Here is a 72,089-nt window from a genome sequence, read left to right on the forward strand (position 1 = left end):
ATTTGTGACTCAACACACGTGAGCCCAGGGATTTGAGTTGTGAGCTTCCTCGAGACGTGAACATGAGCTTGGAGCCATGGGTTATGAGCCTGGATACATGAGCTGAAAAGCCACGTGAGCTTGGAGACATGAGTTTAGAGACATGCATTGTAAGCCATGAGTCTATAGACATGAGCTTGGAGATGTGAGTCTAGAGGTAGGTATATCTAATATTTTACGAGTCAATTGAAAATGCCTTAAAGACTTTTAAGGATATATGTACTCATGTCCTTTAAAGATTTTCCTATCATACAATATAAGTTCCAAGGAAAAAAAATTCTTTACACCAACCTTGTCATATGGCTATTTTATAATTATTGCTCACCAACCGTCATCATAGGCCTATTTCATAATAAAAATCATGCCTGGGTAGGCCTATTTCATAAAAATAAAGGGGGGACACTACCAATGTCAACTTAGAGACTTATACACATCAACCCACCTTGCTTCCATAACCAAAAAGTAAGAACTTTAGATTGTCAACCCTCTCCCCCACCTTCACTTTCCAAGTAGTTATACCCATGCCACTATTATGGCTAACACCACATGGCAACACAAAAACACATTGTGACACCTCACATACTAGTCTAGATCCATACTACACATGTAATCTAATCACTTATAGAGGCCATAGCCTATAGCTTATTGAAAACCTTATTTTTATTAAATTTTTAACTAACTCTCTCAGTAGCCAATTGATAAACCTTGTCATACCTCCTTATCACATGTAGTGTGGGTGTAATACGATTCCCATCAAGCCATAGTGTCAAATCTAATAGATTTATCCCTCTAGATTATCATGACTTATTTAGCCCTTTGAGTTATTGTATTTGTGATACTAATATGGAGACAACTATAAACCTCTAGATTATCGTGACTTATCTAGCGCTTTGAATTATTGTAATACTAATATGGAGACAATTATAAACCTTACCTAAGAAATTATTATCATATGGTAGAGTTGTGTTAAAATGATAAATCTCAACCAAAACCACATAATTTAAAAATATCCTACCTTTGCATTGATTAGTATAACCAATCCACACAAAATTTTACCCATCTCAAACAAGTCTAGCGAGTGTTGGCATCACTTATGCCCATTGGTGATAATGTGGTAGTTATCCCACATGCATAGGAAGAATAGTGGATTGTACCCTAAATAAGTGGGGATGCACAGTCTATTTTTCACTCCCATATGCGCCCAACACAGTAACACAGATGGGTGATCAGGGTAAATACACCCCACTTTGAGGCCATCTCTTCCTCTAGTCAATGTGGACCTCTTTGTGGTTCTAAAGGGCTCATCTAAGGTTCTCCAACTTAATCAGCATCCATACTACTCGTGTCACAAATCCCTAATTTCTCGAGCTTAAGATTAAACCTTGTGCATGTCCATGCCATGGATAGGTCACCATTTGACATGTGTGTGTGCATGATAAGTGTTTTGTTCCCATGTACTATGGATGGATCCTACCCACTCACATCGCACTTATGCAAAGCGTATTTCCAAGTGTCATCAGTAGATGGGGCTTCTTTCCTTAAATTGAAAGCATAAGTGCTTTTTTGAAGTTGATTTCAATTTATATGTTTGGTTTTGAATGCTTGATTCAAAAGCATGTGATATCCAAACGATGGGGACACCCTAATGGACAAGTGTGTTACATCACTTGTTTAATTAACGGGACATATGATGGATTTTGCAGGTGGTAAGTATTAGTTTAAAACCTTAATTCCTAGGCAGATAAAACTCGAAAGCCCCAAAATTTGGGCTTTGGGCGTAGGAAACCACCTTATGACTCAAGGGACCAACTTAGGAGATACATGGCACTGCTTCCCACACTAGATCATCCCATGTTTCCACCACTTCATATTATCTCTCCTCTCTCCAGAAAAAGAAAAAGAAAATCTTTTTCTTGCCTCCTAAGAAAACTAATTTTTGAGAGTTTTGGCTCATATATGATGAAGGAAAAACCTGTTTGAAGTGCTAAAAAACCCTAAAGCTATAACTTGCTCTCCTCTACAGGCTACTTCAATCAATTATCTTCATCCTACTCTTAATGGGGAGAAATTTTTATATCTCCATAGTTGTTGGAAAACTATTTAATAGCCCATTACTGGATATTTAATGCTGTTGTTCGACATCTTTTTGGCTATGTGCGTTGCCTACATAGAGAGAAACACTATCTGTGCTGTTGTCAAAGAATTAGGGTCTACAAACCCTAATTTTAGACCTACAAATTCTGCCATAGCTCTTAAATCTTGAGTATGCATCACTACTGACATATTGGTAAGAATCAAAACTTTTACCTTACCATTCAATTTCATGTGTTTCAGCTACACGATGAAGGCAAAACATGATTCTACTCTCAGCTATGAGAGTTCTTTGGGCAAATGAAATGTATGTTGATATGCCTAAGTGCAAGAGACCATTGACAAGATTGTTCACGTGTGAAGCTTCACTTGAGCCTTTTTGTAGGACAAGGTGGTGAATGAATTTAAAATTGGTTGAGCGTCTCAGTTTCATGGATTCACACGTAATCACATGGGGATGGGATCCCATGGTGCTCTCACGGTGATGAAGGGCTAAGGGGTGCGAGTCATTTGGAAGATATTGTTTATTATTGTCTTCACTTGCATTGTGGAAAAAAGTGGTAGTTTGACAAGGTTGGTGTGGGCCTTGGCTGCCCACTAATGATGCTTGATATATTTCACTTCTTAATGGTAATGAAAATGCCAGTTTAAGGGGAGGGATCAGCCCATCTTCTGGTCCCTAATGTAGTCTTTTAGACAAAACAGGTGAAACAATACGTTCTTTAGCAGGAGATCTCTCTTTTCTTTTCTGCATGCCGAGAATGGTTCTCTGTATGTGAGCCTCGATCCTTGTGCATATGTATAGTAACCTATTGAGATTACCCATGATGGCTCATGCATCACACTCTTGCCCTTATCATGCCGAGTTTGGATGGCTCACACATCACACTCTTGCCCTTATCATGCCGAGTTTGGATGGCTCACACATCACACTCTTGCCCTTATCATGATTTTTAACACCTTGCATATGTAAATACGTGCGTACAAGCACCTTGGGATTCGCATGTGCCATCTACATAGCGATAAACTCAAAATTCTTTTTATCTTGCAAACTCTTCTGTTGAGCCTCTAAGGCATGTTGAACCATAGGTAGGTTCAAAATAGCCTTAAACTGATCAAACTCTTGACAAAGCTTCTCAATCTCTTTATCACTTCCAGGCAGAGGCATGAACATCGCATGTGCCTTTTCCATGAACAGAAGCATGTGAATGTTTGCTAATCCTTTGTCATGCTAACCAACAAATACAATGCAAGCTTCTTAGTGTTTAGGAGTCGCCCTTCTCTTTGGAAGAGTAAGGAAACACGGCCTTGATACCACTATAGCGAATTGGAAGTATAAACCAAGAGTTTTTACACTTAAACATTGTAATTAACCATTGAATTCAGCATAAGCATCGAAACATCATTTCACAAATATACATTAGAAGATTTACTTCTCTCCATCATGAAACATTTGCTTCATACTTTCAAGGTAGGTGTTTCAAGGTAGGTGATAAGGATGTGAAATTTGAATTTGACACCTACAATGGCAAGAGAGACATTAGTAAGACATTTGCATTTCTCCAACACTTTGAGGTTACTTTTATTGATGCTGACTTTGCAGAGAAGGCTATGCTTTGCCATGTGGGTATGCATCTCAAAGAGACTGCATGTGATTGGTGGATGGCTAAATTTATGGATGGCACTACTGCCAAATCATGGACTGATTTCAAAACTCAGTTTTATGAGCAATTTTTTCCTCGTAACTTTGAGAAGGAAGTTCGTAAAGAATGGGACTTGCTTATCCACTTGGAACATGGAACTGTTAATGCATATGTGGACAAGTTTACTCAAGTAATGCTTATAACATTACTCCCTTCTTGAAGATTACAGAAGAGGAGAAGATGCAGAAGTTTGAGTCTTTGGTTTGCATCTTGTCATTCAAAAGAGCTTACTCTCTATCCAAACAGTACTCTTAGGCACATGATATTCTCAACCATCATTGCCGAGGAGTTACATGAGAAAGGGAACCCTCATAAACAAGAATTCATCCAATACAGGACAAAACAAAGAGCCAATCAAGACATGTCCAAGGGTGGATAGCAAGAACAATAGACAAAGGATAAAGATAGAAAGAATTTTCAATCCAAATATGGCTTAAAAAAGAAGCGAGAGGGTAAGAACAATGTCCCACAACTATCCAAACAGCAAGTAAAAGAGTACAAAGAGCAAGGCAAATGTTTCCAATGTGGGCAAAAGGACACATGAAGAAGGATTGCCAACGGTTGCAAAAAGAGGGTGCCCTTGAAGCACCAAAGGCAGCTGCAAATGCTATTCCCAATGTGCATGGAAACACAATGGAAGATCCTAAGAGTAGAGAGTTGCTCAAAACATGGGGAAAGGTTAGTAATCATGATGCACTATTCCTTTTTGTTAATGCATCTACTACAGACAATTTCATATCCGTTGATATGTTGGATGCATTGGAAATAGAGTATGACTCTATTGGTAAAAGCATGCACACTGAAGTTGCTTTTTGAGGGACTTAAAGCACATGTTATGTGTCTCCCATCATTGGAAAGCTTCGCATTCACATTGGGGATTATGTTGATCATGAGGATTTCTTAGTGGACACGATCTCCCATGCCGATGTGATTCTTCGCATGCCCTAGAGATATTGCAATAACCCTTAGCTTGACTATGTAAAAAAGAAACTCGGCTTTGTATATAAGGATTGAGATATATGTATACATGTAGGCACACATGGTGCTACTATACTCCTTGTAAATCATATTGTTATTCGTCGCAAAGAAATAAGAGATCCATTGCTTGTTACTTGCTTTTTGTTAGAAATCGTAAAGGAAAATGTATCCATACTAGATAATGATAGAATTGGTTTCCTTAGCAAGTATCAAGATTGTTTTACAAACACACTACCAGGTCACTTACCTCCCTTAAGACCTGAAGATAATCATATAGATCTTATACATGGCGGTTCACCTCCTAACAGGCCCACCATATAGAGTAAGTGCAGCTTAGAGATCATGACATAAGTAAATGATCAGCCTAGTTCTTTGCCATAATGTTCTCATGTCTTAGTTGTTCAAAAAAAGGATTGTACTTGGAGAATGTGTGTTGACTACTACTACAGAGCATTAAACAAGGTAGCCACCAAGAATCGGTTTTCGAGGATTGATGATATCTAGAATTGACCTCAAAGAGTGGTTATCATCAAATCCAGATGCTACCTGAGGATGTGCAAAAAATTGCTTTCAAGACCACTTTTGGATTGTATGAGTTTCTTGTCATGCCATTTGGTCTCACAAATGCACCTGTCACATTTAATAGGATGATGGATTGTATATTCAAACCTCACCGAAAGTTCAGTGGTGTGTTCTTTGATGACAATCCCTGTCACATTTAATAGGATGATGGATTGTATATTCAAACCTCACCGAAAGTTCAGTGGTGTGTTCTCTGATGACAATCCAGTATTTTCAAAGACTGAGGAAGAACATAGGGAACATCTAGCCATTGTCTTTGAGGAGCTTCGTAGACAACAGCTATTCATTAATGTGAAAAAGAGCAAGTTTTTCCTTGCTAAAATTCAATATTTGGGACACATTGTGTCAAAAGATGGCGTGCGAATGGATCTTGCAAAGATCCAAGCCATTTTAGACTAGCCAAATTTGACTTTTGTGCATGAAGTCATGAGTTTTCTTAAGTTTTGCTCTTATTACAGGAGTTTATCAGACACTTTTCCTTGTTGATAGCACCTTTGCATGATCTTGTAAAGAAGAGTAAAATTTACATGGGTTGAACCTCAGTTGAAAAATGCAATCAGCCAAGCGCGTGTGCTTATTGTGCCTGATCTCTCCAAACCTTTTATAGCAGAATGTGATGCATGTGGAGACTGCATTAGAGCAGTCTTGAATAAAGAGGGTCATGCCGTTGCTTTTGAGAGTAGAAGGTTGCAAATGCCGAACTCACATATGTTGTTTATGAGAAAGAGATGCAGTGATCCATGCCCTTAAAATTTGGAAGCACTACTTATTAGGTGCCGATTTTATTGTTAAAACACATCATCATAGTCTCAAGCATTTCCTCTCACAACCAAAAAGCATATGAGATGGGCAAATTTTCTTTCCAAATTATGCAACACCTGGAAAGAAGTATGCAGCCAGTTGATGCTTTCTCTAGAAGGCCACAAATTAATACTATTACTATTGTTCATCATCATGACTTATCTGCTATGCCTCAAATGTACAAAAATGATGATGATTTTAAAAGTATATGGACTGATTTAAATGTTGGTCATACAATCCCATCATACTCTTTGAAAGATGGTTATGTGTATATGCAAAACTGCATTTGCGTCATTAAAAATTTAAGGCAAAAGGTCATTGAAGAGTCCCATGCTCCTTCCTATGTAAGACATAGAGGGATTCTCCCTACTACACAGGCATTGGAGAGATGTTTCTTTTGGCCTACTTTGCAAAAGGACATAGATCAATATGTACGTGAATGAATAGTATGTAAAAAGTTAAACATATGTATTGGCTGTCACTTCAAATCTTCCCATAGATTGTACGGCTAGTGTTCTGCTTCTGTGAGCCTTCTTGGGACTATTGTTGATAGATTTAGCAAACAAGCTCACTTTATAAGTGTGAGAAAGAATATCAAGCTAGATCACATGGCGAGATTATTTCTTTCCCAGATTTTCAAACACCATGGAATGCCTAAATCAATTGTTGGGCACAGAGATCCCAAGACTACAAGCTTATTTTCCCGATTAATAACATGGACACCAAGCTGGATTTTTCATCTGCATACCACCCACAGACTGATGGTGGACAAAGTGAAATTGTAAATTCATATGTGCTTGATCTTTTAAAATGCTATGTGGCTAGACAAAAACCAGCCTAGGAAAAGTACTTGTCATTAGTTAAGTTTGCCTACAATAACACACTGCATTCATTCACTGAAAAGGCACCTTTTGAGATCATCTATGGCAAGGTAGTGCTACCACCCATCCTACATACGAAGAATGAGATTTTTGTTGTTGATGAATATGTAAGAGATCTGGAAACTACCTTTTCGCAAGTCCAAACTGCTATGTGGAGGCCTCAAGAAAAGCAAAAAAAAAGGCCACAGATAAACATAGAAGACATGTAGATAAAAGAACGTGATTGGGTATTATTGAAATTTAAAAAAGCACGCCTTAGAAAGAGACCTAGACAATAAGGGAGGTACCCTAAGTTGTCAAACAAGTACTATGGTCCTTTCCTGGCGACAAAACAGAATGATGTTGCATTTACACTTACTCTACCTGATCATTGGAAGAGATACATAATGATTTCTATATAAGCTTGTTGAAGCCATATATTAAAGACCACCTCCAACAGAGCTCGTCTTGGAAGATCCACCAGAAGAGATCATCTATGGCAAGGTAGTGCTACCACCCATCCTACATACGAAGGATGAGATTTTTGTTGTTGATGAATATGTGAGAGATCTGAAAACTGCCTTTTCGCAAGTCCAAACAGCTATGCAAAGGCCTCAAGAAAAGCAAAAAAAAAAAGGCTACAGATAAACATAGAAGACATGTATAGATAAAAGAACGTGATTGGGTATTGTTGAAATTTGAAAAAGCACGCCTTAGAAAGAGACCTAGACAATAGGGAGGTACCCTAAGTTGTCAAACAAGTACTATGGTCCTTTCCTGGCGACAAAATAGAATGATGTTGCATTTACACTTACTCTACCTGATCATTGGAAGAGATACATAATGATTTCTATATAAGCTTGTTGAAGCCATATATTAAAGAGACCACCTCCAACAGAGCCCATCTTGGAAGATCCACCAGAAGTGGATGAGCATGAGGAGGTGTTGCAGCCTGAATAGATAGTACTTCACAAAAGGAACGAAAAGGCCGTGAGGTAAGATCACTCACAAATACCTTGTTAAGTTCAAGAATTATTCCCCTTTGGATTCAAAATGGATAACCGACGAATACTTCATGGAATATCCCAATCTTTTGAAGCATTGCCTCCAAGCTTTTTAATCACGGATAATTGAATGAAGCCGAGGGACATGTCACATGCCTAATTTTCGAGCTTAAGATAAAACTCTGTGCATGTACATGGCCATGACCATGGATGGATCCGCGAGCCCATTAACATGGCAAGATGTATTTCCAAGCATCATTAGTATAAGGGGCTTCTTTCCTTGATGAGCTCAAATTGAAAGCATACGTTCTTGTGAATTTAATTTTGATTTGTATGTCTGGTTTTGAATGCTTGGATCAAAAGCATGTGATGTCTAGACAATGTGGGGACACCTTGAGGGACAAGTGTGTTGCACCACTTGTTTGACTATTAGTACATTTGATGGATCCTGCAAGCCTTAGTATGTAAGTTTTCCTTTTGTGTTCTCGACACACTATACGTGAGTAGGTAAGTATTTAGTTTAAAACCGTAATTCATATTGAATGGTTTCCAATTTGTACAACACCAAATTTTTGGACGAACAAAGTTTTCTCCAGACGAACAACAAATGTCCACTCTCCCAAGCAAACAAAACTCGAAAGCCCCAAAATTTAGGACTTTGGGCGTAAAAAACCACCTTATGACTCAGGGAGCCAACTCAAGGGACACGTGGCATTGATTCCCACACCAACGGCACCACTTCATATACTTCTCTTTTTCTTGGCTAAGAAAACTAATTTTAAGATGAAATGAAAACATGTTTGAAGTGCTGAAAAACCCTAGAGCTATAGCTTACTCTCCTCTACATGATACTACAATCAATTATCTTCATTCTACTCTTAATGGGGAGTAATTTTTTTATTTCTATAGTTGTTCGAAAACTATTTTATGACCCATTATTGTTATTCGGCATCTTTTGACTATGTGCCTTGCCGACATAGAGAGAAACACTATCATGTGCTGTTGTTCAAGAATTAGCCTCTACAAAGCCTCATCTCAGACCTGCAAATTCTGCAACAGCTCTTAAATCTTGAGAATTCACTGCTGAAATATTGGTATACCTTGCCACTCAATTTCATGCGTTTCAAATACACGATGAAGACAAAACAATGATTCTACTCTCAGTTGTTTTTTGTGAGAGTTCTTTGGGCAAATGAAAGGCTGAGGGGTGCCAGTCATTTGGAAGATATTGTTTGCTATTGTATTCACGGAAAGAAGTGATAGATGATGTTTGATGTGTTTCACTCCTTATTGGTAATGAAAACCGTGGTAATGAAAACCGGGGGACTAGGACCTTTGACACATTTGTTGATACCATCAATGCATATTAAAACATTTAAACATGGCCACAGCCTTAACACATAATCCATCATCACTTTGCATAAAACATAAAAGCTGAACAAAACATCTACGAATGCTGAAAATGGAGCTTGCACATGTGACACCACATAGAGGCCGGATTCCCGCCCCCCGTGGGAGTATTTTATTACCCAAGGAGAATAATATCATGCACAAGCTTTGAGGGCCATACTCTTCCCACGGGAGATGCCGGGTTATCCATATACAACCATCGTTGGACCAAACACACGGACTATCATCAAAAGAAGCCCTCAAGTCCCCAAATACCATGAATGTGTGTAAACCACCTGTTCCCGTGAGGGTGCTGATCTCCCCCATCACCACGGGTCTTCAAGATGCCATAAGTGAAAAACTCAGCTGAAGCAAATAATATACCATAAACATCACCATGAACAAGTCCGGCACCACCATGGGCAACCAAAACCAGTTTAGGGGGGGGGACCAACCCATCTTCTGGTCGCTAATGTTGTGCAAATGTTTCATGATGGAAAGAAGTAAATCTTCTGATGTATATTTGTAAAATGATGTTTCAATGCTTATGCTGAATTCAATGGTTAATTACAGAGTGTAAGTGCAATTACACTTCCGGTTTGCTACAGCTCAATACCAGAGTATCAGAACATCCCAAAACATTGGTGCATGAAGCAGGTACCATAAGATGGGGTTACACAGTCACTCCCTTGGGTGCGCAATTTTGATGGGGCTGTGGCTAGGGTGTCAATGGTCATGGGGGTGAGGAACCCACACTTGCAAGGCCAACCCTGCCTCTAATCTGTGTAAATCCATACACAGCTGTTTACCGATTGACTTACGCCCCAACATTAGCATACAATTCACAAACAGCCGTTCTATACAAGGTTTCCTTGCTTAGCAATTCCGTAGTTCAGCAGTAATTAGAAAATGTCATGTACATGGACGTGATCCCAAATCTGGGAAGGGATTCTACCATTAACTACCATACACCTTTCTACAACTCAAAAAGTTACAGCTGCATGTGGACCTGTTACCTTCACATCCTAAAACTACAACTTGGCTTTAGGTTTCCATGGACAGCCGCCTTCAAAAGCTTCATGCAAAACGTCCTCCATCCTTTTTGCCAACAAAATCTGCAAAACACCCGTGTCTCAGTATCAGTCACAGTAATCGAGGTAAATGTCATCAAGGCGAACACAATGACATCTCTAGTGAAGCTTAGGATCTTTACAGAGATCAATGGGACGTCCACCCCCCCCTCCCCCACCTTTTTCCCTCCCACGCACACACGAGGGACGGCGGGATCGGACAACATCTCCCCTTTTTGCAGGCGGGAGTTATGTCTGTAATGGCCCTTGATCATGAGAATAGCTATAAATACTCCTTTAAGGATTGGAATATACCCAACCTTGCAAATTGAGAAAACAAATGCACTTATTTAACAACAAACACAAACAAGGAAACACTGTAAATGAATACAGGCACATAAAGAAAAAATACTGACTTCTGAAAAAGTGAAGTTCAACTGACAGAGTAACTACTAAAACAGAAACTTAGCAACTTGGTCAAGAAAACTAGTCTACAAAAATGAGAGAGAGAGAGAGAGAGAGAGAGAGAGAGAGAGAGGATCTCTTAGTAAGCCGAGCAATACTTATGTTCTCATCAGCACCTAAGCATAATTTGCTCACTGGGTTTCAAAAGGGAGTACCTCCATATTTGCAAGGATTGCTGCAGGAACTTCCATCAAATCTTTCACGTTTTTTTCTGGCAAAATCACCCTTTTGATGCCACATCGATGAGCTGCTAATATCTGTAAGTAAAGCCATTAAGAATGGGATCAGTAACCTCAATTCTGCTGCAAACACAGTAACAAAAAGTTAAGTGGTCAGGTTACCTTGTCTTTCACGCCTCCTACAGGTAAAACCAGCCCACGAAGGGTCATTTCACCTGTCATTGCTGTGTCAGCACGTACACACTGTTGCAAAAACAGGGATACAAGCGCAGTGACAAGAGTCACTCCTGCTGAGGGCCCATCCTTGGGCACAGCTCCGGCGGGAAAATGGATGTGAATGTCTCGATTCTCCATAAGATTTCCTTCTTCCTTGACAGCTAGTTTTAGCTCTGCCGCCCTTGCCCGGACCTGTTTCAACAGCTTCACATAAGCAAGTAAAAGAGAGCAAACAGTTCGAAAAGGATGGAAGAGGGGGGGAGTACCCAAGTAAGGGCAATCTGGGCTGATTCCTTAATAACATCGCCTAGCTGCCCTGTTAAATGCAAATCACCCTTGCCAACCATTGCAGTGGCCTCTACGAACTGGACTTCACCACCAAACACAGTCCAAACCAAGCCCACAGCCACACCAGGTGTGGCCACCCTTTCTGACGCCTCTTTTCCATCAAACTTAGGAGGCTATACCAAAAACAAGCAAATCTTTCATCAGTCCCTACATTAAAATTGTAGTTATTTCTAACAAACAGTCATGTCTGTGTTGACACATGCACCCACACCCCCCCCCCTCCCCAAAAAAAAACACACACACCTGCACACATGCACATGTGCGCGCGCACACATGAATGCATGCATTCTCCAACCACCATAAAGAAATGAACAGCTTGATCAGCCCAATACAAACATTACCCCAAGCACCATCTCCAGTGTAGATTCGTCTATTAGCAAAGGGCTTGCAGTTTCAACAGCAGCAGTCATTTCACGAGTCGGCACACCTATGGTCTCGACCTCCATCACAATCTCCCCATCTGCTAAGCCCCCTCCAAGCACTGTAGATTCTGGGTGTAAGTCTCTGGAAATACGAAGTGCATGCTCTCTCTCAGCAACCTTAACAGCTGCTGCTCGTGCAAGCGCTGCCAAATGGCGTTCGAGATTGCGCACGCCTGCCTCTCGTGTGTATCTTTGGATCATCAGCTCCACGATAGGCTAAGGTATACAACAGCAATTGATTTGTGAGTGCAGAGCTCCAATCTAAGATCTAGGTAAAAGGTTGCATGACCTCAAGAAGGAGCATGAAAACAGTTACCTCAGGGACCTGTAGATGATGTGAAGTGATACCATGCTGATCAAGAACTCGAGGAATAAGGTGGCACAATGCAATCTTGAGCTTTTCCTCCAGTGTATAGCCAGGTAACTCAATCACCTCCATTCGATCCAGTAAAGGGGGGGGGATTGGTTGAACTCTATTAGCAGTGGCCACAAAGACTACCTTGGATAGATCAAACGGTACATTCAGATAGCTTTTAGACAGGTAAGTCAAGGAACCAAAAGCTTAACATGCTAACATTAATAGCTTTCGGTTGTGTTAATGGCTCCAAGTAGGCCCCAACAGAATCTCTAAAGTTTGACTTTTACTGTTACGTCCCCAAAAGACAACAAGTTTGACTTCAATGATGAGGCTAGGCTAATGCTAATCAGTGGCACTAATAATGGGTTTATAACACTAACTGAGAATTAGCAGATTAGAAGGTAATGACCTTGTGTAAAGTGACTTGAAATTAAGAACACAAGCTACATAGTGAGAAGAAGGCTCAGAGAAGCTTATTTGCATTGTTTCAAAAGTAGTAAATCCCTGCTTTCAAATCCTACTCATCGATCTTTGGTGAATTTTGCCTTCTTTGTAGCTTGAGAGGTTCAGGAGATTTAAAATCAACTAATGACTCTTGCTTGTTTACACTATCATCCTTCTGGCTTCTGTGTGTCATTGTCTTGCTAAAGTCCTTGTAGAGCTTGAAAAATTGAATAAGATTTGATTTAGGTGGTATGGGATTCCACGATTAGGGTGTGGCACAATGTTGGCCTTAAAGGATCTCCCAGACGAGTGGATGAGCTAGCCAGTTCCCTCCATGAGTGGTCTGGGAATGATCTATTTGTGTATAAGTGTTTCTACAGCCTAAAGCTGGTCACAGAGATCCTCTAATTATTGATCAGGTATTTCCACCATTCTAAACTTGGAAGGATACTGATCATTGAATGTCTTGTTCTGCTCCGGATCCAGAACTTCTAGAAGTGCAGATGCTGGATCGCCACGGACATCGGTCCCTGTTTTGTCTATCTCATCCAATAGCATTACTGGATTGTTGACTCCAACTCTCTACATCCAATGACAAGCGCTATGTTCAAAACCAGAGCTAAAGCCAACCATGCAGACTAAAAAGCTGCATATGCAAAAACTGATGAGGCAGCCTTGCAGATTGTATAACGTTTTAAGTGAAGCGGCTCAAAACCTTGATGCCTTCAATCAGCCTTCCTGGCATACTACCGATGTAGGTTCGGCGGTGACCTCGTATATCAGCTTCATCCTTCACGCCTCCAAGGGATATACGGATGAAACGCCTGCCCAATGCTCCAGCAATAGACGATGCCAGGGATGTTTTGCCAACACCAGGAGGACCAACGAAGCACAACACAGGACCTCTTGCATCAGGTTTAAGCTGCATTCATAACATGCAAATGTATCACCACAAAGAGCACTAACACAGTGCAACGCTCCATATAAACAAAGGTGGTTGAAACGCAGACCTTCCGGACAGCCAGGTACTCAATGATGCGCTTCTTCACCTTTCCAAGCCCATAATGCTCACTATCAAGCCGCTCCTTTGCAGCAGCAAGATCAAGCTCACGTTCTTCACTGCTGATCTGCCACGGTAGATCAGCAAGCAGTTCTAGATAGGCGCGGGAGCTACTGTAGCCAGGCTGTTGAGGCTGCATCTTCCTTAACCGCCTACAGACAGACAAGGTCCCAAGGGATTGAAATCATGCACCATCACAGACAAGGTCCCAAGGGATTGAAATCGTGCACCATCACAAAAAGAAATTTATTCAGGAGTTTAAAGTGTGCATACAGTAGGGGGCATGAAATTATACCGCAGCTCCCTTTGTGCGTGTTTCCAGACATTCCCAGGCATGCCGGCGCTCTGCATCTTCCTCTCCAAAGCAACGACATCATCGTCATCCTCATCTGTATCACCAAGCTCCTCTTTTATGGCCCTCATCTGCCAAAAAAAATCCCACTTATATTTCAGAAAAAACCAAGCACAAAGACTTCTATTTGCAGTAACTATATATCCTGAACATCTCATTGTTCCTTGCTCTGAAAGCCATTAATTAAACAAATGCTACTGAAGAGACCTAGTGCACATCCAGAGTCCTTGCCCGCTCAGTTTCTACATAGGTCAAAGCTACTCACATCGACTAAAAAACTGCAGCACATGAGAAAACTCTCTTTATGTATGACTTTTTCTCTCACTACACAGCCACCCATATGCTGCTTCATTGCACCCCACTGCCCCCTTTTTCCCCTTTTGTGGGTTCTCCACATACCCAGCCACCCCTTCTCACGCGGCACAGTTACCATGTTTCCTTCCACCACCATACCTTGACATTTCTAAAGTGTTTTTTTTGGCTCCTTTTTGCCTCTCTATTCTCTTCTTTTCATTTCATCCCCCTCCCTGTCCACTGATTGTCTTCTAGGTATTGCAGCAGGCTGCTCATACTGGTCATTTAGGCTTTCCCTAATATTTCCTCCAGGACGACTACCATGGCAGCCACTCTGTCTACCCTGATCAACATCACTCAAATGTAACATTTGGCAAGGAATTTCCAGCTCTTATAACACATCTCCACCCTCAAAGCAGGCATCTTGTAGAAAGGACCTAAAAGAACAGACTAGCACGTGGGAACATTCCAGACAGCCTGTAAACTACTTTGTTAGGCAAGTGGGTGTGCATCAACATCCAAACATGGCTTTCACACTGTCATAGACATACTTCTAAGAGAAACACACTATCAGCAGTTCTTTTTTCTGAGCTCACAAAGAAATACCATGATCTACTCCCAGTCGTTGGCAGACACCTAAGGAAAGTGGTAGAATCTAGCATAACCACTAGCTGGCCAATTGTGCGAATGACTTCTCACCACATAACCAAACATGCTGCCCCACTTTGCGACACACCTCACTACAGGCTGCCCAGGACAGCCATGTGTGAAGCAGACGGGCCCACACAACCGAGGGCAGACAGTTGAGCACTGGAACGCTAGGACATTGAACATTAGAATTCATCAACAAGTTGGGCAGCCCACTCAGAAAGGTGCTAGAAACGTGCCTTCACCCTCGTACAAGGTTGGGCCAAGATATGTAACCCTAGAAACGAGCCCAAGGTCCCAAAAAAGGGCACAAATAAGCTGGTCCTCTGGAAAGCCTCTCATTGCTGAGTTTTTGCTCTTTCCTGCATTTCCAGGTTGCTCCAAATGTGGAAGGGCTTGAAAGGGGTGGACTGTGGCACAATGCAAAAGCATGAGGAGAAGAGGGGGCAAGGGAAGGCTCTTAAAGGACCACACTTGCAGGTTGACTTCTTAGAAGCTGGTCAGGCTGCTCAAGGCATGCTTTTACTCATATAAGTTAATGAATTTATAAGTACTAAGGTTGAGCATCCCCATGCTGCCCAGCCTACCTGCTCCTAGGCCCCCTTGCTGGGCCACTGCCCCACGTGTCCAAACTGCCCACCCACCTGCTCATGTACTGAGCAGCCAGTCCCTGAGGAAGGCTCCATACAGAGCTTGATCTTGATTGGAGAGAAGTGTGCCATAAAAATGCAACCCTTGAAAGAAATGCTTCTCTTCAACACATTTCACAGGATGTCCTAGGATATTTGACTGAGAGATCTTGTTTAAGGGAGAGCCCAACAGATCAGGATCTTCTGCATGAGGGTGAGGTCTGTGTGCACATTCTCAAAATCTAAGGCCCCAAGAACTAACAAAGCTTCCCTTTTGATCCAGATTTAGTGGATCACGGTGATAATTTTAGCATGCTTGAGCATAGAGGAGGAGTAGTTTCTTTCACCCCACAAATTGTTTGCCATATCATCAATCACACACTCCCCAAAAGTGTGCCACATCATCACCTACTCCACCCACTTTTGGTGTCACATCTTCACACATCACCACCCACCTTGTGTGCAACGTCACCTCACGTACCACCACTCACATCACACATTTGCCATCATCGAGCTCGTGTGCGACATCATCACACCAGTCATGAGTGACCTTTGTGTGCACATCACCTCACACCCATGTGTGCTACACATCACTAGATTTAGTGGATCACGGTGATAATTTTAGCATGCTTGAGCATAGAGGAGGAGGAGTTTCTTTCACCCCACACATTGTTTGCCATATCATCACTCACACACTCCACAAAAGTGTGTGCCACATCATCACCTACTCCACCCACTTTTGGTGTCACATCTTCACCTACTCCACCCAATTTTGGTGTCACATCATCACCCACCTTGTGTGCAACATCACCTCACGAAACACCACTCACATCACACATTCGCCATCATTGAGCTTGTGTGCGACATCATCACCCCCGTCATGAGTGACCTTTGTGTGCACATCACCTCACACCCATGTGTGCTACACATCACTTGAACACTTGAACATTATTCACGCACCACTTTCACACATTTCACTTTGCATCTCCATGCATGCACAACACACACACACGTGCATATATACGCACACACACACAGTAGGATGCCACCTCTGAAGGAAGTTACTGCTTCATTCTCCTCCATTTAGCTGTAGCACAACATTTGGCATTTCTAACCTCGTCTACAAGTCTCAAATCCATCTCGAATCACCAAGGCCCCAGTCCCCAACCTCTATACTGCTGATATCCCACCATTTCTCTTGAACCAATCAGTGCTTCTTGCTTTAACTAACACCTCACTGCTTCGTCCTCCATAACACCCTGGCCTCATACATTTACCTCAGTCTCTGCTGTCATTTGCCATTTTCTACTAGGCGCATGGTGCATAAGTCGAGTCTTACTCTGACCTTGTGTTGTTGCCATGCCTTCATTAACTGGCCCTTGTTTGAATTCCTTAGGGGCAGAATCTACATTAAACTCTTTGGCCTGATCTCTCCAGGTTATGGATTTGCTTGGTTAAACATGCTTATTAATGACTGTTTTGCATTAAAAGCCATGGTGTTTAAGGGATGGATGCTCTTTCTTAATTGCTTATTTAAGATGTCTTTGATGAAATATCACATCGTGCTACACTAACATTAGTGCAAAGCTGAGTCTGCTCTTCTAAATCGTAAAAACTTACAGCACAAAGATCACCATTATTTGAAAACACAATTTACCTGCTGACGAAGAAGAAATTCCTTTTGTGACTTCGATAATTGCCCTTCAACTTTCTGTGATATTTTCTCGGCCACCCGTATCGTCTGTATTTTTTTTTCAAGAAAGCATCAAATCCTTCTCCTTGGCAGGCGCATTGACCCAAGTATATGAAACAACAGAAAATTAGCACACAAAAAGTAATGACTACTAAAGGAGGAAAGCATAAATAACCTGTAGATGACGAGTTACAAGCTCGATCGCTTTCGAAAGGCGCTGCTTGAGATCTACCGCATCTAGCATAGCCAAGCGTTCATCAAAACTTCCTTCAAAACTGGCCACAAATATATCTGCCAGCCTATGTGCAGGGGCTGTCTCCAATAACACCTTGGTTCGTCCGACTTTTCGCTGCTTCTGAAAGACCAACACCGATGGTGGTACACATTCACAACCTATGTAAATGGTTGAGAAAGAAAGAAAGAAAGAAACAAAGTTATATTTACATCTTACAAAAGGCCCGATGGGTCTATGAGACAAAAGATGATTACAAGTATCCATGGAATATCATCGTCATGGAAAACTGAAACAAAACTGAAACTGAAACTGGAGAAATGCGAAAAGCCGCCCCCCCCCCCCCCCTCTCCCAGGAACCTAACCCTAATCATGCAGCATGTACACTAACTCTAATCTCCTACAGCCATAACTCCAACCCTAATTCTGCATCATGTAGCCTTAACCCAAATCGCTTGCAGCCCATAACCCAAATTCTAATTTTTAGCAGCCAATTTTTCTAGCAGTATCACATGTGACTGTTGTACATGTGTAAATGCACATATGGTCGCACCAAGGGCTCAAACCCTACTGAATACCTAGCTCAAAAACCATCATGAATACAAGAAAGAACAAAGGAAAATGGAAGAAATGCATGCATACCTGCTCAAGAACAGAAATCATCTCTCCAGCAATTACTTTGAATTGGCGTGCAATTGCTTGCACCTCAGCATCCCGTTCAGCCTGATCCATCTCTACAGGTACACACACATACATAAGATAAGGAGCATACAGACTACGTTAATGCACATCTTACTTATAATAACACCAGTCTAACTCCTTGCTTGTTGCTTCTATTGAGGAAGAGAACAACTCGCAGAGATTATAGAGAGGACTTTCTTCCTCAATTGACCTCAGAGCCTTGATTTTCTCTCTTGCACAATAGAACTATAGTATTAACGGAAGAGATTGTAGGGTTACCTTTTACTTTTGTCACGTGAGCTACCTTGGGCACTTTCTTCGCTTGAAGACAATTTGCTCTCATATAGCCACAAATGAAACACCCACCATCTCGGAAAGTTCGTAGACCTTGGTGGATTTTCTTCTCTTTCTTTGGATTGGAATCACCCAAAGCCTAGGTTTGATTTTTGTTCTATGAAGCCTTCAACTTACGTTTATGTTGTGAACTCTATTCAGAACTCCCTGGAGTGAGATTTCAGAGAGACACGTTTCTTATTCTGGCTAGCCATGGTCTCCTCATAAATCTTGGCATACTTGATGGCATCCTCAAGTATCTTGCTATGATTATTTCTCACTTGGAGTTTGTGATCTTGGGCAAGTCCGCGTGTAACTTGGTTGAACACAATGCTAATCAATACACTTAAATACACTAAGATTTGATGGACACATGCTCAATACAAGAAGTAATTTGCTGAATTGACAAGAGACACACAATGAGTCGGAACGGCCGACCCCTCCCTCAAATAAAGTATATTGATCTTGGGAGAATCAAGTACATAGTGTCATGGGCATTTCTAACCAGATTTCCATACCAATGCATATGAATATAGTATTACAAACAAGTGGTTGTCGATGTAGACTTGCACCATGTTCCCTACCATCTGCTCTCTATTGTTCCACCAACACATGGTAGCAACAATCTGCAAGAGAGCATGTAGGACAAGAGAACACTACACAGGGTATGTGATCTTGTAATCCGGTTCCTCCCTCCTGCTACTTGCTTCCATATTTAAGCATAAAAGCTTAGCAATTGCAAGTAGAGTCGATGACAGCATAAGTCTTCGCAATGGAAGTCCTTGGAGTGATGAGATCTTCGATTTGTCGCATTTCTCACGACAAAAGTCTTCAAGAGGATGAAGGGAACCCTGGGAAAGCTTCCCCTATGGTTCAACTTGAGAAAGGAGGACTGAAATTAGGGTTTTCAGCAAAAGATCAAAAATTACAGTAATAAAGAGAGCTGTTGTGCTGAATTTCAGTCATTGGGAGTGTGTAGAAGAGTGATTAGCACACAGAAACACTCTCGGATATGGAGTTGTGAAGGAGAAAGTGCAAAAAATACAACCCAAATGCCCTCATGAAGGAGGCGCCAATCTCTAGAGAGAGGAGTGAGGTGGTGAGTTGTCCAATGTAGGTGGCAAGCAGGTTCTTTGTGGAGCAAGCTAGAGTGGACACATGGCTGGTTACTCCCTTTGTACAAAGGGGATAAGGTCTAGGCGGTGGAAATTGGGTTTTGTCCACCTCAGGACATCAATGTGTGTGAACACCGGGCTGGTCATAATTTATAAGTGAGTTTTGGTCGCCCAAAACTTAATGAAGTGTGTACACACTCACTTATAAATTAGTGCTAACTCCTAAGGCTAGGTTTACGACCAATACTTACCACCTGTCACATGCCACATAACTATGTCAGCAGACAGTTTCACACGCACGGTTCATGGGCGGATGTCCCAGTCAAGCAAGCAAGAAAACATCATGCAATTTCAATTGCAAGCAAGCACATAAAGATGCTTTGCAATGCAGCATTGGCATGGACAATCCCCGTTCATAAAACTATACCAAAATAGACGTGCTCCAGGCAAGTATACGAAGTACCAAACCCAAAACCACCGCCTCAGAGTGGAGACAGGTAGAGCTGAGCGTATCTTCAGAGCCAGGAAGCTCATACGGACACCCAGAGAGGAGAGGATCTGTCGACTATGCCACACAGAGGTTGAGACGGAGGAGCATTACATATGCCACTGCCCAGTATACTATGAGATCCGCGGGAGGTTTCACTGTCTATTTCGTGAGGGATTTGGTCCACTCTCCAAGATCATTGACTTCGAGGACCAGCGTTGCCTGGGCCTCTTCCTGCTTGAGCTCCGCAGACACAGGGACACCTTCTTGAGACACAGGCCCCAGCCACCCCGCCCCCTCCCTCGGCAGCCAACCATCACCAGTTTCTTCCGGACCCAGGAGGTGGAGGACACCGACATAGTGGATCTTGTGGACCCTCCATGAGCTGCTCTGGGCCTACCTCGCCCGAGAGGAGTTACCTTGGACCGAGCCTCTGCACTCCAACGTGCCCGACGCCCTCAACCCCCCCGTCGGCCACGATCACCTCATCAGCTCCAGATCCAGGACATGCTCCACAGCCATCGAGCTACCTTTCCACGTGATATAGCCGAGGGAGACCTCTTGGCCATACTCGTCAACCCCATGCTTGACATTTTGGAGAGTGGTATACCATCTACTCGGAGCTGATGTTGCTCCCATGTTTTTATGTTCTTAGTATTCCATGATGAGTTTCCATGGACAGTTTTGTATCACCCCAGTGAGATAGCTATATTTATGTTTTCTTTCTGTTTTATTTTCCATTCCTTGACACCCCCCCCCCCCCCCCCCCCCCCCCACGATCACCTCATCAGCTCCAAATCCAAGACATGCTCCACCGCCATCATGCTACCTTTCCACATGATATAGCTGAGGGAGACCTGTGAGGATTACTGTTATTACTTAGTATTTCATCCACTATCTGTGTATTTAAGACTGAAACTGAAAGTAAACTTGAGAGACTTGAACACAGATGTTTGATTGATTGATTGAAACTGTGATACAACACGCTCCTTATATAGGAGTCCAAGAGACACGAATGAAAAGACACATCCCATGACCAATAGTCATGACTCTAGGCGAAGAGACACATCCTTTGGACGAATAGCTGCAACCATTGGGTGAAGAGTTGCAACCTTAGAGCGAAGGGGTGTGACTAGTCGTCGAAGGAGTGTGGCTCTTGATGAAGAGGCATGTCTCTAGAGCGAATAGTCGTGACCATCCGAGTGTAGGGGTCCTCTGTAATCATGTCACTTCAGTATCTATAACCATGAGGAGACTGTGTATAATGAACTAAGTCACAATCGTGACAAGACCTCTCGGCCAATACTCGTCAACCCCATGCTTAACATTTTGGAGAGTGGTATACCATCTACTCGGAGCTGATGTTGCTCCCATGTTTTTATGTTCTTAGTATTCCATGATGAGTTTCCATGGACAGTTTTGTATCACCCCAATGAGATAGCTATATTTATGTTTTCTTTCTGTTTTATTTTCCATTCCAGATGAGATATGCCATGGACATTATTGTATCACTTTGGTCTCATAGGCCCATTGGGTCTTTAGTAGACTCTCTCTCTCTCTCTCTCTCTCTCTCTCTCTCTCTCTCTCTCTCTCTCTCTCTCTCGGTTCTCAATATATGGGCTCCACATGGACTACCTACCCCCCCCCCCCTTCAGTACAGTTTGGACTCCCCTTTTCTCTGGCCGCCTCACGAGGATACCAACCGGGCTATACGGTTAGATCTTCTCAGCCTCTACACCCATTGCACATGGATCACACCTCCGGAGCTCCCCATGAAGATGCACTTCTACAGAGATCACTTCCTCACACTCACTGAGGATGGATTCATCCAGCAGCCGGGCTACTTGAGTGTTCACACATTCCATGCCATGCGGATTGCGATTGGGTAGATACGGGTTTCATCCCACCGCCTCAGAGTGGAGACAGGTAGAGCTAAGTGCATCTTTAGAGCCGGGAAGCTCATACGAAGACCCAGAGAGGAGAGGATCTGCCGATTATGCCACACAAAGGTTGAGACGGAGGAGCATTACATATGCCGCTGCCCAGTATACTATGAGATCCGCCGAAGGTTTCACTGTCTATTTCATGAGGGATTTGGTCCACTCTCCAAGATCATTGACTTCTAGGACCAGCGTTGCCTAGGCCTCTTTCTGCTTGAGCTCCACAAGACACAGGAACACCTTCTTGAGAGAGCTTCGGCCCCAGCCACCCTGTCCCCTCCCTCGCCAGCCAACCATCACTGATTTCTTCCAGACCCAGGAGGTGGAGGACACCGACATAGTGGATCTTGTGGACCCTCCATGAGCTGCTCTGGACCTCCCTCGCCCGAGAGGAGTCACCTCGAGCCGAGCCTCTGCACTCCAGCATGCCCGACCCCCTCGGCCCCCCACGATCACCTCATCAGCTCCAAATCCAAGACATGCTCCACCGCCATCGAGCTACCTTTCCACGTGACATAGCTGAGGGAGACCTCTCGGCCATACTCATTAGCCCCATGCTTGATATTTGGAGAGTGGTATACCATCTACTCAGAGCTGATGTTGCTCTCATGTTTCTATGTTCTTAGTATTCCATGATGAGTTTCCATGGACAGTTTTGTATCACCCCAGTGACATATCTATGTTTATGTTTTCTTTATGTTTTATTTTCCATTCCATGATGAGATATGCCATGGACATTATTGTATCACTTTGGTCTCATAGGCCCATTGGGTCTTTAGTAGACGCTCTCTCTCTCTCTCTCTCTCTCTCTCTCTCTCTCTCTCTCTCTCTCTCATGGAGATATGCCATGGACAGTTTTGTATCACCCCAATGAGATAGCTATGTTTATGTTTTCTTTCTGTTTTATTTTCCATTCCATGATGAGATATGCCATGGACATTATTGTATCACTTTGGTCTCACATGCCCATTGGGTCTTTAGTAGACGCTCTCTCTCTCTCTCTCTCTCTCTCTCTCTCTCTCTCATCACACCCCCTAGAGATTGAGGCTGGACGAGCAGCCCGCATCCCACGGGAGGAGAGATTATACAGATTATGCAGAGAGGATGTGGAGAGCGAGTCACACTTTGTATGCGGATGTCCATATTATGATGGGATCAGAGCCACCTACCCTACTCTCTTCAGAGGAGCAAACACATCTTTTAAATCCATCCTGCAGATATCAGACCAACGAGTACTTGGGCGCTTCTTACTAGAGATATACAGACACAGAGAGCAGTTACTCCAGTCACGAGAGAGGAGAGCCCAGATCCCGACAGACTCAGATGACCGATTTCTTCCAGAGGACAGCCATGCCAAATCCCACAGTGATGGGCCGAGGAGTCACTTTGAGGAGAGCAGAGGAGATTTGAGCATTGCGGCGTCCACGAGCGCCCAAATACCGACCTTCCCACAGACATCGACATACGAACAGGGACATTCGGGCATGACACCAGAGGCGACTACAGGAGCGAGGACAGCCGGGACCCATTGATCTGGCAGCCATCTTGCATATCATTACAACTGGCACTGACATGTATGACATATTACACCCCCCCCCCCCCTCACCATAGGATGGAGCTGACTAGGAGCATGCCTGCATTGAGCATCGTTGTATCACCCTCGCATATAGTTGTGCATTTACCCCAGTAGTGCTCCATCCTTATATATCTACATACATCCCGACCTCACAGTGGCAGTTTTCTTTCAATTTTCTTCCAGTTGTTGTATTGTGCACTGAGCACCATCTGATACTCAGAGATACCACATACATTGTACATGGTTTTGTCCCATAGGCCAGTTCTCTTTGGCCTAAGAGAGACATTAATACAATCTCTCTCTCTCTCTCTCTCTCTCTCTCTCTCTCTCTCTCTCGTTCGCTACTGTTCGTAGACGTCGTTCGCCTCGCTACTGCCGCCCGTTGTTCGCTACTGTTCATAGACGCTGTTTGCCTCGCTACTGCCACCCGCTGTTTGCTACTGTTTGCCGCCCGCTGTTCGCTTCGCTACTGTCGCCGCCGCCTTCTCTCCTGCTATGCTATTCTGTTCGCCTCGCTAGCCCTGGTCGCGCTATGCTGGCCCGCCTGCCCTTCCGCTAGCCCCTCCGCCTCCTTTTTCCCACCACCCTTCCTCAGGTCCCCAAGACTATGGGACTGGATGGAGTTAGGAGTAGATAACATATCATACTTGTATCACCCCTTCAGCATATAGAGATGCATTAGTAGCCCTAGTACTCCATCCACACCCTCTCGTTTGTACACCACCATTGAGTCCCCTATGGTCGTGTTGTCATACTTGTACATTTTATTCTCACTCCACAGTTTCCTCTTGATGACTGGAGGAACATCATTGTACTACTTGTTTGTCTCATAGGCCAATTTTGGCCTTTTGCAGACGTTAATATATCTTTCTCTCTCTCTCTCTCTCTCTCTCTCTCTCTCTCTCTCTCTCTCCTCCCTGCCTGTGGGAAGGGCTGCAGAGTAATCTCGAGGAATGGCCCCGAGTCTCCAAGAGAAGCTTGAGGCCCTTGAGAGACGGCAATGAAGGCACTAATCAAGGAGAACAAGAAGACATCCGATTCCAACCTCAATGAGGTGGAGAACAAACTACACCGGCACATCATGGCCCTCAAAGCACGGGTCACGGACCTTGAACAAGAGAACACAACACTCAAGGAGGAGGTGAGTGCATTGAAAGTGGAACTGGTAGCTGTCAAGAACACCGAGAAGGAAGAAGGGGAGATCAACGACGACACTCTCACGGCCATCAAAGAAGAGATCTCCAAGGAGATCACAAAGGACATGGAGGGAAAACTCGAAGCCAAGCAGTCCGGATGGGTTGAGGTGGTGAAGAAGAACATCCGTAAAGAAGTGAGGGAGGAGACTCAAAGGGAAGAACACCAAATCATTCACACCACCATTGAGGAGGAGAAGATGAGGCATGCCCGCCGCCTCAACATTCAAGTCACATGTATAGCCGAGACGCCCGACTCCTCTCCCGAGAAAGATGGACAGCTTCTATGCATGAAGCTCGGCTACAGGGAAGAGGACCCTCTCCCCTTCACCAAAGCATGGAGAGCCGGGAAAGACTCAACACGCAAGCGAGCCCTCATCCTACAATTTGCAGGAGAGACGGAGAGGGTCACCTTCATGAGGAAGAGGGTGATTCTACGAGGATTACAGGGAGATCCCAGCTATTTGGATGATGACCTTACAAGGATGCAGATAGAACACAGGAAAACATGCATGCCGAGAGTCCTACAAGCCCGGAAAGAGGGCAAGAGAGCGTTCTATCGCGATGGCCGTGTCATCATCGATGGCAATGCCACCGATTAGCGCCAGGCGACCTATGGGACATCGGCTATGGAGGATCCAGATTCACAGATACACGTATCAATTTGGAACTGCAATGGAGCACTTTGGACACATACTGGGAGGATGGAGGAGGTCATGGAGGGACGGGACATCATACTACTTACAGAGACACACCAGAGCGCAGAGAGGGGGCTACCCAAAGTAGAGGGCTATCAGTGGGAGTTTACATACAAGTGAGTGCAGAGAGCTATATAGACACCTCCGTGCCCAGAGAGCACTGGGGACCATTACACAGAGACGGGCGAGCCGACAGATGAGGATTCTCACACGCCGTAAGAGGCGTGCATATGAGGAGGCACAGTATTGGGATATATACCACCTATTCATGAGCAAAGATGCAGCCACTGCATGGCGCAAGATGAGAGAGCCTCACCCTCGTACCCCGGTTGAGGATCCACACACATGGCACACATGCAAAGAGCCTCTACCATATCCCTCAGCAGCCGCCCATACCACAACCACAAGAATCACGCCCTACCACCTCTACTTTCTTTACCGCCTCGATGGTAGAGAGAATCCGCCGGTTATAGCATGGGAGATCGGCTGACCACACAGGTATACAGAGTGAGCATCTTATTTATGCAGCTGACACACTGGGACCCTTTGTTGCTCACCTCTTTAATAGGGCACCAGTGGAGGGCCTACCAGCTGAGTGGACTATGCACACCATCATGCCTCTCCACAAAGCGAGAGACATGCTAGACCCCAGCAACTACAGGACTATCATGATTGGTCATACATTGGCCAAACTTTATGGCGCAGTGCTCGAGGCAGAGTTGAGCTCATATGCAGAGAAGGAGGGACTGCGAGCACTAGGGCAGGCTGGATTCCGACGAGCTTTCTCCACTATTGACCATATATTCACTCTGAGATGTGCGATTGACTAGGCTAGGGCGCGGGAGAAGAGATTATACTGCTCCTTTGTCCGCAAAGCATTTGACACAATGCCAGGAGAGACTCTTCCAGCACCTACAATCATTGGGGATCCCATCAAAGATGGTTTGGGGCATCTATGCTTTATATGAGCAGGTCTTCGGCCGCATACAATGCCTCGGGGGGGCTATCTAATGTTATTGCTAGCACCATAGGTGTGAAGCAAGGATGCTATACATCGATGAGGTGGCTGACTTCATTGGTCACGGTGGTGGGGACGGGATAGACATCTCAGGTACCACAGTCCAAATTATGCTATGTGTAGATGACATTATTCCGGTCTCTGAGAGTCGCGGGTGCGACTACAGCACCATCTCCATGCACTCGATGACTTCTGCACACAGAGGGGGCTTCCAGTGAACCTTGGGAAAACCAAGGCCATGATTTTTTCCAACTTAGGGCCGGTTCGACAACATGCCATCTTCACACTAGCAGGAGCACAGGCAAAGGTGGTAGACTCATATGTGTACCTGGGGATTACATTTACGACTCCGCCAGGAAGATTTACTATGGCACAGGCAGCCAAGGATAGACTCACACGAGGGTATGCAGCTCTGGCCAAGCTAGAGAGACAGTGTCACCACGCACACTTCCAGGAGCCCCGCACGAAGGGGTGGTTGTTTGACACACTAGTCACCCCTGCTTTGATGTATGCTGCAACAGTATGGGCACCTAGGCTCGCCACCTCCACATGGTCTCAGATAGGGAGGCCTCAGATTCTCATGCTCTCACAGATGATCCGCAGCAAACCCTCAGTCCCACATGACATTGTCCGGACGGAGTTTGCTGTACCTCCTATGCTAGTAGAGGCCCTCTTCCAGACGATCTGCTTCATACAGAGGATCAGAGATGCATCAGATCGACTCTCACATAGAGCTTTTGAGGCGTCCAGGCAGCTCGCAGAGAGTGGAGATAGGAGATCATGGTATTCACAGATGATACAGTGGCTCACTCAGCATGGTCTTGACATAGATCACCTGCCACCTTTCCAGTATGATATACATGCACCACACATCCAGCTCTCTCACAGTGAGAGGAACAGAGTCCTTCGGCAGGATTTATGGCAGCGATACACTCAAGAGACTTGGATTACACCCAGTCAGCCTCTACCGCCGAAGATGCTATACTACAGAGATCAGTTTATGCGTATCTCAGCGGATGGATTCATACAGAGACCTGGATACATGGATGTGTACATGCCTCACAGTGCCCGAGTGGTGATTGGCCAACTCAGAGTGTGTCATCACACCAGCTTGAGATTGAGGCAGGTAGGGCAGCACGGATCCCCAGAGCACAGAGGATATGCAGACTATGCCAGGAGGAGGTTGAGAGTGAGGAACATTATGTATGCACATGCACAGCATATAGTGTCATTAGAGAGAGATACACCACCATCTTCAGTGGACATCCCTCACTCCGCCAGATCATGGAGTCCGCAGACCAACGCAGATTTGGCCAGTTCTTGCTAGAGACAGCGCCGCAGAGAGACACTGCTACGGACTCATACCACACGGAGAGATGGGCGATAGCTCCAGCTCACTGATTTCTTCCAGAGATCTATCTCAGTGCCTATCCTCACACATGAGGGGGTTACACTTCAGCGCGCTGCGGACCTCCAAGCCAGACGGAGACCGAGAGCACCAGGCTACCAGACTCCCAGACTACATCAGAGGGAGATCACAAAGATACGGGCTCAACATCAGCACCATATCCAGCAGCGGCTAGCTCACTTACACTCACACCCGGAGATCATGCTCCGAGGTATTTTGCCTCGCCATCGCCTATGTATCACATATTACACCCCCATTATGGTACTGGTTGGAGCTAGACAGATCTGCATTGCATTCTTGTATACCCTACGCATATAGGTTGCATACTGAGCCTCTAGTAGTAGTGCTCCATCCATCACACCCCCCCACTAGCTCAGTACTTTCATAGTTTATTTCATGTTCATATTGTCCTTTTTTTTTCTGGACATCCAAAAGACATTGACAGTTGTACATTGATTTGTCTCATAGGTCGAGTTCGGCCTCTAGTAGACGTTAATACAGCTCTCTCTCTCTCTCTAGTAGCCGTTAATACCCTTAGTGGATCACCACAGCCGAGCTGGTAGCACTGATGGAGATGTATGGAGAGGCCCTTGGTTTCTATGATTTCCCGGATGATTAGGGCCAAGGCCTCCGTACCACATGATATTATCCGTGCAGAGATGGCTGCCCCCCCATTGGTAGTAGAGGCACTCACTCGATCAGTCTCCTTTATACATAGCACTTGGGCTCTCCCTAGAGACAGATATGCTCGCTTAGCCCTGGAGTCTTCACGACAGTTGGCATCACAGGGAGACGGATCATGTTGGTATGCACAGATGACAGCTTGGTTCCAACTGCATGGCTTTAGTATGGACAGGCTACCTCCATTTCAGTACTCCCTGGATGCACCCTCCCTCTCTCTCACACAAGCAGAGATTACCAAACTTATCAGGCAGGACTTGACTCAGCTGGACAATAGGAGGACATGGATACAGCCGACACACGAGCTTGGTACGAAGATGGCTTTCTATAGAGATCATCTTCTCCAGCTCACGGAGGATGGGTTTGTGATTAGACCTAGCTACATGGATACTCATCTTTCTCATGGGGTACGGTGTGCTATTGGTCAGATGCGCACATCCTCACACCAGCTAGAGATTGAGACTGGCAGATTCAAAGGAGTACCAGCTGAGGCCAGGATTTGTCAGTTGTGCCAGATGGAGCCAGAGACAGAGTTACATTACATATGTCACTGTCCAATATATTATGAGATACGAGGCCGTTTTCACTGCCTGTTCAGAGAGGGTTTCGGACCACTTTCCAGAGTCATGAGATACCAGGATCAGAGATGCCTCGGATTATACTTGCTGGAGCTGCGTAGACATAGAGAGGGTCTCTTGAGAGGGAGGGGATCAGAAAGGGAGAGACACCTACAAAGGCAGATTACAGACTTCTTTCAACCAGAGATTGAGCAGTCAGGCCAACAGGCATTGCAGCTAGCCCCAGAGTATAGCCTGTTAGAAGTCATCTCCTGTCTTAATCAGACACCAGGGCCTCTGTTGTGGGTGTGCTTGCGGAGGCTGCTAGGCGAGATTGGGTTTCCACATAAGGAGCCCACAGTCATCCAGTGCGATAACCAGAGTTGTATAGCTATTGCTCGGAACCCGGTCTTCCATGCCCGGACCAAGCACATAGAGATACAGTATCACTTTGTACGTGAGAAGATCTTGGCTGGTGACATCTTGCTCCTTTATTGTTCAACGGAGGACAATGCGGCGGACCTCTTCACGAAGTCTCTACCTCAGGCTACCCTCAGGCGGCACTCCAGCTCCCTTGGGTTGATTTCACAGCCAGGAACTGAGAGGGTGTGTTAGAAGTCATCTCCTGTCTTAATCAGACACCAGGGCCTCTGTTGTGGGTGTGCTCGCCCTGTATAGGTGTTTTATCATTTTTCCTCACTCCCCGTATTTTTTCCCCATTTTTCCTTGGTGTGGGTGGATGCCACATGCTGGCAGGAGCCTCTGATGCTGGCCGACTGCACTCATGTGTTCCTGAAGACTGGTCGACTCGATCAGAGGAGGTCGTGGTGTTTTTCTGCTGGCCGACTGGCTTTGCCCAGTCGTGGAGGACTGGTGGCACTTCATGCGCTGGTCGACTGCATCCATGGGGCCATATAAATAGGCCCCATGATCCCCACTTTTTTACTCATTCAGTTTTTTGCGAGATCTTGTTAGAGAAGAGTTTACATGCCTATCTCTCTGTCTTTCTTGTGCTGTCTATTTTCTGCACTCTACTTGCTCTTGTGGTCTCAAGTTTGGTTATCATTTCCGCTGCGTATTTTGACATAGCCGCACCAGAGGTACATTGATTGATCGGGCTATAGAGCTGGGGTGGTCCAGGCGCCCCAAGATGAGAGGCCCATCTCGACACCGGTGGAGACTACAACAGAGGATCAGGACCATACTGGCACGGCATGGGAGACGTCCAGTTAGAGTACTCACCATGGAGGACATTGAGGATATCCGCCATCGACCGATGAGAGACATCTTTGGATAGTGATGTATATGATGCTTACCTTTGTTGCTGGAGTTTTCCTCCCCAGATGTTATCCATTAGGAGCTCCTAGTACCTTACTTTTCCTCATAGTTATTGTTTCAGTTTCAGTTAGTTGTTTAGTTGTTTTAGCTTTTCTTACACAAACATTGTATCAGATCCACCAATTGTTGTAACCTTTTCGGTCTCATAGGTCATTTTGGCCTTTTGAGGACGTAATATATCATTTCATCCTCTCTCTCTCTCTCTCTCTCTCTCTCTCTCTCTCTCTCTCTCTCTCTCTCTCTCCGGGTGATGTTCCAATCCACTCAGTCACCCCAGAACCACCTCCGCCTAGCCCGGCTAGTGACGTACCTATGGGCACTAGCGCCGCTCATTTCGCCTAGCCGCCTAGCCGACACCGGCACCGCCGCCGCCTGTGCTCAACCCAACCAGCAGCGGTTACCTACGCACTAGTGTCGCTCTTCACCGGCTAAGGTGGCCACTAAGCACTTGCTCCGCCCAGGCCCAGCTGAGCCGCTTGCAGCACCTCCACTTCTCTATAGCAAGAATGGAAAAGAGAGCTACGTGAGATATGCGGGTATCTGCGAGGTGTTGGGATCCCTGAAGGGCCCCGGTGATAAAGTGGTTGCGGTGGGCAGCCAGGCTATCCGCGTGCTTTCCTTGCACACACACATGAGGGACCAGGGTACAATCCTGTACATACTTCATGCCTTGCATTCATGCTTTATCAGATCCAGGCTCTGATATGAATGTAAGGTCTAACATGACCATGCCCAAGGATTATCTAACATAGAACCATGAGGATTAGGATTAGAGAACAACCCTCAAAAACCCCAGTGAGGTTTCCATAGACCCAACGCCATACGCATTGCATGACCACGATGGATGGTGGCTAGCAAATCACCATCCAACCGTAGAGAGTCCTCTAGACTCACCCCCAAGCCTAAGGTTCGATTGCCATGAGTTTTTCACACACCGATACCCCAAAGTGGCGTCTCATACCAACCAGCTTAAGCCACCCGGCTGACACCATGGCCGAGAGATCCTACACACTCCATAGTAGCCCCAAGCTCCCGTGTGGCTCCTTAATCTCGTGTCTAATAAGTGACCCCCAAGTCACTTATATAGGTAATAACCTCGCTATAAGTGGCTTCATTTATCAATAAAGCTTTCTTGCTTTATTTATAAGCTTTTAGCCATTATTGGCCTCTAGTTATTATTATTAGCCCGTGGCTATCATGTCCAACCCCACGGCCAATCTAGGCCTCCTCTTGCTAGCGCCCTTAGCCTACCCTCCAAGTCTCCACGCCCTTGGCTGAGCCCTAACCCTAATTTTGGGTTAACCATAACCCTAATCCCGGGTTAGTCCACATGTTCCCCACCCTAGCCCTGGACCAATCGGGACGTAACATCTTCAAGATGCCATATATGAGAGAAAAACTTAGCTGAAGCAAATAATACTTCCACATGTACCATAAACACCATTGAAACACAAATTCCGGAAGCTATAAAACCAGTGTAGAACAATCCAGACAACTTTAGACACCATCCCAAGCATTATGAACAAGTTGGGCAATAGCAGCACCGTAGGCAACCAAAACAAGTCAAGGCAACATCAATACAACTGGTACAACAGGTATAGAATCTAAAACAGTAGGTACATAGGCTGGTACAACCAAGTACATTGGAATTTGGTACAGTAGATACAAAGACAATATAGCTAGTACAAAGGCTAGTACAAGTACAATGGGTAGTGCAGCAAGTACAGTGGCAAATATTCCTTGATATAGCAAGAATATTGCCATAGAAAAGCTAGAGATAGAGTATCCTTTTGTAGAAGAAAGTGTAGTATACAAATTGTCCAGAGTGCTGTAGACGAGAATGCGAGCAACCAACATGGTAAAGGCTATTTTGCAACAATAGAGCCTGCTTGAATGATGAGAGAGGGCTCCAATTTATAGATTTTGGGCTCTCATGGTGGGCAAGAATGGCAAGTAAAAGCTATAATGACAAGTGGAGAGCTGAGGTGACAAGTGTGAGGCCACTTGTCTCACTTTGATCCACACACCTGCCACGTACCCCAATTCAAGAGATGATCCCCCAAAAAATTTCATCTCTAAAAATATCTCAACTTGTAGACCTTTTGTAAAAGGTGCTTCGACAAGTCTCACCATTTGCTTAGCTTATGGCCGTAATGACGTGAACAGAATTTCCATTGGGACTTGTCCAAAAAGAGTAACCCTGCTAGATTTTAGGAGTCTGTTCCTTTGTATTCCACCTTATTAGAAATATATGTGAGCACCATTATGTAGAAACATGTTTCAATGCTATATCTCTCTCCCAAATCCTCGCAAGCTTGCCATACATACTTTTCACTTGACACTTGAGCTCCAATGTCCAAGAGACCATCTCAAGCACCTAGACCAAGCTTCAAACACTTGATCTTTTATACTGGATAATCCCCCATTCCCAAAGTTTGTACATTAATGCATATTTGGGCATCCCGGAATCCACTAGACCCCTTTTCACATTGGAAATGTCCAGGCTGCTGACAGATAATGAATCAACAGATGCATGAAATGAATAAACAGATGCATGGGGAGCCAGTTGACACAGACCAACTGCTCACAACCAGGTAAGGGCTGCCCGACTACCCAAGCTGCTGCCTGATTGCATGCACCTCTACCTGACACGTCTTGGCTGCCTGAAACCTGCACACTGCTGTCTAGCCTGGCAGGCCAGCTTATGGAGTTGTGTCACAAATGCATAAGACTACTGAAAGAAAGGAAGAGGAACTCAGAAAGGAAAGAGGTTAAGGATTAATAAGGGTTGAAGAAAAGGCGCAGAGGCAAGTAGTAGTGGGACATCGTGACAAAGAAATGGAGAGTGTTGACATCCATTCATGTTCAAAAAGAAGTAGAGGTTGGACGAAACTTCAAAAGAAATATGCATGTCTGCCAGTATGGCAGAAAGATATACCAACAATAAAAACTTCAGATTATTTCCTAAACAAAAGTGTGATCTTAACTTCATGAGACTCCACAAAGAAAGCTTCAAATCATCTATTATGCATAGCATAGACTACGTGTTATGACGTCATCAGCGCACAACACTTAGGTGTAGGTTCATGCATGAAAATGTAACCTTTAGTAGACAAAGGTTCATAGATAAATCATCAAAATAAGTGTGTTCACTTCTCTGGAGGTAAAGGGCAGACTCAGCCATGATGAAGACAAGCACTAAAGAGCATATGCAGGTACGTGCACAACACAAAGTAGCTGGTTGGGCAAATTGCACCGCATTGGATAGAGAGGATTCATATAAACCAGCTGCCTGCAACTTGGATGAAGACTGCAAAAGAAATCTGCATGTCCACTAATATGAAGAAAAATGCATTAAACTTAACAACCACCAACTTGCAACCTTGACTCATTTGCCAGCCTCAAATTTTTATATCTGCAGCTTTCTGAAAACAAGATACACCAAGTGACTCTACATAAAGCTCTTAGCCCTAAAGATTACTGCACTATTCATGAGGATAAATCCCAATATTACAACTATATGTGGCAGCACTCAAAGTAGCAATTACCAGCTCGTGTCATGTCAAGCTGTGCAACCAAGGCAGTATTATAAGGACCTCTGGCATTCATCTCCTGCAAGCTGAATCTGCACCATCCTTCCAGCACCACTGTGTATGTGACACGTCCACTTGGCTTCTCCATTCCTCTAGATAGATGAAGTGCCCTGGCTGCCACCCCCCTGTTTTGAATTTTATCACATTTTTAAACAAAATCAGTATGTCACCATCCACCTTGTATATTTTCTAGCATTCAATGATCAAATCCAGCAATTAAAACAATACAAGGTGTTTCTGCACATCAATTATCTATCCAAAAACTAAAACAATGTATTCTGCTCAAAAACATGGCTTATTTCCACACTTAAGTCTCTGTCCTCTTATGGTACGAATATGGCTGAAGAAGTAACAAGTGGGCCAACCCTAATGATAGAATTGCATAAAACGATCCTCAATCCCCCCCCCCTTTCTAATGAAACCGAGGTGTGATTGTAACTGGTAAAGCTACCTGTACTTAGTATCTTTATTGTGAAGTTTAATATTCCTGGGAATTTGGATTGTACCACCCGCCTCAGTGTCATTGGTATCAAAGCCCAGTTTCCTCGCTCATACCCTGGTGGAATACTAATCCAGTTTCAAGGGATAGCTCCACATTAAGGTTGCTAATTGAAGATGGATGACCGTTTACCCTTTCATGTGAGTACTTCTCAAGGGAGACGCCTAACGGTTCAGTTGGAACTTGACCCTGGGGAAGCCCTTAGACTAAAAGAGAAGGAAGTGAAGGAACTTCAAACTCGGCTTTGCATGGAAGAAGAGAAGCTTGAGAAGAGCAAAGCTGATTCGGAAGCTAGACGGGTTGAAAAAGGTAAACAAGCTCTTGACACTTCTCATGCAGAGCAAGAGTCTTCTTCATTTGTGGATTTTGCAACTCAATTGCAGGTAAACCCCAGGGACCTAACCCTTTCCTGTTTTAAACTCTACACTCCCTTGATGCTGAGGGGTGGAGTCCTCGGATATGGTATCTTCCATAATACATACATCCTGCTTTCTTTTCCCTTTGCCTGCAGCATTAAGCACTGCATCACCACCACGCATTTGCCCTTTGTTATTCTTAACAATTACATTATGCAGCTTGCCTTTATCTTGCATAAATGTGGCTTTTGGGATTCCATGCATAGGCTTTCCTGCATAGGCTTTGGGCTGCGGAGTCACCATGACTCTCTTCCTACATTTGCATGCCTCCACGAAGTCCACCAAAAAGAGATCTAGGCAAAGGTACCACCCATGGTGCTGGTGAATGCACTGATAGAGTGTGAGTGTCCTCTTGTGCATGTGTCTGAGCTGTCCGGGCAGCCCCACTTCCTTGCTTATCACTAAGAGGTATCACAAATTCAGGGTTGGCATCCTTTCCCAAAACCACCTCACCTTTCCTTAAATAAACGGGTAAAATTTGATGATTATAATGGGGATTTAAGGCATTGGCTTTTATATCTCAATTTGAGATAGCCTTTTTGGAACAAGACTATACAGGAGAAATCAAAGCTTCGACAAGTGGACCATCATCTTAAGGGAACTACTAGCTCTTGGTGGTTAGCCAAAAAGCTTTTGGGCATTGCACCGAAGACTTGGAAAGATTTTAAAGAGACATTCTTTACCTCCCCATATGGAGAGAGATATCATTAAGGAGTGGGATTCACTTGGGCAAAAAGAGCATGAAAAGGTGCAATCATACCATCACGCTTTTGGAAAGTCTTACCTTTTCTACTCTGAGGTAGAGAAGCTGAGAAATTTTGAAGCTGGCTTACAACCTATCATTCTAGACAGCTTACACCTCTACCCTTGTGCTAATTTTCAATGGGTATTTGCTTCAGCCATGGGCCATGGCAGTTGAAAAAGTGCATGTGAAGCACCTCACAGAGAGGATAAATGCATGTTTGGGTAAGGACCATAAAGCTGGTCTGAAATTGCACAAGTCCGGACAGCAAAAGAAACACGAATTTCGTGATGCAAAAGGGGCAAAAGAGGGCTGCAAATGCTAAATCAGATCAGCCCCCTAAAAAGAAGGAAAAAAGGGACAATCTCGACCTCTCTAGGCAAGACAAAATTGAACATATGAAGGAGGGCAAATGTTTCAAGTGTGGCAGTAAAGAGCATGTGCTTAGGCATTGCCCCAAATGGAAAAGTGAGAAGGAAAAGAAGCCGCAAGTTTGTTGGGGTAAAGGCGTTATGCCCACCCTTATAGTGTGTACAAGCCCATAAGTTATAGTACATAGTACACTTAGTACTTTTAATGTACTAAGTGCACTATGTGTACTAGTGCAATATACATGTGTGATAGGGGAGTCACACACTCATGCTTTTCATGAGTTGACTTATCCCCACAACTCTCTCTCTCTCTCTCCCTTGCTTCTCTGTGTATGTCTCCCATGAATACTCTAACCTAACCCTAATTCAAGTTTCTCCCCATCAACTGGTATCAGAGCCTTGGTCACCGATTCCCCTCCCTCTCATCAAGAATTGTTTGCCCTTTTGCTGGTTCTCATTCTGTTCTGGTCGTATTGATGCTGGTCGCCTGCTGAATTTATGCTAGTTCGCCTGCTGTATCTTTTCTGGTCTCTGCCCAGCCAGTAGGCGTGGGCTGGCTCCACTGCTGCCCAGCTATCAGCGTGGGCTGCCCCAGCTGCCCAGCAGCCAAGCGAAGACTGACGAAGAGGATAGACTGCCCAGCAGCGGAAGCGTGTGAGCAAAGCGCATTAGCGCTGGGCGTATAGGCGCTAGGCGAGTGTAGCGAAGGCAGCACCACAGGCGGGCGTCAGCAGTAGGCGGAGACAGCGAATACGTCAGCGAGCACTAAGCGAAGGCGGCGTTGGCTACTATAGCGCTACACGGTAGGCAGCAGGCGCTAGGCGAAACAAGAGAAGGCTGCGACTCCTACGAAACAACAACGTGCTCTTGGAGGTGACTGCACCGTGATTCAACGTTCTTCCCCATCCACGTGAGCCACCTGTGTTGGAGCTTAAGGACACAAAAGGCTTGGAAGAAGAAAAGGTAGCTCATTTGCTGGCAGAATTGCAAGCTCTCGCAGAGGAGCTCACTTTCAATCCAATGTTGGTGGCCATTTGTGAGCACTGTCTTGGCAGGCAGTGAAGCAGCATCAATATCTTTCTGCAGCAGCACCAAATTCAACAACCCGCCTGCAAATCAGAGTAAATCAAAAAAATACAAGGTATTCTGCTTCAATTTTTTTTTGGGATTTGCAATTGAGCAAGTACAGTAATCAATTGAGCAGATACAGGTGCCCAATTGCTCAATTTTTTGAGCAAAATTGGCAAAATTGGGTGACATTGGTCACAATCAGGATCAATTTGCAGGAAATTGGATGTCGAAATTTGGGGCTTTTGATGTAATTGTGCAATTAAGCACTCATACATGCTGTATGACGTGAAAAATCGCACATTTGGGCAAAATCGCAGCAAATTGCAGTGCAAATCAAGGGGCTTTTGTGCCGATTGAGTTGATTTGCATGCAGGCAATCGCATTTGATGCTGTGGTTAATGTGCTGATGCCTTACAAGCACTCAATGTGCCTGTAAATCAAGGGGCTTTCATGTATTTGATGTATATGTGGCCAGGGGGAAGCATCGTGAACACTCTGGATGCCTTTACGTGCGTCAATGTACCATGTATGATCAGAAATTGATCTCAAATCAAAGGGCTTTTCAAGTTTGTATGCTTGTTGAGCTTGGCAAAGCAGCAGGCAAGACATTTATGCCTTGAATCCTCAGAAATCAGCTTGCAGTCAAGGGGCTTTTGCCCAATTTCTGTTCGGAACTGTTTTATGCAGTGTTCGAGACTGTAAAAATCTGATTTTCACTCATTTGGACAGCCAGGAGAGCATTTATTGCTACTGTACCTGCTGGTACAGATTTGACACAGCTTTGTGCATGTTTTGGCATGGCTGTACATTGTTTTGAGTGATCAAAAGGCTCAATTTCAGCTGCTAAAATTGCCGGTACAGGTTTGGTACATCATTGGTGAGCGCTTAGTACTGCTGTACAGTACTTTGGAGAGGCAAAAGAGCACATTTAAGGTGCTGTCCAAAATCTGCAGCAACCAGATTTTGGTGTTTTCATCACAAAAAGTGGGAGAAAAGTTGCATTCTTGCTTCCGCAGTGGGAGATAACACTTGGGAGAACATTTGTGAGCACTTTGTGTGCTTTGGGTGCAGTGTTTGCACATCTTGGGTGCAGTGTTTGCACATTTGCAGGGAGTCAAGCATTAAAGGTTGCATATTGCTATGGCAACCACAGGCGAGAGCTCTTCATTGCTTCACATCAAGAAGCTTGAAGGCTCGCAGAATTATGACATTTGGCAAACCCAGTGCTACAATGTGTTGCTTCAGAAAAAGCAGCACAAGCCTATCAAAGAAAGGGGTGTGATGCCCGCTTCTCTTACGGCTGAAGAGTGGGAAGATATGGATGAGCTGGCAAGATCTACTATCATGTTGTCTGTGTCAGACTCATTACTTTTCAGCATTCGTGAAGAGAAGACAGCTTGGGGAATGTGGCAGAGATTGCAGGACTTGTATGCCCAACAAAGTGCCTCAAGCAAAGTGTATTGGTTGAAGAAACTCATAGGCCTTCAGATGAAGGAAGGGGCATCTATGACAGCCCATCTCAATGAGTTTAATGGTATTGTCAGCCAGGTCATCAATCAAAAGTTGGCGATGGACGATGAGTTCAAAGCTACCTTTTTGTTATGCACTTTGCCAGAGAGTTGGGACACATTTAGGACAGCCACTAGCAATTCGCATGCTATGCTGTCATATGCAGATGTTGAGGGTGCTCTTCTTCAAGAAGAGATGAACAGGAAAAACAACTCTGTTGGCAAGTCTAATGCAATGAATGCACGTGGGAGATCCCAACAAAGGGGGAAAAGCCAAGAAAGGGGAAGGAGCAAATCTCGCTCGAAAAAGGATTTGGAATGCCATTATTGTGGCAAGAAGGGACACATCAAAAAGCAATGCTACAAATGGAAAAATGATCAAAAGGAAAAGGGAAAAGGCAAAGACAAAGAGAAGGATGAAGCCAAAGATGTAAAGCCAAAGGGCAAAAGTGGAGTCAAGATCGAAGAAATCAATGTGTCACATGCAGGTGGCAGTGAGGATGAGGTCCTCTTTACGTCTTCACTTGATGCCCATTCACTTCTTACAGGTGGTCATGGTATGCACTCATGGATCATTGATTCAGGTGCCTCCTTTCATGTCACAGGTTGCAGAGACTTGTTTGTCAGGTACACTGCTGGCAATGAAGGAGTGGTTTATTTGGGTGATAACCATGCATGCAAAATTCTTGGCAGAGGTGATGTGAGGCTTGTATTTTCAGATGGCTCACAGCTTATGCTCCATGATGTCAGGCATGTGCCTGAGATCAAGAAGAATCTGCTTTCTACTGGACAGCTTGATGATGCTGATTATGTTACCACATTTGGTAGTGGAAAGTGGAAGATTAGTAAGGGCTCACTGGTTGTTGCCAGAGGCTCTAAGGTGGACACTCTTTACTTCATGCATGCAGGTGTTTGTCACCATGCTAATGTAAATGCAACCGAGCTGCCGGAAATTTCTATGTGGCATAGCCGGTTGGGACACATGAGTGTCAAGGGAATGGAGCAATTGTCTCGTTTGGGTTACTTGCCTTCTCTAAAGTTTTCAAGTTTTCAGTTTTGTGAGCATTGTATATATGGTAGGCAACTACAGTGCCCCCACAAGAAAGCTCTTGGACAGAAAGATGCTCAGTTAGAGCTTGTGCATACAGATGTATGTGAGATGCCTCAGCTTTCTTTGGGAGGGGCAAAATATTTTGTGTCTTTCATTGATGATGCCACACGCAAGGTGTGGGTTTATCCTCTTCGTTTGAAGAGTGATACATTCTCAGTGTTTGAGAAGTTTGTTGCTCTTGTTGAGAATCAAACTGGCAAAACACTGAAGGCTTTGCGTTCCGACAATGGTGGAGAGTACATGTCCAAACAGTTTCAGGACTTTTGTGATGCTAAAGGCATCAAGAGGGAGCTCTCTACTCCTTATGATCCTCCACAAAACGGGACAGCAGAGAGGATGAACAGGACCATTCAGGAGAAGGTCCGTTCTATGTTGTCACATGCTGCATTACCTCATGGTTTTTGGGCTGAAGCTGTTATGACAGCCGTACACCTTATAAACAGGTCACCTAACACGAGGCTTGGTGGGAAAGTGCCAGAAGAAGTATGGACAGGGAAGCCTCCGTCATACAAGCACTTGAGAGTGTTTGGTTGCGTTGCGTACGTGCACATACGCAGGGAAATGCGCACCAAACTTGATCCTAAGTCTCACAAATGCATATTCCTAGGATATGGTGACAGAGGTGAAATGGGGTATAGACTTTGGGATCCCATAAATAGAAAGATCATACGCAACAATGATGTCATCTTTGATGAAACATGCATGTATAAGGAGCCTGCAAGGCAACAGGAGCCTGGCAGAGTCATCTTTGATGACGATGGACATCATGGACAACAACAAAGGGCTGTAAATCAGCCATTACAGCAGGAAAACCAGCCCTTAAATGGTGCTGAAAATGGTCCAAATGGACAGCCAGAGATGGCAGAAGATATCCCTATGGATATACCACAGTTGGAGGATATACCGGGCATGATTTTTCAGCCTTATGGCATGGAACAGGAGCCACCAATGGGTGATATGCAGGCTGGACAGCAACCTGCAAATGATGGTCATTGGGTACGGAGGTCCACTAGACCCTCCAGAGCCCCTGACAGGTTTGTTCCAGGGGTTGACTATTTGATGCTTACTGATTGTGGGGAGCCCTCATGTTACAAAGAGGCTTTACAGAGGGCAGACAAAGCTCTATGGGAGCGTGCCATGAAGTCAGAGATGGATTCTCTGCATAAAAATGGAACTTGGAAGTTGGTGCATTTGCCTGCAGGCAAGAAGGTTTTGCCATGCAAGTGGGTATACAGGCTCAAAGTTGCACCAGATGCAAAGCCAAGATACAAAGCCAGGTTAGTGGCTAAGGGCTTCAAGCAGGAATATGGTGTGGACTTTGAGGAGATCTTCTCTCCAGTGGTCAAAATGACCACACTTAGAGCTGTGTTGGCTTTGGTTGCGCATGATGATCTGGACTTGATTCAGATGGATGTGAAGACTGCTTTTCTTCACGGTGATCTCCATGAGGAGATATATATGCAGCAGCCAGAGGGTTATGCACTGAGTGGAAAGGAGAAGCTTGTATGCAAGCTGAAAAAGAGTCTTTATGGGCTCAAACAGGCACCAAGAGAATGGTATCATAAATTTGATACATTCATGAAAACTCAGAAATTCAGGAGAAGTGACATAGATCACTGCTTGTACACCAAGAAAGCTTTGGATGGCAGTCTCTTGATTCTCATTTTGTATGTTGATGATATGTTGATTGCCGGGAAATCTCGTAAAGAGATGGATGCCTTGAAGAAGAGGCTGCACGAGACCTTTGATATGAAGGATTTGGGTGATGCAAATCACATTTTGGGTATGCGGATACTTCGGGACAGAAATCAGCATGTGTTGTATTTGTCTCAGAAGGAATACATTGGCAAAGTCTTGCAGAGGTTCAATATGGACGGGGGGAAGAAAGCTAGTACTCCTTTGCCTCCATATGTGAAACTCAGTGCTATGGACAGCCCACAGTCGGATAGAGACAGGGCTGATATGGCCAAGATTCCGTATGCTTCAGCTTGTGGCAGTCTCATGTATGCCATGGTTGCTACTAGGCCGGACATTGCATTTGCAGTGGGAGTGGTTTCTAGATACATGGCCAACCCTGGCAAGAAGCATTGGGAAGCAGTGAAAGGTGTCATGAGATACCTGAAGGGCACACAGGATTTGTGCATTTGCTTTGGCAAACAGGATGCATTAGTGCATGGTTACACGGATTCGGATTATGCCGGTCATCCAGATAACCGGAAGTCTACTACCGGTTATGTATTTACATTCACAGGAGGTGCTGTGTCATGGATATCCAGGATGCAGAAGTGCACTGCCTTATCTACTACAGAGGCCGAGTATATTGCAGCCACAGAGGCTTGCAAGGAGGCATTATGGCTATCTCGGTTAGTGGTTGATTTGGGTTATACAGGGGATATTCCATTGTTGCATTGTGACAGTCAGAGTGCCATCCAGTTGGCAAAGAACCCTGTCTTTCATGCAAAGACGAAGCATGTGGATGTGAAGTATCACTTCATCAGAGAGGTGATAGAGAACAAGCAAATTCAGCTTGTTAAGATTCACACGGATGACAACCCGGCTGATCTGTTGACGAAGAGTTTGCCTCCGGAGCGGTTTGCTCATTGCAGACACTTGATGGGCATTGGATGAGGCCATTTTCAGCCTTGATATGGCCTTGTATATTATCATGTACATGCTGATTTTTTCTTTTCCTTTCCTTAAGGGCACTTTGCCTTTAAGTGGGAGGTTGTTGGGGTAAAGGCGTTATGCCCACCCTTATAGTGTGTACAAGCCCATAAGTTATAGTACATAGTACACTTAGTACTTTTAATGTACTAAGTGCACTATGTGTACTAGTGCAATATACATGTGTGATAGGGGAGTCACACACTCATGCTTTTCATGAGTTGACTTATCCCCACAACTCTCTCTCTCTCTCTCCCTTGCTTCTCTGTGTATGTCTCCCATGAATACTCTAACCTAACCCTAATTCAAGTTTCTCCCCATCAAAGTTAATACTATACCGGATGTACAAGGCAAGACTTCTCATGTTCCAGTTGCATGGGGTCAGCTCAACGATCAGCCTGCCCTCTTCATGTTTGACAATTGCTCTACAGAAATTTTCATCTCATCTCAGATGGCTCCTTCTTTGGGCCTTAGCATGGATGATATGGGAATAGAGATTAATGCATCTTCCGCATTTGCAAACAAGACCGTAACGGTCACCCCTGTGATTGGGAAACTTCATATTCATATACAGGGTTATGTGGACCATGAGGACTTTTTGATTACTCCATTGCAGGGATGTGATGTGTTATAAGCAATGCCTTAGCATGCACGTTTGAATCCAAAGCCGGATTATAAGAATAAAAAGATAGTGATAACTTACAAACATAAGAAGCATACTATTGATGCTTGATTAGCTGGGGACACTATTCCACTTGTACCACATATACAGATAAATAAAGCAATGAAAAAGAGTATTTCCTCATACTTGATTTTTGTTCATGATGTTGTGCAGCATAATAATGTACATGTGGATGCTCTAGATGAAAGCAGGCTGAATTTTCTTTGTGGGTTTAGTGATTGCTGTGCTTAGTCTCTACCGGCTAGCATGCCACCCCCTAGACCTGAAGATCATATCATTGATCTCATACCTAGCAGTTCTCCTCCCAACAAGCCGGCTTACAGAGTCAATGCTAGCCAACAGGAATAGATCATGACACAAGTGAATGAACTCTTAGAAAAGGGTCTTATTAGACCTAGTTCATCTCCCTATTGCTCTCTTGTTCTCCTTACTCAAAAAAAGGATGGCTCTTTCAGGATGTGTTGATTACAAGGCTCTTAATAAAATAACCATTAAGAACCGTTTTCCTATCATCAAGTCAGAGTTGCACCTCGGGAGGTGCATAAGATTGTTTTTTGTACTTCATTTGGGCTTTATGAGTATTTGGTCATGCCTTTTGGTCTCACCAATGCTCCAGCTACATTTCACAGGCTTATGGATCACATCTTTAGAGAACATCACAAATTCACTCGCACATTTCTTTATGATATCCTAGTGTTCTCCCAAAATGAGCAAGAATATATCAAACACTTGACCATTGTGTTTGAAGAATTAAGGAAACACCAACTCTTCATAAATGCTAAGAAGAGAGAGTTTTTGCTTTCTGAGATCAAGAAGGCTACATTTATTTGGAAAGAAGCATAGTCCAATGCTTTTATAGCACTTAAGAATGCCATTGCAACAAGACCCGTACTTATTGTGCCTGATTTACATAAGCCTTTTTCAGTTGAATGTGATGCATCGAGAGAATATATTGGAGATGTCCTCAATCAAGAGGGACATGCAAGTCTATGAGAGCAAACTTTTGCAAGGTGCTGAGAAACATATGGGTGTTTATGAGTGAAGAAGACTATTAAACCAGACCACATGGTTAAACTTTTTCTCTCACAGATCTTTAAGCATCATGGAATGCCTAAGTCCATTGTGGGTGATAGAGATCCCAGGACTACTAGCTTGTTTTGGAGGGCTCTCTTTGACAATATGGGCACCAAACTTAACTTCTCGTCAACTTTCCACCCCGAGACGGAAGGACAGAGTGAAGCTGCAAATTCAGCCATACTTGATTTGCTTAAATGCTATGTTGCCGAGCAAAAGAGCATGTGGGAAAAGTTTTTACCCTTGGTAGAATTTGCCTACAACAATACCATACACTCTTCTACGGGCAAAGCACCATTTGAGGTTATTTATGGCAAAGTAGTCTTGCCCCCCATTTTGCGTACAAAAGATGAAATCTTTGCAGCAAATGAATATGTATGTGATTTTTAGGATGCTTTTGCAAAAGTACGGACAGCCATTCAAAAGTCCCAAGGAAAGCATAAAAAGGCTACAAATAGACTACACATGGATCTCAAAAAAAGAGATTGGGCATTGTTAAAATTTGATAAGGCCAGACTTTGTAAAAGGCCTAGCAAGGAGGGCGCTACTCCTAAGCTTGCCAACAGGTATTATGGCCCTTTCAAAGTCACCCAAAAGATTAATGAAGTTGCATTCAGATTGGCTCTCTCAGATTGTTGGAAGATCCATAATGCTTTTCATATGAGCCTACTTCGAAAGTATATGGGACCAGAGCCTATTGAACCTATGGAGGAGGACTGGAAATGAAAGAGATTCTCCAACTTGAGCAAATTCTCTTTCATAAGGAAAAGAGGCTCCCTAAAGGCCGTTTACAGCAACGCTATCTAGTGAAGTATAGCAACTATCCCACTAGGAATGCTAAATGGTTCAATGAACAAACATTAAAAGATTATCCTCAGATTCTGGATGCCTACTTGGAAGCTTTTCAATCGCGGTCAACTCTTTAGAAGAGGGGGGAGATGGCTCCCTGAACAACAAGGTATCCTTAAATAAATGCAAAGATAGATTCTCACTGGATCTTCCTATGCATTTGGACACCAGTTTGATTGGTGAATCAAACTCGGGATGTCCAGTGTTTGGGCTTTGCTGATATGATCAATTATGTGGGGTGTTAGCAGTCATCTCCTGTTTGTACATTATCTCACTAAGGGCTTTTGTTGTGGGTGTGCCCGCCCAGGAGCGTTGCTCAGTGTTCCTCTCAGGATCAGGAGGATGAATTTGTTGTGGAATTACAAGACTGGGAGAATTGGGACTCGAAGGTGCATTCGGTGCTTGTGCAGACCATCACAGAGGAGGTCTTACCGGCCGTGCAAACTCTCACCAGTGCTCATCAAGTATGGTCTAAATTGGAGGATCTCTTTGCTCGAGATTCGTCGACGAGGACAGATACCTTGCAAGGGCAGCTCTACGGTTTGTTATTTTCCCTGAAGGCAGTTCCATGCAGTCGTTTCTCATGAAGGCCAAGGTTATCCATGACCAGTTACTAGCTATGGGTGCTGCTTCTTTTGTCCTCTTCTCGGATGGCTGCCCTTATCCTCACCAAGCTTCCCCCGGACTATGATGTGATTTCTCAATCTTTGCGATGCTAGGTCACATCCACTCAATTGGAATTTGATGATCTTAGCTACTTTTGGAGGAAAAGTCCATCCTCATCTCACAAGGTAAGTTGAAGGTGTCAGTCAACAGTTCTGACCAAGCACTTTCCTCAGTTCAGAAGAAAGGTCGGAGTTGTTGCTTCTCTTGTGGGAAAAGAGGACATCTGTCCAAGGATTGTTTGTCCAAGAAGAAGGACAAGACCAAGGACAGGGCGTCATCTCAGAGAAAGGGCAAAGACACGACACACAACAGTGATACAGATTCTAGTACCACTTCTAGGGCTCCCAGGGCTCTTCGGCTCAGGAGGACCCAGATGGTGTACTTCTCTAGTACACATGTTGTTCCCAAACTCTGCGTGATAATCATTAATAATAAGCATGAAGTGTCTGGCTCCTTCTAGGGTAGTAGTCCGCATGGGGCCACACGGGTCCATATAAATGAGCTCCAGAATATGAGAAGCCCGATGAGTAGCCTCGTGTGAGGAAAGGCATCTTAGTGTTGCTTGCCATGAAGATAAGCCACACACGTAGAGTGGGAGGGTTTCAGTGGTGGAAGACCCTCGACCATCTACTAAGAAGACAACAGTTGCAAAGAAGTCTAATTCAGATGCCCGAAGCGAGCATGCCACAAATCCATATCCACATGAGCTACCAAGGCATGATAGCTATGAAGAAGTTGCAACAGATGAGATTGGAACTCGGTCAAAGAGCCACCAAAGTCCTTCAACCGATAAAGACCACCTTCCTAGATACGTGTGGCAACAACCTGCAAGGTGTTGGTGTCAATGATCTCAAGGACAAAATGGTCGAAGTAGACACCATATCCTTTCTCCGCAATCCGAAAAATTGAGAGGAGATTGTTGGAGAGCTTGGGAACATGAAGCACATCCCGAATGGTAGAAGGCTGGCCCGAGGAAGAGTCAAGTCGCACATCACCAACCGAAGAGGCCTCCAAGTTGGAAGCATCACCAATGGACACCGTCGAAGAGCTAGGACGAATGTCATGAAAAATGATCCTATTAGGAGTCATGTGAGTAGTACACCCACTATCAACCACCCAATTCGTAAGACGTGAACAGAGAGAGTCAAAGGGAAGCTCCTCTATACCAATGAAGACAGTCTCCTTGGTGGAAGAGGATTTTTGAGTTTGGTTGGTAGATAAAGAGGTTTGATTGGGGGACTTTTGAAACTCGCGGCGGCGAGTGCCCGGGGGACTAGGGCCTTTGACACACTTGTTGATACCATCAATGCATATTAAAACATTTAAACATAGCCACAGCCTTAACACATATCCATCATCACTTTGTATAAAACATAAAAGCGATAAAACATCCACAAATGCTGAAAATGGAGCTTGCACGTGTGACACCGCATAGAGGCCAGAATGGGCCGACCCCCCCCTTGGAGTATTTTATTACCCAAGGAAATAATATAATGTACAAGCTTTGAGGGCCTTACTCTCCCCACCGGAGATGCCGGATTATCCATATACAAATGCCATAACACAGCCCAACACAAGGCAACCAAGCCGAAACATAGGCTGTAGAAATGCCGAGCCAACAATATAATCCATATACCTCCGTGTGAGTACTGATTCTTTCCCAAAAACCACGGGTCTTCATGCAATAGAGCTGGTACCGTAAGTACAACTCTCCATTCAGCCGGTACAATAGGTACAATGGCTGGTATAGCCGGTATAATGGCTGGTACAACAGATAGTACAATCAATACGGTGGCTGGTACAGCAAGTACAAATGCTGGTACAACATGTACAGTGACTAGTACAGCAAGTACAGTGGCTAGAAGGGCCTCCTTTGAAGAGAACGAGGGGAGAGGGGGCGGCGGGGAGGGCTGGGAATGAAAAAATGCAAAAAAAGAGGCTGCGGAAAAAAAAAAGCACAAATTAGGGTTGGTTAAGATGAAGGAAAGAGGCTGAAAATAGCCCAGAATCAGTGCATAGAGAGGCATTCATGTGTGCTTGCAGGAGATCTCCAAAACGCAGCCGCCAAGAGAGGTACGGAGAAGAAAACGCAAGATGTGGGGAAAAAAACAAAGGCTGAAAGTCCTCTTGCTGATTTGTAGAAGCACAGGTGCTCTGACACCATGTGAGAATATGTGAATATGAAGCGGAAGCAAGTAGAGATCAAACAAGAGAAAGTAGACAGCCAAGAATGATCCAACACTTGAGCCAAGAACTCAAATATTGAATGAATTATGAATGACTTATGTCCATGCTTATATACATATAGTCAGCAATAGCAAAAAAGCTACTAATTTGGACAAATAGTAAAAGGCCTAAAAATGCCTAAAACTAAGATATAAAATAGCTGAAAAATATGGGAAAAATCCCTAATTACATCAGATAAATATCTAGATAAAAAGTGGCATAAAATGGAGTAAAATGGGCTGGAGATGACATGTCCAACAAAATATACTCCTTGCTACCGAACAGCCCAGTAGCACCTCCAGTGCCCTGCCGACCTATTCTTGCATCCTCAAGATGCCTTCTGGGATCCTCTTGTGCCCTGTTCATGCCCTAATTCTTATGTTTATCTATTGCCTTTCAGAGATTATCCCTGGAATGAGCATGCCCATGGGCATGCACATGACATCCTCTTCTGCTAAACTTGATGAGACGGGATTCCAACTTCTGACCCTAGATGATTGTCATCATCTCTTTGTCTCCACATGGACTCCCCAACTTGTCATCCTTCCCTTCCTAGCAACCTTTTCACTAAAAACCTTGCCTTAGGTCTCTAAATCCACTCCAAATCTGATGAAGATCTGTACATCTGTTCCACTTTGTCCCCTTGCCCCATCTCTTCTTTTCCTGAGTATTGAGTCTAGCACCCTCACTCCACCCCTTGGGACCGTTTTCCTAAAAACCTGGAACCGTTTTCCTAAAAGCCTTTCTTGGTATGGCCCAAGTGGCATCCGACTCACAGGGCTGCTATTCCCCTTGGGTGTTGTGGAACACCACCAACCAACCTCCTGGAAAATTCTTCCCTGTCTCGTGTTACTCTCCTTGGACTGTGCACCTTCATTTGGGACACCATCAGTGTTTAGCATTGCTGAACCTCAAGCTTTGATACCAATGTCACGTGCACAGAAGCATTGTGTCTTCTTTCAGCCCTAAACACCTTTCATACGAACACCTCGATGCAAAATGAGATGGAGAGGAGAGAGAAAGTTGTATTTTCAGTATATTCATATAGTACAAAAAGGTACATAACTCTGGCAGCCATAGGCATGCCCTTGAAAAGGTAGTCTTGGACTCCAAAAGTCCTAATCTATGATCCATCCCAAAAGGACTGAGATGAATGAAAAGGTTCTTGGCTGAGCCTTTACACAGGCCTTGGGACACCCCCATATGCTCGCTGACTGCTATCGGCAAGCAGAAAAAGACTTAAAAAATACTTAAAATATTGTCCTTGCTGCTGACCAGCCCAGTAGCACCTACAGTGCCCTGCTGACCTGTTCGTGCGTCCTCAGGATGCCTTATGGGGTCCTCCTGTGCCCTACTCATGCCCTAATTCTTCTGTATATCTGCTGCCTAGATTAGCCCTGGGATGAGCATGGCATCTAACCTGCAGCCCGCCCACCCCTCTCCCTTTCCCCCTTTCAAAACCCTCTCTCATGCACCCCTCTCCTGTGCCCTGCTCATGCCCTAATTCTTCTGTTTATCTGCTGCCTTTCAGAGATTAGCCCTGGGAAAGCATGACATTTAACCTGCACCCCGCCCACCCCTCTCCCTTTTCCCCTTTCCAAACCCTCTCTCATGCACACAATCCTTGAAACTGGTCCACCCTTTTTGCCATTGAGATGCACAAGAATGGTTTGGTTCGATATAGACCCAAACACTGCAAATCTAATGGGTGTTGACACCTCAACAGTTGGTCCCTCCTCGGAAAGAGTGACCCAAGAGCCTGAAACCTATTATAATGAGGATTTCCCACTGGGCACCCCCTTCCCTTCTTTGAGCACCTACAACCACAACAAACAGCTGCCTCTACCCATAAGCCTACCCTGCGGTCTCTTCATCCTGCCCTACTCCCTTTCACCATTTCCTCCTGATTGAATAGCATTCTCTTCCACCCACAACTTTCTCCTTTTTACCTCTCATTCCCCCCTTCTTTTTCCATTCTTCCTTCCTGATTTCCCTTTCATCCTACCTTATGTCCTTATGTTTTTCACCTCCATTGCTCAGTGTTTCTAGCATTTCTCCTTCTTAGTACATTTCAGTGCTTCTTTCCATGATATTGCACATCTCTCCCACCCATAGCATCTGCTCTGAGTTCCCTCCCCAATGTACAACCATCAAATGCAATAATGTATCAACCAAAGACCTTTCTATCCAATCCACTAAAGCCTTGCATTAAAAAACATCTCTAGTTGGCAAGATCATAGATAGCAGCCCAGCTCACAGCCAATCTAGTTGCCACCCTATATAGATAGTAGGATAACCCCCACATGCACCTCGAAAGGTACCAGCCACAATCTACCAGCACCTTCCACTCTGCACTCCAACATAGGCCACTCGCCATGGGCAAGTCCATGATGGAAATCAAGAGCTGGGGAGGATCAAAGACAAACAATTGATATTGATCTCTGTTCCACACAACCACCTTGATAGCAAGCATTACTCAGATGGAATCGTGGGTGTGCCAATGTGGTCATTGTGTCTCCAAATAATACCCCCAGCGAACCCCTATTATGGTTGGCTCACCTGAATCCATAGGACTCTAGTACGTCAATGTTCTGAAGCTACCTGGATGGGATACTCGATGAAATGAGCAACTACATTGGCTACCTTGAGGAAGCATGTGATCTATATCATGAAAGACGGCTCGTGTTGGACATGATCTAGAGCTCAGGGTTGCACACCCACATAGCATTGGCTTGGCCTTCCACCAACAACAAAGTGGAGCACCTCTAAACACAAACAGATGGGCAATTCATCTTCTATGCAACAAATCTCCTGAAAGAGAGGGGCATTCGCAGATTCTACGAGGAGACCAAGTTAACTCTTTTGCCAAGCCATGGGCATCTGCCATCAGCTTAATGGACACGCAGCTTCAGGCACATCATGGCAAGGATGAGGTTGTCCACATTCACCCTTCAAACCCATGGCAAAAGTCCCACACACTGGTAGTTACTCCAACCAAGTCAAAAACCTCTTCCCTTAGTCATGCACATCATCTCACGGAATGGAGCGTGCATGGAGCCAAAGCCGAAAGATGATCAACTGTTGTAACATGCATGATAACAAATGGAAGACTTAAATGATGATTAACACTAACCAAAACAATGGATTAATGCTAATCAAGACAGCAAAAACGTAGAGAAGACATGAAGACCTCAACTAAAATCTGTTCACGCACAATTGTGCATAACTACAGATGCATATGCAAAAGGTTACCAGCTGCTCTCCAATGAAAACAAACATGAGAATCGCTATCCTCTAAGATCCAAATACCGGATCGCTGCCTGGAAGATGCGCCTCAAGACACTGGCTGGTCGGCTAGTTGGATTCCCCTTCATAACTATGTGCCAAATCTGTCCACACTTGCCCTGACCATGGGCACCTAGTTGTCTGCTGTCACAACCACCCCAGATCCCAATTCCCCTTCATAACTATGAAAGGTGTGCCAAATCTGTCCACACTTGCCCTGGCCATGGGCACCTAGTTGTCTGTTGTCACAACCGCCCAAGATCCCTCCATGTGCCCAAACACAGCCCTTGATCTTGCCTAAGAGGCGACTACACGTAAAATGCATGTCCATGTAGACAATGGAAGACTTAATCAATGATTAATGCTAAGCAAAAACATGGATCCAGCTAATCAAGACGGAAAATGCACCATAGAAAAGACCTAAGAGACCTAAACTACTTTGAATTTCGATGAATATATACAATGATGTTCAGAAATCTCAACTAAATTTGTTCGTGCATGATCATGCATGACTACTGATGCATATGCAAAAGTTCACCAGCTGCTCTCCATGTGAGTACACATGAGAACTGCTACCTTCTCGGATCCAGATACCAGGTTGCTGCTTGGAAGATGAGCCTTAAGACACTGCCTTTGAATTAATGATACTATATCGACTGCCCTTATATCGTGGCTAAAGAATGGTCGGCTAGTTGGCTACCCCTTCACGATACGAAAAGGTGTACCAAGGCTGTCCACAGTTGCCCTGACCATGGGCGCCTGGCTGGTGTCTTGCTGCCCAAGATCCCTCTATAAGCCCAAACACAGCCCCTAATCTTGCTTAAGAGGGGGCTGCAAGTAAGATCCATGTCCACTCAAAAATGAGATGCACATGACGACTGTCATGTCTTGTCCCTCAATTGTAAGAAGGAGCTTCTCCCAAGGGCTGCTTTAGCTGCTAGTAGCCAATGGAATGAAGGTTTCTCCTTCGTGTCTGTTGTGTGACACATTCATCACGTTGAACTCTGCTCCAAGGCACCAAACATCGCCGTGTGGGAGGGCATTTCCAAAAGATGGTCCAATCTCTAGTGCTGGGGGTGTAGAGATTGAGGAAACCAATGCTATTCTCATTCTTGAGGAAAATAATCCAAACTTGACATTCCACCTGTAGGAATAGGTAGGAAAGACAAACCTTGGCTCCAACAGGCCAAACGTTGGGGACCAAAAAAATATAACTTGCCTTCTTCGCAGCATCTACCTGTGTGGCCAGCAGTAAGGCAGTGTTTCTGATCAGCAAGATGTATTCTTTGTAACTCCTTGCACACCAGGAGGAATTATTTGCTCCATGACTTCAGAGCAGACTACCTATGCCTTCTATAAGACTACAGGACCATATTATCACAAAATTTGAATTCAGCCCTCTCAGCATACAAAGCAGTCATTGATTTGGGACACAATAAGAGGGATTTCATAAAAAACCTTGGATGCCACTGGACAGGCTCGTTTGCCTGTTTCCCAATAGGTGCTTGATAATCTGAAGCAAGTCCACCACCTCCTTTTCCATCTCTTTCCTCCGAAAGTGCATTCGCACCTTCAAGCAAAATTCAGAGAAAATAATTTAGCAAGTCAACTTAGCGAAACTTGATACGAAGAAAGACATGACAAAAGAAGCATACTTCATACCTGAGTCTGTTACATGCGGAGAAGGGAGCGGAGTTTGTGTGTCTCTCACAGGTAGCACACCAATCAATCCCTTGTCCTCTTTCTGCCACAGCTCTTGCTCAACAAGCCTAACACTGCGATAGAAAAAAGGAGAGACAACATTACCTCATCACAATCATGCTTTCATCCTTTGCAATAATTCAGTGGCAAGAAAATCTGCAACTACCCTTGGGGGCTCTATTTCTGAGAAAACCCCCATAAAACCTAAGTGAGGCTTTTCCATTTTTTGTGCATACACAAATACACATAAAAACGAATGTGTATGTGGCTATGTGAGTGTGTGTGCATGCACGCGCGCGCGCACGCGCGCGCGTGTGTGTGTGTGTGTGTGCACACGCGCGGGTATATACCAATGGAAAGTTCCGGTAATTTCCCAAACCAACACAACCCAGTGTGTGATCTTGACACCATGAGAGTCTACTCACAAAACTTCAAATCAGAAACTCCATCATGCATAGCATAGAAGAGTAGGTGCATGTTCATGCATAAAGATATGTCACTGTAGTAGACAAACCTTCATAGATGAACCATCAGCCTAAGTTTTTTCACTTCTCAACAGGTGAAGGCTAGAATCATCCAGAAGAAAACACACACGTGTGCGTGCATGCACACACACATGGAGTAGCTAGTTGGGTAATTGCACAGCTTTGGATGGACCAGCTCGCCACAACTTAGGCGAGGACTTCAAAAGGAATCTGCATGTCTGTTAATACGGGCAGAAAGATATACCAATGGAAAGTTCAGGTTGTTTTCCAAACTTAACAAACACCGAATGTGGTCTTGACTCCAAGAGAGACTACTCACAAAGCTTCAAATCATCCACTCCATAATGTACACACATATAAATGAATGTGTGTGCACACGCACATGTGTACACATATATATGTACATACAAATATGTATATGTACGCACGTGTGTGCGTGTGTGTGTGTGTGTGTGTGTGTGTGAGAGAGAGAGAGAGAGAGAGAGAGAGAGTTGACGCAAAAAGCAACACCAAATACATCAAACTGCCCAGTACCTTGCAGGGGAGGTGCATCGAATTTGAACGATCGCTCCTGGCAGCAGCACACGGTTTCTAAATGGCAAAATGGCCAGCTTCTCTGGCAACTCCACAACCTCCCTCATCTTCACAGGCCTTTGAAGCCCCCTTTGCAAGGAGAAAATTAATGATACCAATTACCCTGCAATTGCCTTGTTAACACCTTAATGGTAACATAAATTAACTGATAAAGAAAACCAATTAACCTGCAATCACCTGCTGATGACGCCTTTAAGACAGGTTGTGGCATCCACATGCCATGATGAAGAACCAATCAACCTGCAATAACGAGGTCGATGACCACCTTCAAAGCAGATTAGGAAATTCAGATTCCATGTTTAACTGGGGAATGCCCTGGTTCCCTGCATGATCAGATTCAAAGCTGCCTCTCCCAGACAGCAGATTACAGCAATTTCTTCCAGTAGAGGCATGGACAGTACTCTCCGAAACCCTAAAAACAGAGCTTTCAAATCACAGAGAAACCTGGCAAATTCGATGGACTTTTCCCCTCTAAATCGAACGACAATGAGCTTCTTGATGCAGGCTATCAAATGCATACATACGGCTATCAAAGTAGAGTTAAGGTTTCTCAGTTGAACAGAAAATCAGGGTTTCTCAGATGATAAGATTAGGGTTCCTTCGACGGAGAATTGTGATTAATGGAACAGAGAGTTTCTCAACGATTCCTCGCAGCTGATTGCAGCAGACCGAAAATGAGGGTTTCTAGCAGGTAAACAGATGCATCGGGAAAGGAAAATTTACGGTTCAAAAAATTTAGGGTTTGCAGGGAGACACCTGTAGTAGAACTTCAGCCCTTGGTGTAGTAGCAGATGCATTCGACAGTTTTGGGTTTCTCTAAAAATAAAATAAGTGATGATCCCGTCCTTGCTCTTAATGATCTGTCCGCCCACAGACAGCCACGTGTTACCATTTTGGCCCTGGGTGCATATATAAACTTAGAAGATAAGTCAACTGTCATTGGCGTGTGAAATGTGGTTAACACGCTTGTCTCACACAGACGGGAAGGGACCTACAAGCCCTACACACACACACACACACACACATTCAACCTATTGTATACGAAGTTCAATTCGTGCAAAGCGGCATCTAATGATGCGCATTGCACAACACTGCAATGTACCTCTTAATACACATACAGAGTTGCAAGATTGCCCATCAATTCAAAATCCATGGCAAAGTGTTTTTTTGCATACCAAGCATGAACAAGGTTTTTGACGAGAGTATTTTGCCTATGGATCGGCCTTCAACTAGCTAGATTGCTCATTCATGCGATTTCTATGGCTAGTATATATATTGCACTTGGATGTGTACGCAACCTAAGTGTGCACAAAGGACCTTGTAATGCGTCTTTCGTTAGTCACCCAACCCATCTCTACATGAGATCCTTTGGAAGTAACATTCTAGTGGGAAGGAGGGGGCAGGGGGGGTAGCAAACTCCGCTTCTAGCAAGATGGTCTCCCCAACCTCGTGAAATGTTGTATTCTTCCAATGCCACTTGATATTCTATAAAAAGGCCTTCATAGAATCTTCAAACGTGAAAAGGCATGTTAGTGACTCTAACAATTATGGGCAAGCTAGTATAAGGTGGTACTCCCACAACCCATGTAGTGGGCCATGGAGATGCCACTTGGGAATGTCAAAGCCTTTCAAGTGGAAATTGTGCCCCGACACCTTTGTCATTAAACTGCATAGCATATGGCAGCAAAAAAAAAAATGTAGCAAGCCTTTGAACTATGAATTGGGGGTAGGTTCATGGTGACCCTCATTAGCTCTTTTCCTAGTAGGCCTTGTAAATCCATTGATTATACGCTAAGTTGGACTCTCTAGGAGTATGTTGCAAATAACTCCCACCCACAACTCATAGTGCCAAGTATGTTGCAAATAACTCCCACCTATGAATCAAGAGTGCTTTACTTGCCATCAAAAAATTACCACTCATGACTCATAGTGTTTACACATCCATACAACTATCCTAATTTGTACACCCATACGACTATCCTAATTTGCAATAGAGTGTTTACACTCATAGTGTTTACACTATGTGTAAACACTCATAGTGTTTACACATCCATACAACTATCCTAATTTGTACACCCATATGACTATCCTAATTTGCAATAGAGTGTTTTACTTGCCATATCAAAAAATTATCACCTTGTAATAACACTAGCCTTCAAAAACCTATGTTGTGTTTCTACACAGGCACCAAAAGATTTCTTCAACTCCTTCCTAATTCGATGAATTAGCATGCAAGCTCTCATACGAAAATTCAATGGATGTGAGTGGAGTCATGTTTCCTACATGTGTGAGTGTTTGAGTTTGTGTGCATAGCCATGTCTTCTTGTGGTCTAGGTAGAGACTATAAGTATCTATTCACAAAGAAATCTAAGGTTGAAAATAATTAGTTCGGTCTACTTTAAATCTCCTTCAAGTGATCCCTTGATTGTCTCTTATATACAAGGGATGTACAAATAGCGTGAAGAAGGTTTTTGGTATTGCCAATGTCCCACCATAACTAGGTAAGCAAATTGACACTTTTCATGCATGTTAGTTAGAAATGCCCCTAAACTACTTGCGAAATTTTATTGGGAAAAAAAGTATTTAGTTAAGATTTTTGTGAGTTTACTTATTTGGGCTAATGTAGGCCGGAATAGGGTGAAGGATTATAAATAGAATGCATATCTATTTCTTAAAGCCTCCACATGTTGCTAATGCTACTCCTGTGGATCCTAACAAAAGAGGTTTAACTTAGAAATGCTATAGAGTTTTCAATCAATTCGGGTTCTTTATTTAGTCTCCTTTAAAGGGTCGCCCGACACCTATATTACCATGTGTAGGATCCATCTATAAATGTTCAACATGTTCCGTGCATCGCTTCCAACCCACCCATGCCACCCATGCTCACTCGTTATATGCGACCCAAGAGTAGTGGGCAAAAGGAAGTATACTACAACTCTATGTAAGGTGATACCACTGCAAAGATGCATAGTGCACTGATTTGTTGGTGTTTTTAAAGATGATCTTATTTTGATGTTGCCACTTATCCAAACTGGTTTTCTACAACAACTTCTAATTTTTGTTCATCATCCCTACCATAATCATGCAAAAAATCATTTATAGTGCATATTCTAAAAAATATATATAGTGCGTTAATTAGATCGAGGCTAATGCACTATCACCTAAGTTTTAAACCTTAAAAACCTAGTCACGCTGAACTTAACCCAACCTCCTCTCTCATCATCTCCCCACATCTCTTAGTCCACACATTGTCCTCAATGCCCTTGTGGCCCATCGTTGCATCCCCCTACCCTCACCTCCCCTTACCCCTCGGACTTCCCCTTCTTTCAACCTAACCTTCCCTTCCCATCCCATCCCATCCCCTACTCAAAGGTAAATCCTAGAATGCCCCCCCCCCCCCCCCCCCCCGCGGCAAAAAAAAAAAAAAAGAAGAAAAAGATACCCACACCACTAGCACTTTCTCTTGTGATTTTCCACTTCACCTCCTCTCTAATAAAAACATGTTCCCTTCAATAAATGTGCTTGAAGAGACCTCACATAATATGCTCCCATAGGGGGAGAGGTAGGGCAATGCTAAGGGAGAAGCCTATCTTTATGAAACCATGTGTTATGCCTCAAAACTTCAAACGCATCATCATGGAGCCATCAAAAACATCGAAAACATAAAACTTGCCAGGAAAAACAAAAAAATGGGACACACAGGACGATTGATAATGAAATTGCTATCTTGTATTAATCATGTGACGAATTTACAAGTGATGGGATGGACTCATGAGGATCCAAGGCATAAGATACCTTGCTCACAAGCCATGTGTATCAAAACATGATTGAGGTGGAAGAGGTCGGGCTAGGCCACCTCATGAGGGTCTCCCATATAAATGCATTATCCTTGGTACGAGCTAGCATACCCCCAAAGCCCTCGCAAGGTTGGGATAGTTTGTGCACACATGCATGTGTGTGTTTCAGCCGCAAATGTTATCACCTCTTCCTTTCCCTTTTCGCCTAGCCAAATCAAGCACAAAATAATAATTGCACAAGAAACATCTTTGTAAGGTTGTTATTCTTTAAGTGTTTATATTTCCTTCAAAATTTGTAACCATGTTCTTATCCTCGTACCTCTATGCAAGGGCTTAAAATCTAGTGAGTAAAAAGTTGAGGTAATTGCTCTTATCTTCTTATCCTCGGACCTCTATGCAAGGGCTTAAAATCTAGTGAGAGTAAAAAGTTGAGGTAATTGCTCTTATGTCCTCCTTTACTTCCAACCACTTGTTAGAATCTTGTGCTTGTTTTGTGGCACATGTAGTAATCAAAGCTAGCAAAACCCAAGGCAACATATGATAAATTTTATTTGCATTTTTATATAATCAACCACAACTTTCATATTCTTTGATGGGAAACTCTTGGCGTCTTTAGTTTGCACTTTTAAACAACAACTTCCTTATTCTTTAGAGTGAAACTTTCGGTGTCTTCATTGATTACTTTTTGGCATATTTCCTTTCCCTTGTCTTGTTATTGATTACTCTTTGGCACATTGCCTTTCCCTTTTCTTATTATTGATTACTCTTTGGCACATTGACTTTCCCTTGTCTTATTATGAAAGCTTGAGGCATGCCCTTCATTGTAGTATAACCTATACTTTGGAATTTCCACAAAAAAATAAAAATAAAAATTGTGGAAGTGGTAAAGAAAACTTTATCGAATCTTTTGAAGCTATAAATTTTAGACACTCGCTGTCTCCTCATGTATGTATTGTCTACATTTCAAAACTTTCATACATTTCTAATGAAGACCTTCAAAGCAAATCTACTGAAAAATGTTATGATAGACAAGGATAAAGGTAAAGTACATAAAAAAGGAAGTAGCTCATGTGTACCATTCTCCACATTTTCACAACCCTTCAAGATGAAATAGTTACTATTTCCTTATTTTTGCACTAAGAAAGAGAGCAATTGTAAATTAAAAATATGGATCAAATGGAAAGCAAACAAAAATGCTTACTTTGTCCTTTGTAACATTAAACACACTTGGGTAGAAAAGAGCCTTAATTAACTTTAGATATAAAGTTGTACAAACACATGATGCTTAGATCTAAGGATTAATTGACTTTGTCCTTTGTAACATTAAACACACTTGGGTAGAAAAGAGCCTTAATTGACTTTAGATATAAACACACTTGGGTAGAAAAGAGCCTTAATTGACTTTAGATATAAACACACTTGGGTAGAAAAGAGCCTTAATTGACTTTAGATATAAACACACTTGGGTAGAAAAGAGCCTTAATTGACTTTATATATAAAGTTGTACAAACACATGATGCTTAGATCTAAGGATATATTGCAAGAGGTAAAAATTTGATTTATAGTAAAATGAATATGGTGCAATGTGATGTGCTTACAGTAAAGGTTTTTAGTATATTAGGTATCTCAACGATTATGGTGCAATGTGGTGTACTTACAATAAAAGCATTTACTATATTAGGTATCTCAATGATTATGGTGCAATGTGGTGTACTTACAATAAAGACATTTACTATATTAGGTATCTCAATGATTATGTGTCTGTAAAAAAAACTACAATGGCTTAATTAGACTTTCGTGCGCCCATCTGCGTTTCGTGTGTTCCCTCATCTAATTGAATACTTTACGCAACAAGTAAGTCCTTCTTTAATTGATTACAGTAATCAATATAAACGCTTACTTGATTGCACGCTAAGTGTGCCATTTGTCAATCGTTGCTCGTTGTGGATTGTTTGCACTTCTTGATGCTCTCTTTTGTATATTCACATATGTCGAGAACCTATAAAACTGATCTTTGTGCACACTACTTGATGCCTCATGAACATTGAGTCTCCACCGTGATCCTTGTCTAGACCTCCACTACTTGATGCCTCATGAACATCGAGTCTCCACTACGATCCTTGTCTAGGAGCCCTTCCATTACATGTAGTTTCCATTGACATTTTTTGGAGTCTCAACCTTTTTCTCATCATAATTTTCTTCTCCTCTCATGCCCTTAACTCTTTCTCTTATAAGTCTCAACCTTTTTCTTAAAAGCCTCAACCCTTCTCTCATAAGTTTCATCTCCTCTCATGCCCTCAACTCTTTCCGAATAGTCTCTTATGTAGTGGTAGCATCTTGCAGTGGTAGCATTAGTGATTTTGCCATGATTCTAGTCTAGGATACCTTAATGATAATCAAAGCATAGCTAATCAATTTCCCACAAGGATAAGAATCTTCTAAATCACATAGCATCATTTAGGATTACATTGACAAATGATCATTACATCGGGGTCCTAATACTTAAATAGGGCAGTTTTGTCACCTCCTTGAATACATAAATCAAGCATCTTCCAATCTATTTTTAGAATTTCAATCTAAAAATAGGGCAGTTTTGTCACCTCCTTGAATACATAAATCAAGCATCTTCCAATCTATTTTTAGAATTTCAATCTAATGCTTCAAGAAAAGAAGTTACAATCAAAGTCTTGTCAATGTGGAGACTTGACTTTCTCCATTAGCATAATGGAGAAAGCAAAGGAAAAACAATGGTAACCCTACAAACTCTATTTTAGTGAGTTGTTTTTGGCGAGTGGTTTTCATATAAGCAATTTTTTAAAGTTTAACATAATACATGCATGCTTGAATCATGTATAAATTGAACCCTCTCTCTCTCTCTCTCTCTCTCTCTTTTTTTTTTTTTTTTTGAAATATGTACTCTACTATTTACATGACTATAACCCATGAGTCAGAGATGATAATCTCTCTCTCTCTCTCTCTCTCTCTCTCTCTCTTTGGAGGCATATGGAGAGACCACTTATTATGATGATTGCTTGCATGATTCAGAGCAAATCATCGGTACCACATGAGATTGTTAGGGCTGAGTTGGGTGCCGCACCAGTAGTGACTGAGGCCCTATTCCAGGCAGTTACCTTTTTACAGTGGCTATGGGACTCCCTCAGTAGAGGCACTCTCGATTGGCATTGACCTCATCCATGCAGTTGGCAGAGGATGGAGATACTCATTGCTAGTATGCTCAGATGAGATCATGGTTTGCGGATAGAGGCACTCCCATCCTTATAGTATAGCTTGGATTGTCCACTTTTGGATCTCACATGCTCAGAGAGCAGAACCGCGTAATTAGGATGGATATCGTTAGAGTGGGCACAGAGAGGACATGGACTAGTCCCCTTGAGCCTTTAGGCATGAAAATGGCTCATTACAGGAGCCATTTTCTACACCTTTTATCAGATGGTTTTATCACCTGCCTGGCATACATGGATGTACACCTATCACATGGGATACGTTGTGCCATTGGACAGGTCCGGACCTCATCACACGAGCTGCGGATTGAGACAGGGTGATATGTGCATTGGATCTCCGATGACCACATTTTTCAGTTATGCTACTAGGAGGCAAAGTCAGAGGAGCGCTACATTTGCCGATGTACAATCTATTATGAGATATGAGGGAGATATCGTTGCCTCTTCCGAGAGGGTTTTGGGCCGTTACGTAGGGTCATGGAGTTCGAGGATCAGAGATTCCTGAGATTGTTCCTACTTGAGCTCGAGAGACACAAAGAGATATTAAAAGACTAAGGTCATGTAAAAGGGTAGGAGAAGGGTGTGTGTGTGAATGGACTTATGGTCCACTAGCTCACCTATTTAAAGGCAAAGCTAGAAGGCATTTGGTGTGGTGCTCATGCTAGATTCAAACATGTGGAGAAGAGAGACCCCAAAAATACAAGAAGAGATCTTGCTTGTTAAGTTGTTTCGACATACAACTTGGCCTTTGCACCATACCAAATGCCTTCTAGATTTGCCTTTAAATAGGTGAGCTACTGGACCATAAGTCTATTCACACACACACCCTTCTCCTACCCTTTTACATGACCTTAGTCTTTTAATATCCCCCCTCAATACCAACTATGAAAAAAATTGGAATAGGTGGTATTAGACATAGGTTGCCTTTATAACATTAGGCGTACAAGGTTAGGAATATAGGTGTTGTTACATTGAGATTTAAAACAAGTGCTCAGTGGAGTTAGAGGCTGATACAAAGTTAGCCCTTTGACTCTTTGTTAGGACATTTAGAAGTGATATGTCCTATTAAAAGACTAAGGTCATGTAAAAGGGTAGGAGAAGGGTGTGTGTGTGAATGGACTTATGGTCCACTAGCTCACCTATTTAAAGGCAAAGCTAGAAGGCATTTGGTATGGTGCAAAGGCCAAGTTGTATGTCGAAACAACTTAACAAGCAAGATCTCTTCTTGTATTTTTGGGGTCTCTCTCCTCCACATGTTTGAATCTAGCATGAGCACCACGTTCTCTCAACATGGTATCTAGAGCTTGGGTAGATTAGGTCTCATATTGTGCGGTGTAGACTAGGTCTCCTTCTATCACTTTTTGTAGATTTGAACCCCTTGCCAATGGAGGAGCTCCAGCACGCAAAGGAGGCCAAATCTTCTCACGCTTTCTTCTTGGCAAACCTTTAGGACACCCGGGTGCATAGTTTCGTACGGGTAATTAGTGGCTTTGGTCTCTCTTAGCTGTGACGTGCTCTGAGCACGCCGGCATAGTTTTTCTGCAGCTGTCTCAGTGTCGTACAACAATTTGCCGTCTGTTGGGCAATGCTAAGCCACACAAGCTTAGGGCTTTTGAAGTCCATAATCTGAAGGGTCTCCATTCAATAGATGAGTTGCAATGCATGCCCGATGCGTGCACAAGAGCCACAAAAACCAAGGCTGCCCTGTGAGGAAGCCATGGAAGCTTCAATAAAAGCTTCAAAATAGTGTTTTTTACACTAATCCTTGTTTAATTTGATCTTAATCACTTAAGTGCTTTTGTTCCAGATCTTCTGAAGTGGTGGGCATACACCATGAGGTGTTCATAAGTCTCATTGTCATCAAGCCCACTAGCTTCATCGAGTGTACAAGGTTCCAAAGTGTGCTTATAAGCACTAAAGGTGTTGCTAAACACCATTGGTGGGCATATCCATCAGCAAAGGGGAGCCTCTTGACATTACGGAAGTCTTCTAAGCACTAAGAGTGTTCTTAAACACTAATGGTGCGCCTAATCACCAATGAAAGTGTCATTTGACACTAAAAAAGATGCTCTTAAGTACTAATAGTGTTTCTTAAACACTAATGGTGATTATAATCACCAAAGAAAGTGTTCTTTGACACTATAATGAAGCACATCTTCATCAAAATTTGAGGATGGGCACACACCATAAGTGCCACACCATAAGCTTCACCAACATAATCATCTTTTATACAACATCCTTGACTTGATTAAGGGTTGGTACACTCTCATAAGCCATTCCTTTTCTACTTAAGCCAAAATCTCAAAATTTTTTTGGTTTTCTTCTTCATAAATCAGCCCATTAACACTCTTGTAATCTCCCTTCAATACCCAATGTCAAAGGAAAACACCCAAATTAAGAAGTTCTCAGGAGAGGGCTTCCACACTTGGCAAGTTCTTGTCAAGTATAAGATGATGTCCAAAGGTTTTTGGCCATTCATTTCGGGCACTAAGGTTATTGATCGAACTAACGCTGAAGATATTGAAGATGATGAGAGGGCACAAGCCATTATCATGCTCCATCTTGAGGGATGAGGCTCTTATTCATCATGTGGACCAGCTTCCGACTACAAAGGAGAAATGGGATGAGCTCGACAAGCTTTATGGAGCTTGTGGTAAGAATTCCAAGATCTCATTTAAAATTGAATTTTTCAGCTTGGAGCTCAAAGAGGGAGAGGGCATTGGAGCCTTTATCTCTCATTTGAAGGGCCTTATGGCTCAACTTGCATCAGTGAATGCGAGAATGGATGAAGATGATGTAGTGGCTGTTTTGTTAAAAGTAGTCAAGAAGGTGTACCCCCCCTTAGTCACCACCCTGAAGAACATACCTAATCCCACCCTTGAAGGAGTCATTCAATCTTGTCTTGATGAAGAAAAGAGGCCAAAGGGAGGAGCTGAACCTTCAAGTGCAACAACTTCATCGAATATCGAACAAGCTTTGTCACATCAAGCGATCAAAGTAAGGTGTGTCCATTGCAAAAAGGAGGGTAATTTGGCAAATAATTATTGGATCAAATATCCCAACAAGATGAAATGTAACAAGTGTAAACAAATGGGACATATCACTTCCAAATATCCTAACAAAGAGTCAGAGGCTAACTTTGTATCAGCCTCTAACTCCACTGAGCACTTGTTTTAAATCTCAATGTAACAACACCTGTATTCCTAACCTTGTATGCCTAATGTTATAAAGGCAGCCTATGTCCAATACCACCTATTCTAATTTTTTTCATAGTTAGTATTGAGGGGGGTATTAAAAGACTAAGGTCATGTAAAAGGGTAGGAGAAGGGTGTGTGTGTGTGAATGGACTTATGGTCCACTAGCTCACATATTTAAAGGCAAAGCTAGAAGGCATTTGGTATGCTGCAAAGGCCAAGTTATATGTCTAAACAACTTAATAAGCAAGATCTCTTCTTGTATTTTTGGGGTCTCTCTCCTCCACATGTTTGAATCTAGCATGAGCACCACGTTCTCTCAATAAGAGACCCTCTTGGCAGACAGGAGATGAGCTATGATGTACCTAGATAGAGGTTCCTGACATATTTCTTTAGCACCAACACCAGCAGGTCAACCCACACAGCTCCTGATACCTCATCCATCAGGCCATTAGGACATCAGCCACTCCCCCCAAGGAGTCATCGTTGATAGAGTAGTCATCTTATGTTGTGCTCGTCGTCCATGGCCACCAGGATCCCAACCACGACATCCTCACTATCGCCAGATTAGAGCCATTATTGCTCGGCATTGGAGGTGCCTACCTCACTTCTATGACCTCTCCATTCTAGGTAGCCCCATGGCAGATATATGGCTACTTTAGAGAGAAAAGAAGATAACATGTATTAACATTTTGTACGTGCATTGACTGCCAAGCTTTAAATAAGAATACTGTCAAGAATAGATATCCTATTCCATGTGTGGATGATCTTCTAGATAAGTTGAGAGGAGCCAAATTATTTTCCAAAATTGACCTTAAATCAAGCTATCATCAAGTTAGAATGGATGTAGAAGATGTCTATAAGATTTCTTTTTGCACATAAATAGGTCATTATGAATTTTTAGTAATTCCTTTTGAATAGAGACCATTAGATTATGGCCTAGACCAAAGGACATTCATGAGTTGAGATCTTTTCTTGGGCATTAGATCATGGCCTAGATCAAAGGACATTAGATCATGGGCTAAACCAAATTTGGTGTAGGCCATTAGATCATGGCCTACCAAAGGACATTCATGAGTTGAGATCTTTTCTTTGTTTATGTTCTTATTATAGAAGATTTGTGAAAATTTTTACTTGAAAAGCACAAAGTTTTTCTTTGGACTGACATGCATGAAAAATATTTTAATGCACTTACCCACACACCTGTATTAATACTACATGATTTCCTTATACCATTCTTTATGGAAGTAACTGATGCTAGTGGACATGGTATTGGTGTTGTGCTTATGCAAGATAACTATCTGATTACTTTTGAAAATTTGGAAACATTATCTTATGGGTTATGAGTTTATTATTAAAACTGATCTCAACAAAGTATTAAACGTTTACTTTCACAACCTTTAATATCAAATTAAGTGGGTATTTTTTATTCAAAGTTTTCAGCCAACTATTCAATATACACCCGGATGTGAAAATGTTATTGTTTTGCTGATGCTTTGAGTAGAAGACCTACCATTAATAATATAGCTATTTAAGGCATTTCTTTTAATAACATGAAGGGAACATATGAAAATGATCTTTATTTTTCTATTGCATACAACAAAATGAAACACAATGATTGATTACCTCATTTGGATTATTCATATGATGATGGATTTATTTTCTTCCAAAAGAGATTATACATTACTAAACCATTTAGGCAAGCTATTATTGAAGAATCTCATCAACCACCTTTTGTTGGTCATAGAGGAGCATCATCCACTCTACAAATAGTGGCCAGAGAATTCTTTTGGCCTATTATGTGTAAAGATGTTACTAAGTTTGTTTTTGAATGTGTTGTTTGTCAAAAGATTAAGAGTTATAAAGAAAAGAAGTTTAGCTTGCTTATGCCTTTACCTATTCCTAATGAATCATGGAAACAAATAAGTATGAATTTTATTATTGGTTTTCCTTTGACTACTAATAAGAATGTTTTTGAATGTGTTGTTTGTCAAAAGATTAAGAGTTATAAAGAAAAGAAGTTTAGCTTGCTTATGCCTTTACCTATTCCTAATGAATCATGGAAACAAATAAGTATGAATTTTATTACTGGTTTTCCTTTGACTACTAATAAGAATGATGAGATTTGGACTATAGCAGATAGATTTAGCAAACAGGCTTACTGACAAGATAAGTGGATTTTATTACTGGTTTAGCTTTTATTGCTAAACAAGAATGATATGATTTGAACTATAGTAAATAGTTTTAGCAAACAAGCATATTTTATTGCTTGCAAAAAGACATTGATTGCTTACCAAGCTACACATGTTTTCATTAAACAAGTGTTTGTGCATCATGGTTTACCAAATATTATTATTTTTGATAGAGATATAAAGTTTTGTACTGATTTATGGACTATTTTGTTTGATAATCTTGGAATAAAACTTGATTTTTTGACTACTTTTCATCCTGAATCTAATGGACAAAAAGGTAATAAATAGCACAATTCTCGATTTGCTTAGATCATACATCTCATCTCAACCTAAGAAATGGCCACGATAAGTATTTACATATTTTTCAATTTACAATTTGCATATAATAATTGTTCTCATACCGCTACTAGGAAAGCACCATTTGAGATAGTCTATGGTAAGGCTTTGCCAACTTCCATGACTGGACTTTCACATTCTATAGAGACTAAAAATTATTTTATTAGCAACTTTGACCAAATTCACAACTTAGTAAAATTGAATATTCAAAAAGCTCAAGAAAAACACATGAAGCATGTGAAGCATAAATGTAAACATGTTATTTTTAATGAAGGTGATCGTATTGAGAAAAGGAGACTCAAATCTGTAAAAACCAATCTTGTAGTAAAGTTAGTTCTTGATTTTATGGACCTATCAAGATAATTGCAAAGATCAATGACAATGCATATACTACCTTCTAATTGGCATATTCATAACTCTAGTCATAGTAGTCTTTTGAGACCTTTTAGAGGACCTCTACCTTCTCATCCTACATTAGAACAACCTCCTAAATTGGTAGATAAAGAAGAACATCTTGTGCCTAAGTTTATTATTGACTATGAGACCATTATTGACTATGAGACCATTATTACACACATAGGCAACACTTATGTTAAGTATCTTGTGACTTTCAAGAATCATCCCATTGAAGATGCTAAAAAAGTTATTCCAATCTTACCAAGATCTCATCCACTCTTACCATCCATGCAATTGAGGTCAATTGCAACCTGAGCAAGAGGGAATGTTAGTTATAACCTCTATGAGGACGCCCATTATTTTATTTGGATATGCCTTTTATTTATATCATTTACCAAGATTAATGTGTTTAATCAGGTGTGTGCACTGACTAATATTATTTTAGATGTAGGCGATGATTGAGTGGCGGATTATATGTTAATCACGGGTGGACCATTATGAGATATTTTGGAAGACATGTGAATACCTTTTATGGTTTCATATTTAGGCCTTAATATTTTTGTAAGGCTGAGGTCTCATACCTTTGTACATATCAAATAGTTTTTTATACTTTTGGTAAGCCTAAGACTTTTCATTGAAGTTTGCTATATTTTTTGTAGAGCTTTCATGCTCAAACTCAAAGTACTTGTACATTGTTTTTGAAAGGCAAGCCTTTTCTAATACATATAAATATGGGTGAGTGGTACAAGAGCCACACTCATCCAGGGGAGATTTAACCCAATTTTGTGTCAATGGTGATCTCTTTTCTTCTCTCCATCACTCTTTGTTTATTTCATTTTGTTTATTAAGGTTTATGCTTTTAATTTGTGCAAGTATATGTTATGATCTAATTTTTGTGATTGAGAATTAGAGTTCCTTCTCCAAGAGTCATAGAGTTCCTAACAACTTTGGAGAGAAAAGAGTTAGACTAACTAGTGGTAGCCATTTCATGTTTATAAAAAATGTCATAGTAAAATTTTAAGGGTATTATATGTGTCATAGGATGTGTTGCTATTCTCTCTCTCTCTCTCTCTCTCTCTCTCAAGACAAAGCACAAGAGTTCTCATAGGGATTGTGTCATTTCATTATGAGAATTTTCTTTTATATAACTGGCCCTTATTTACACTTGGGTTCCCAAAACTTACTAACTAAGGTCTTGGGTGGCCAGTATCTCAATACAACTTTCACAGTGCCTTTACATGACACTCATCAATGTCCTCAATTGGAGGAGCATCTTGGGCTACCGCACCTCCCAAGAGGGAGCTCCACATAACCGCAAAACGAGAGAAGCAATAAACACAATCATTGGGTACTTACCAATGCTTCGAGCTCACGTCCCTTGAGGCTACCCAAGCTCGCTTTTGGAAGCTCCACTCCTTTAAACTCCAACTCGACGTTGTCACTGTGGAGTCTCTCGCACCACGAATGCAAGGCAATCGACCTCTCACTCTCTCACACACATGCATGCATGAAAGAGGCACATGTACTAGAGCACACTCTCAGTCTCTTTATCTCTCAAGACAAAGCACAAGAGTTCTCATAGCACAAAGGGGGATTGTGCCATTTCATTATAAGAATTGCCATTTATACAATTGGTCCTTATTCACACTTGGGCACCCAAAACTTACTAACTAAGGCCTTCAATGGTCAGTATCTCATTACAACTTTTATAGTGCCTTTACATGACACTTATTAATGTCCTCAATTGGAGGAGCATCTTTGTTAATCTAAAATGGGATTAACATCCCCCTACCTGATGAAGGTTTTATCCTTAGAACCTTTTACTGAGGTCGAAATACCTGGTCCCGAACTTGTGTCTGTAGAAGTTCTAGCATGATTGAAGCTTTTTGAGGGTTCTTCTTCTGAATGCTGAGTGTGAAGTCCAAAACCCGGTGTCCCCACCATGTCTTCAAACGTGATGTGCATATAGCCAGGAAGATACCTTAGGTAATCATAATACATCATCGTGCCTCTTTCATTGGGGCCTTTGTTCATGTCAAACTGAAGCTATTCTATCTCAAATCCATCGTACCTTTTCCTTGGTTGATCGATAAGGACTACAATCAACTTCAGGAATTTGACAGTAGCCACAATGTTTGGATAAGGAATTTTGCGCCATGCTCGTATCCATGTGAGCATTTGTTGTCGTTGGCTTGTAATATCTGGGAAGGTAGATGGCGAGAAGTGTGAAAAGTATTAGCAAACATGAGAATCTCTTTGCTTTGCATCATGGAATTTTGCACCATGCTCGTATCCATGTGAGCATTTGTTGTCGTTGGCTTGTAATATCTGGGAAGGTAGATGGTGAGAAGTGTGAAAAGTTGTAGCAAACATGAGAATCTCTTTGCTTTGCATCATGGAATTGGAGTGGAGCGAGCCTTCGCTTGATGGGCATGTAGAGCAGATCCACTCGTTGGGTTGGCGGGGAGCATTGGAACTGATGACTATATTCGGGGATCATCAGATATTCCTTTCGCCAATCTGGTTGTATACCAAAATCCTCAATGCTGGGATTGGTATCATCTGTGGTGATGGCTATATAGCCTCCCCTTGTATATGAACAGGGTGTGCCTTGTGCCACCTGTGAAAATAGTAGCCAATCATGAAAGTGACTAAATATTTCTAGTAGGTCGGCTACGTGGGGGTTTGCCAACTTTGTGTGCTTAGCCACATTCTCCCATAGTGTGCCTTCTCCCCCGATTGGTAACAGCTCTTCTAAATTTGGCATTGGTGCACGGATAGGGTAAGGTACATAAAGCTACCTTTGTAATTCCATTGTAGAATAAGCATCGGGCATGATCCTTCGGGTGGGTTCAAATGGTGTGATTTGCATCAACACCTTGAACATGAGTTTTGGCTTTAAAAGTGGGTTTCCTGCTCTGATGAACCCCTTATATTCTGCAACTATCAAGGACTCAAGGACATTTATGTCAGTAAAATCTTCAATGTCATCTTGAGGTTGGATATTATATACCTCATCAAGTGGCCATGGTGGAGGCAGGTTGGGTGCCGGCAACTCCTCGGGGGCGAGAGTGTTAGTAGGAATATCAACAGGGATAAAAGATAAGCGAGAGAATGTGCAATTTGCCTCAGATTTGTTAGTAAAAGCTACACTTGGAAAGGGATTTAGTAATTTACTTACTATTGAAGAGAAATATGGGATAAGTAGTTGAAATAGAGGAGCCTTGTGTCTCTTCTTGACCCTCTCCTAAACTTGGTGGTGGGTGGGTGGGCTTGTTAGTTTTCATGAATTCTTGGAGTTCAGTTATATCTTTTGTAGTTATATTAGGATATTCAATATGTTATTTATCAAAATTATAAACCATAATAGTGAGCATAGAATCCAAATGCTTATGGATATTTTGATAAAGTTTTATAATACCAAAAGGATAATATAAGGTGGATTCTGAAAGATTTAGATGCTGATGGGTATTATTATAAGCCTCTATCCAACAGTGGTTAATGACCCATTGATAGCTTCTTGCAAACAACCTCATAGTTGGCCGGTGTTATTGGGATATCATCTAGCATAAATAGGTCGAGTTTATCGACACTATCATCCAAAATGTCCGATTGTTGTAGCACCCAACACCAACTATGAAGGTTGAGCACTATGGGATGTAAGGGGTAGAAAAAGATATTAGCTGGGTCAGTTAGTACTATATCCCCCCGAAGGATTCCCATTATGGTGGTGGGGTTGGCATCTCTTTCTGTATTTTGACAATGAGTGTGAGGTCTCCTAGACTGAGGTCTTCTGTGAGGTTAATCTCATATTGAAGGAGAGAGAGGGTTAGTGTAGATAAAAACAATGTTAGTGTTTGATGAGGGGCTCGAAGAGTTACTGGCAAAACGAACCTATCTTTAAGGCGCGTTCGATGAGGAGTCGTAATTCATCAGTTGTTTCCATCCTCTGAGTCCTTTGTTGAATGGAGAGCTGGAGTTCCAATTCATGTATCCTTGAGTAGTTGGTGGAAAGGAGGTCGGAGATGGTAGCCTCTCGTACCTCTCTAGTAGCGGCCAGCTCCTCATATCTTTTTGTAGCCTCGTCTTGCAGTGGTGGCCTGTGCATTAGCATCTTCAATCTACTTCATCTTCTCCGCTGCCAAGCTCTGGTTGTTGCTTAGCTGCCGATGTATATGTTCAAGCACCTACTGGTGGTGACTCGCCAGCATGTGATCAATCTCCACATTTTTTGCTTGGATCACCTCATTTAAGGCTTTGAGTTTGTTAGCATGGGCTTTGTTTATCTGCTTCCTTTCAGTTTGAAGGCTGATCACTCTTTGTTTGGCTGCAAACAATGGCTTCATTTAGTTAAGTGATGTGTCCTTTAAACGCTTCTTCCTTGGCTTGGAACGTGGCATGGGCATCCCTAAGTTGCTATGTCGTTCTTCCTTTTCTCTTGCATGTGCCATGTCCTTATGAAGCTGATCCTTGGCTTGGTCTACTTGTGCTTTGAGCTCCATGTTTTCTTTAA

At 43.1% G+C, this 72,089-nt stretch overlaps 1 protein-coding gene across 2 annotated transcripts; it reads right to left on the minus strand.

Annotated features, from left to right (window-relative positions):
• Window positions 1-9,933: 9,933 nt before the first annotated feature.
• Window positions 9,934-55,265, minus strand: LON2 (lon protease 2). 2 transcript variants are annotated; one of them, XM_086778299.1, is made up of 18 exons: window positions 54,597-55,265; window positions 54,360-54,522; window positions 53,302-53,414; window positions 53,098-53,209; window positions 34,431-34,600; window positions 18,500-18,591; window positions 17,801-17,980; window positions 17,590-17,673; window positions 14,305-14,432; window positions 13,960-14,161; window positions 13,665-13,871; window positions 13,401-13,531; window positions 12,464-12,677; window positions 12,067-12,363; window positions 11,644-11,838; window positions 11,324-11,569; window positions 11,138-11,239; window positions 9,934-10,562 (listed from the first exon to the last, which is right to left on the minus strand). In XM_086778299.1, exons 2-18 carry the CDS (start codon window positions 54,464-54,466, stop codon window positions 10,479-10,481), a joined length of 2,664 nt encoding a protein of 887 aa, XP_086634425.1. In that variant the 5' UTR covers window positions 54,467-54,522; window positions 54,597-55,265; the 3' UTR covers window positions 9,934-10,478. The 2 variants fall into 2 exon arrangements, with proteins under 2 accessions (XP_086634425.1, XP_086634426.1); XM_086778300.1 differs by having other exon boundaries at window positions 54,360-54,488; window positions 54,597-54,732.
• Between the last annotated feature and the right edge of the window lie 16,824 nt (window positions 55,266-72,089).

Source organism: Cibotium barometz, chromosome 39 (genome assembly GCF_041138505.1).
Source record: "Cibotium barometz isolate CiBa-2024 chromosome 39, ASM4113850v1, whole genome shotgun sequence".
NCBI lineage: Eukaryota > Viridiplantae > Streptophyta > Polypodiopsida > Cyatheales > Cibotiaceae > Cibotium > Cibotium barometz.

Bases quoted from the DNA above. Each gene is read 5' to 3' on its own strand.
- LON2 (XM_086778299.1), bottom strand. From the start codon at position 54,466: ATGAGGGAGGTTGTGGAGTTGCCAGAGAAGCTGGCCATTTTGCCATTT. The intron at 53,415-54,359 runs GTACTGGGCAGT...TTTCTATCGCAG, and splicing joins CGATGCACCTCCCCTGCAAG to TGTTAGGCTTGTTGAGCAAG. The intron at 18,592-34,430 runs GTAATTGCTACT...GTGTACCTGTAG, and splicing joins GCTTGACATGACACGAGCTG to AGATGGATCAGGCTGAACGG.